We start from the raw sequence: 72,089 nt of genomic DNA on the forward strand, positions 1-72,089 counted from the left end.
CCGTAGAGTCTGGGCACCTTCTCAGGCTACGTCCACAGTAGACCGGATAATTTTGAAAATGCCGGTTTTGCGTAAAAACGATAGGCGTTCACACCAGGCGTTTTTAAAAATATCTCCATCCACATTAGAATGGATATTTGGGTGAATCTTCTCCTACTGAGTATGTGCAGAACACACAGAAAACAAGCAAAGAGGAAACGGTATACTTGGTGTGCGTTTATCCAATTACAGACTAGAGAAACTTTAAAGGAATTGCTGTTGGCTCTAGCGGAGGAGGACTTAAAACTAAAAAAAAAACAGATTCTGGAGCGTATGGAGGAAACCAACAGGAAGTTCACGGACAGTATGACCCGGCTGACGACGAACATTGAAAAACTGACTAACTCTGTTGCATTAATAAAGCACCTTGCTAAATGTATAAACATGTCTGCATCAGTGTTATCTTGTATTTCTATACAATGTTACACATCTATTGTTAGAGAAGTACTTGTATAAATAGGTAAACCACCTTCATACAAGCAAGGACAGAAAACAGGGCAAAGTTAGTATACTTATTTATTTAGTAAGCTATGGGTTAAAGTAGTTGGTGAGTACATTTCTAACTCTTCTGGCTTCAGTCTCATTGCTGTCTGTTCTGAAATTGTTAGGTTGTGCATTCAAGAAAACAATGAAATTCCGCGTTGCCGCCATCTGTTCCGGCACGTCATGACAGCATTTAAAAAAATATCTGTTTACCCCATCCACACTGTTCTGCACATTCGGCGTTTCAGAAATCTCCGCTTTTGGGGGACAAAAATGCCGTTTCAGTGTGGATGGAGGGTCAAAGCGAAGAGAAAAAGCTTCGGTTATGGATTTATCTGGTCTAGTGTGGATGTAGCCCCAGGCAGGCTGCTGAATGGAGCCAACAATCATGCTTATGAGTATGCATATTCCAGCCAATTAATGTTTCATTGTGGCTGCATTTAACTTCTTTAGTTGAATCAAATCTTGGCCAAAAGCACAGGGATGTCAATATTCCCTATTTACCTTTGTCCTTGCACTGGGAAAGAAGACTACCATTTATATTGATGTTGTGAAAGAGTGGTATTTATTTATTATTAAGTTACTGCTTCCAAGCCACGGTGTCAATGTTTGCTTGCAGTTTGAGAGAGTTAGTTAACGGTCTTGTTGCTTAGCATTTATTATTTTTCCTTTTGCGCTGCAAAGTCCTTAATAAAATCTAGTGAACTACAATCTGTTGTCAAAAACATTAAATAAAGAATATCAAATGCTCTTTAAACATTGGCAAAGGTGTTGAGGATGGTAACAGTCTTTTCCCAAGGGTAGAGGGGTCTGAAACCAGGGGGTATAGATGTAGGATAAGTGCAAAAAGATTTAAAAATGACCTTAAGGGCATCTTTTTCAAACAGAGGATGGTGAATATATGGAACAAGATGCCAAAGGAAGTGGTTGAGAAAAGATACACTAGTATTCTTCAAGATATAGGGAGGGAAGGGGCCTAGAGGTATATTGACCGACTGGGGAAATGGGGACTGGTTAGACTGACAGCATAATTGGTATGTACTGGTTGGGCTGAAGCCATGCTGTATTGCATGGTAAATCTATGACAATAAATGAACATTTTTAAAACATGTTAAACAGAATCTTATTGAAGAAGCACTCATTACAGTGCTGAAACACTGACATCAGTTTGGTCAGGGAAGGTATGCCTAAAGCTGAAGCATGGAGCTGTGATACAGTCCAAATAAACTTACAGATAAATACTGTATACTACTATTAAACTGATGAATGTAAACTGATTTGTATCTAATTGTGTCTCAATTCTTGAATGATTGTTTCGATAACAATTTTCAATATTTAATGGTATGTTTTTGATATATCTGCAATGAGAATCAGATTTGAAACATGATAGCAAAGATGAAAAATTAAAATAATATATTGGCATTATCTTTTGAATGGTAACACATTTGCAGTAGATTTATGTTCATTGAATTTTGAAATAAATGGTTGAGTACGTATCATACAATATGATCTGCAACTTCACCTTACTTACAAATAATTTATTTTAATATCTATTTTAATGGTAAACACAGTTTATCCCTAGTTCTGCAACTTCCATTTTCATTAACTTTTTTTTCCAGAATAACATAATTGGTTCCAAGTTCACAATAGTTTGCTTTGTTGAATCTGATCCAACAAAGACAGTAACTCATGTTTCAGAAGTGTCTCCCTAACAATTTTCCCTGTTGGTAGCAGTTCCTATTTCCCCCTTGGGACCCAGCAGCATATTAATTCTGGAGAGAGTAGAACTCGCATAACAAAGCATCTATTCACCAGCTCCAGGCACTAACATCCCCAACCCAGTTTGTCTTTATTCACAGCCAGTCATTCCTTCACTGGGGGTCTGGTTCATCTGAAAATTCCCAGTGTGATTGCTCTACAAATAAACCCCGCTTCTGTAACATAGAAGAAGAAGAAGAAGAAGAAAGCCATTAACTCCGACTGGAGTCATTGGGACGCCGTCATGACTGCGTTTTTTTTTTAGCAGGCTTTCTTATTTTTACGAGGCCGCATTGCTAGCTCGACGCTCAATCCAACACGGATGGAAAGCGTGCAAGGGAGCCGGCTGGATTCGAACTCTGGAGCCTTCGCTCCAAAGTCTGGCACTGATACAACTATGCCGCCAGCCGGCTTTCTGTAACATAGAGAGCTGCAGAAAGATCTCCAGCATTATGTAAATCATCTTAAGGGAAGGACTTGGTCCCGTTGACCTTCGAGACGGGGGAATTGCATATGCGTTAGATACCAAGTGAAAGGATGTTTATTATTATTTAAAATGAATACATTCAAACATGATTTGAAATGCCGGTGGGCTGTAGCTACTGTATAGCTACTAATTTATTCAAACAGTGTTACTTTATGCAATTTTATGGCAGAAGCAACAAAGGTGCAAAATGTATCAATTTAGCATAGCATTGATACATGCCCCGAGGATGCCTGCAAGGCAAATCATTTGACATAGAGGAGAAAATGCTAGAGATACTCAGCAAGTCAAGCCTGTGCAAGAGGAGAAGTTCAATGTTTTAGAATTTGTTCATGTGAAAGCCATTGACTTGAACATGAAATCACATTCTCCGCAGATGCTCCTGGATATGCTGAGTGTTTCCAGTATTTGCATTTAGTTTACTTTGCTAAGAAATATAAATGGCTCAGTGACATTTCAGGGATTGCTGTGGGCCTCCAAAATTAATTTTTAGACCCTTTTCTTATATTAAAGTGAGTAACACTTATTTCAGTAAATAGCTAATTGTATAAATTTGACCCATTTTCTTAATTTAACTCTGAAATTTACTGTCTTGAACTTCTTCCTTTTTGTCACATTCACACCAATACATTCAGCATCATATTACAGAAGTATCAGATCCCACACCACCAGGTTCAGGAACGGTTATTACCTCTCAACCAATAGCTTTTGAACCAGAGGAGATAACTCCACTAAACTTCACTCACCCCAAAGCTAATCCCACAACCTATGAACTCACTTTCAAATAATCTTCATCTCATGTTTTTGATATTTATTGTTTATGTATTTATTATTATTATTAATTATTATTTTTCTTTTTGTATTTACAGTTGTTGTCTTTTGCATACTAGTTATTTCTTTGTCCTTGCTATGTGCAGCTTTTCATTGATTTTGTGTTTATTTGTACTTACTGTGAATGCCCACAAGGAAATTAATATCAGGGTCGTATATGGTGACGTATATGTACTTTGACAACTTAAACTTTCCAAGATCAGCTAAGAATTCTCTGTGCAGCAAAGAACGCAAAAAGTGACTTTGCACATAACATGCACCAGGTACAAAAGAGGCCTCACCAGCAGCAAATTTTCTACCACATAAGAGGCACAACTGATATTTAAACTTACAACTAGTGCAGGTGGTGTTACTCTATATAATTATGATCTCAGTGTATGTTTGCATAATCTGCATGTAGTACTTAAAACAAAGGCGGAAATGCACCCAAATGGAGCCCAATTGTCGAAGGTTCAAAGGTTCATTTATTATTAAAGCGTAAAACTCCCGAAATTCTTCTTCTCCAGGTAACCATGAATCCAAGACAGAAAAGAATGGCAGCACAATCATCTACCAGAAATCCCCCCACACTCCCCCATACACAAAAATGAACAAAAATGGAACAGGTACATCATCCCAAAAATCCCCCTCCTTCACACACAAAAAAGCAAGAAAGATAGGATGAAAAACACAGAATATATAAAAAAAAACTATAACAAGGAAAAAAAAGTCTACAGTCCAAGTCTATGTCCAAAACGCAGAAAACCTCAGTAACATTCTCTGAGCACAGTGGCATCCCTTTCCTTATCTGGCAGTGATCAAAAGACATTTTCCCCTCTCCATAGTAGAGCGTTCTCACCAGCGATCAAAAGGCAGTCTTCCCTCTCCCGCAGCAGCAATCAGAAGGCAGGCGGGCGGTGCACACCTCCTACATTTGCCTCAATGTTTCAATCTCTCTCGTCACCTTAATCCACAAACAATTGAAGCTTTAATTGGCAACATGGAGTTGAACAGTGGCTCTCAGCCCGTTCACCACGAGATTCGCGTACACGGCCTCTGCCTCCTGGAATCCTCTCGCAGACTGCAACCCTCCGGAACACCCAAATGGTCTCCAAACTGTCAAATCACAGGTTCCAACAGTTCCAGAATCACACTCAAGAAAAAAAATGTAAAAGACATAAAAAAGTGAAATATATGATTTCATGATCTAGATGGAAAATGTTGACAGAAGGAGCATTATATTGTTACACACCAGCAGCAATAGATATAAAATTGAGTCAGGTTTTTATGAATAAACAACAAAATTTATTAACCTCTACTCAAAAACATGGAACAGTAAACAAACGACTAACTGAAATGTTAACAGTGCTATGCATCTTTAGTTATCAAATAGTCAAACTTAAAGACAATTCTTAACAGATCTTACTCAAGCACAGTCTTAAGGTGGTAGTTCAAAGAGTCCAAGTGATTTATGAAATAAGTGAGAAGAAAGACTTCCCAAACCAGTGATGAAGAAAAGACAAAACTGCTAACGCAGATCCCAGCCAGGAAATGCCTTGTCCAAAGGGATCACAAAGAATAAGATGTCTCACAGTGACTGACCTTTTGCCGGAGGTGGTCACCACACAACACCTGAGACCATGCAGGGGTTAACAAAAAGTGTGTGCCACAATACCCATATGGACCATACCAAATGGCAATCACAGGACACCGTTGATTTCTTGGGTTCGTACGAAGCTGGTAATTCTTCACTCTCTCTCTCTCTCTGTCTCTCTCCTTGGATTACGTAACCACCGACTGTGACTCCCCAACAAAACAACTACACAACAAACTGTGGTCTCCCCTTTTATACCGGTGATATGATGTCACATGCCATCACGTGACATCATATCACCCCACTATCACGACAATTACATCATGCTCATGAGATACTAATGGGACAGGTAACAGTATGCAGATGGCATCTTGACTAGAAGACTAAAGATGAATTAAATACATTGGAATCTAATAGATAAAGAGAGATGTAATTGTATTGTAGAATAAATAGGAAAGCTACTCAGATTTAAGTATTAGACAAAATAGTTTTATCAGTGACTATTTACAAAGCTTTTAGTAGTTGACTAAGATATTCTTCTAATTTTCTGAAGTTGATTGTATTTGTGTATTAAATTATTAAAGTATTAATATCAATGGAAATCTAAACAATTTGTACTCAACCAGTTCAGAAATATTGAATGAGCTGACATCATGAACCTATTACCTCATACATAAATGCCACATTCAAACCACTAATAATTAGAAAGTGGCTCCTATTAAACACGCACAGGAATGCACAAACACAATCCACTCTGTCCAGCCTGATCTCTCAGTTTCAGCCCAATATTGCCAACCAGTCAACATACTGCACTGAGAGCTCTGTCCTTGCATGTGGAAAATGTTATCAGTGATGAATAACCCTATTTGAATGGACAGAAAGAATTTTGCCTGAGGAGGACAAAGGACTCGGGAGGAAACACAAATAGAAAGTGAAGTGATGTTGATAGTGAAGAAGGTTCTTTAAAAGTATTTGGGGAATTAGGAGGGCTCAGAGCACAATTCACTAATGCTAATGGAAAGGTGCCTGGCCTAGTGAAAAAAACAAATGTGCAACCCGATTAATGTTAAGTGCAATGTGTATCTGGAAGGATGTGAAGATAAAGGGCTTTGCTGGTCTTAAGCAAATGGGGACTGTGGGTCGGGGAGGGAATGTAAAATATTGTTAACAACCAGCAAAGAACTAACAGGTAAATTCCGTAATATATGGAAAATTTGCCCTGTGATTTTCTGACAAGTATTCACATGTGTAAACTTTATGGCAGCAGTTCTTTTAACCTATGAAAAGTAAAATTCTAATAAAAGTAAGAATTTATTTCAAAAATTCAAGGGCAATCAATTTTGTGAATTGTTAAATCCGCCATTTGATTGGTTTTCTGATTCTTTATTTGCATGCCCATTCATCACTCTTGTGACAATTAGCAAACGAATGTAATTGGATTTTCTTGCATAATTGTCTGATATTTTCAGTTTAACCAGAGATTTTAAAAAAAAATCCACATGGAGCTGAATCTCTCTCATTTTCAGATCCCATGATTTTCTACTTTAAGCCAACTGTGGAATGTAGTGAGATTAAAATTAAACCCTGACAAAGGTAAAATACAGATAAAATCAATAAAAGTAATAGCAATGAAAATCAGGCATGTGTAAAAGACAGCTTAGTTTGTAACTATACTGAGGTTCAACTTCACCCCCAACTCTGCAATACATATAAAGCATACAAAGTACAGATTCAGTGAATGTTCTGGATTCCTAAATGTGTCCCTGCATTGGCATTGATATTTTTACTTTCTACAATTATATGTCCTCTTCCAGAAGCAATGGTTAAAAAAAATGTGAAAAAGGTGATGCCTTTTCCCCAAACCGCAAAGTCATGGTGGAAATCTTTAGATAGTACCTGGTTACTCAGATCTCATTCTCTGAAAAGTTTGCTCTGCACAGGAAGCAATGTGAACAAGATGAAATTCACAGCATGAGAAGAAGATATAGCTGCTCTTCAAACCATCATACATACCGAGCCAGACAAAAAAGTGCATCAACTGAAATGGAATTTGTTCATTACAATGATTTATTCATTAAATACAATGGTAGCATGCAATCTGACTATTACTTTCCTCTGCTCCAACAATTCTGAATTCATAATTTGAAGTTCGGAAGAGATGGGAAAAAGCGTTCAGTCATGACATAGAGTCACAGAGCAATAGAGCAGGGATAAGTCCTTCAGCCTAATTAGTCCATGCCAAACACAGTGCCACCCAGATAGTCTGAAAATCATGCAATTAGCCCATGTTTCTCGAAGGCCGACCTCTCCATGTATCTATCCAAGTGCTTCTTAAATGATACTATTTCACCTGCTTCAACCTCTTCTGCTGGTAGCTCTTCTCAAGTATTTCAGCACCCTTTGCATGAAAAAGTTGACCCTCCGGTCTCTTTTATGTCTTTTCCCTCTCATTCTAATTCTATGCCCCTAGATTTGGACTCTCCTACCCTGGGGAAAAGACTACCCTGTACTACTATCCATCTTATCGATGCTTCTCATAATTTTTAACTTTTTATAAGATCAGTCTTCATTCTTCTATGTTGCAAAGAATGTAGACCTATCCTGGCCAAACTCTTCCTATAATTCAGACCCTCTCGCCCTAGCAGTGTCCTTGTAAATCTTTCCTGCACTGTTTCCAGTTTAATCGCATCTTTCCTGTAACAGGCTGAGCAAGACTATACACAGCAACTTCCATTTACTATGTATAAGTAGTTAAATGCAGATTTGAGTAAGCTGCCTTCCTCCTGCAGAAAGTTTCTAAAAGGAGAATCTCATCAAGAAACCCAGTGTAAAGAATGCAAGACTCCTCAAATGCACAATACCCTCAAAACATACTATTAAAAATTATAGTTTTACATAGTAAATAGATTTTTACTGTGATTATCTCTATTTATTAATAAACAATTACTGAAATTCAAGTTTTAATAGTTTGTAATCTCATCTCTTCCAATTTTATGATTGATTCTAAACAGTCCTTTATTTTGTATTTTTTTTGTTATCATTCTTTCTTAATCCCTCCAGTATTTCCCTTCCATTAAACTGCATATGATTTAACTGAAATGAATTAGTTCATGTAGAGTTTCTGTTTCAGATTTTGCATTAAAATAAATTTTCTTTTTTTCTGATTGGTTAAGGCAATGCACAGGCCACAGGTTCCCTATGAATGATGCTTCTCCAAATCTCATTGCTAACTACCAGTTTCAAAAAGTTCAAAGAAAATCCATTAACAAGTTGTCATGTAATGAATGAATGATGATGTTACGTCTTCAGTGTTGAAATCAAATGCTGAATGACTACCTTTAATTTTAACTTATATTTCTCTATTTCCACTAGAATAAATTCATTGTTGTGACCTTATAAATAATACAATTTGTTTTGATTGACTAACGTTGTGCAGTTTATGCAAAGTACTGCGGAGAAATTCTCATTAAATTGACACTAATGGCAATCCTTACACTCTATTGAATATCTACATTGATAGCATTAAGGTGGAGGAACTCCACCTGTAGCTGCCAGCATTTCTCAGCATAAAATCAGCCTTGGTCCACCTAATTATAAAGTTCAGAGGGAATCTAACAAATCTCAGCCTGAAGTGTGCTGGATTTGTGAATAGTTCGGGTAACTTTATGCCAAGGAGCCATCCTGAAACAGGTTTCACACACCATTAGTTGTTGTTGAGGGCCTGCGTCAGTCAGAGTTGACCATGGATATTGCATCCGAGCTGTCCACATATGCAAGCCTGGGCAGTACGATATAGAGAGCAAGCTCTTGCCCATGTGGCAAGCTCCCCCTCTCCATGGATCTCATGAACCCAAAGGAATGGCAGAAACCAATGCAGTTTGGTGGCAGCAACATCGCAGGAATTGCCAGTCAGCGTTGATCTCAGCGGAGGTCAGCAGAGTTTTGGGATCAGAGTTTTCCCCCTCCTCGATGAGCAGCCAACCATGGATAATGAGCTTCATCTTGCATACACCAATAGTATGCAAGGCATTATTATGCATTTGGGATCTTCTGATGCAGGCTTCTGTGTATCAGAAGATCCTCTAATGCAATACATAGGCAAATGGGCCAGTGCCTATGTGTATCATTAAGAACAAAGAGAAAATCTTTTCACTGTGAATTTATTCTGCATTGAAGATGAAATTGGATTTCCGTGCCAATGAATGAATTACTACACTAGACTCAAAGCATAACTTTTACAAAGGTTATTTTTGCATCTAGTTTTCGAAATCTCTTGCTTCATGTTTTTCCTGTCTTGGGTCTTCTTTTCTAAAAGTAGAGAGAGAGGCAGCAGCGTGCAGAAAGCCACTATCATCCCACTGCAAAATTATTTGCTCCAGTCTACAGCTTGGAGAACAGCTGTGGCTGCATCCTACTGAGACTGTTCTGTGTAAATGGGGTCACTCAGCTCGTTGACATGCTAAATTTTACCATCTGATTTTGAACAGATTTCAGTCTCCCATGCAGGGCCGTCAGTGCCACTACCCATGAAGAGAAGAGATGGTAACAATTACTGAGAGCAGTCAGGCTGCACTTTGCAGGTGTTAGTTCTGAAAGTCCAGTGAGAATGAATGGAAATTAAAGTGATGATGGCATATTCAAGGCCGATCAGAATATCATCCGCGCTAAGAAGCACCCAACAGGTTCTTTGGTGTTCATTTGTTTTATTTCTGTCATTGAACCGAGTACTTTATATCACTAACATGCTTTAGATTATTAAATATGCACATTCAAATTACATTTGATTACACTCTATTTGATAATACATTTGGAGAGTGATTAGCGCATTCAATTATTATATAGGATGCATAAGGCATTCTAATTTGTATAGATTAATCATTTTATTTGAATAATAAATGAACAGATACATGTGTGCAATACACACTTCTATCAAACAATCTTATAATGTGTTAGCAATTCATCTTCGTTATTTATTTTATTTAATTATTGACTATAGTTACAACAGTAGTTTGCATTGTCTTGACTTGCATTTGTTCAAAACAATTTATAGTAGATCTCCAAACTTATCTAAATATTCTTTATCATTCGGTTACATAGACATTTTCATTGGAAAAAAATTGCTTGACTTCAGTTAGGTCTGTAGTTTTTTGAGATGAATATTTCATAATTTAATGCCAATAAGGCAAGCATTTATTGCCCATCCATCCATATTTATCCCTCCTGTTGGTGAACTCAGCCGTACTTCTGGTGAAGGTATTCTCAAAGTGCTGTTGGGATAGAATTTAGGATAATAAAGGAATGGTACATTTTGGGTGTGTTGCTTGGATCCCCAGCATCGGTAGATTTTCTCTTGTGAATGATGCTGTATTCCCATTTGGGATGCATTGGTGCTATGCAGGGAACTGAAAGTAGTGGTTCCCATCCAATAAGAATATTGTCCTTCTGTGTGATAGAAGCCATGGGCTTGTGTGGGTGCTACTCCGTTCTAATATATTTTGAGAATGGCATAAACTGCAGCCACTATGCCCCGTGGTAGAGGGAATGAATGCTCAGGCCATTGGATGGGGTGCCAGTCAAGCAGGTTGCCTTGTCCTGGGAGGTATCAAGCTTTTTCATTTTGTAGGCAACTGGAAGGTATTCCACCATTCTCCTGATTTCACTGAAAAACCTTTGAATGTCAGGAATAGAATCATTTACTGTTGGATAGACAGCCTTTGACCAGCATTCATAGCCATGTCTTCTTCACAGTTGGTTCAACTGAATTTCTGGTCTTTTGTGACACGTAGGATGTAGTGGTAGAGAATTTGGCAATGGTAATATCATTGAATGATAAACTCTTTATTATGGTCATTTCTTGAGACTTTTCTGGTTTGAATTATATTTGCCACTTATCAGACTAATAGTAATACAAAAGTGCACAGATCAATGATCAAAGTGGCTAAGAAAATTGGATTAGACAAACTCTTATTTGTTAATAACTCCAATACTTGCCAATAAATTCTTCCTTTCTTCAAACCAATACCATTAAATTTCCTGCTAGAATATTTAAGAAACATAAACGCAGGAGCAGGAAGCACTTGGTGCCACAAGCCTGCCTCACATTTCAATGTGATCATGGTTGATCTGCCCCAGGCCTTATAGAACATAAAAAGTGCAACACCACGAGAACAGGTGATTCAGTCTGCGATGTCTGTACCAGATAACATTAAACTAATCCTTTATGTTTGCTCGTGATCCCTATCCCTCCACTCCCAGCATTTGGATGTATCTATCCAAAAGCCACTTAGACCCCACTAACATACCTGCTTCCATCTCCAGCCCAGGCACCTACCACTCTCTGCGTAAACAAGCTGATCCATGCGCCTGTTCAAACATTCCCCCCTCTCACCTTGAAGCTATTTGATATTTCTGCCTCTGATATGATATTTATATTGTCATATTGTCTATGTGTGTAGTATTTTTATAAACACCTGTCAGTTCTCCCTTCAGCCTCTGACACTCCAGAGAAAACTAATATCTCCTGAGTCAGCATCTTAGTAAACTTATTCTGCACTCTTTCCTAAGCTTCTTGTAATGGGGCAACTAGATACACCATACTCCTCTCTGGTCTAACTAAAGGTGTATGCACCTGTGACAAGCCCTTCTGATCCTTATGATCAGTGCGTGAGGCAGATAACCATGCTATACCCTTCTTACAACTCTATCTGCTGGTGTTGCCACTTTCAGGGAGCTATGGAATTGGATCCCAAGATCCTTCTGTTCATCAATGCTCTTAAGGGGACTGCCATTAACTGTATACATTTCCCTTACACTTGATTCCCAAAGTGAAGCACCTCAGAGTTCTCTGGGTTGAACTCTGTCTGTTATTTCTCCAAAAGTATCTGCAATCTTTGACAAACTTCTTCACTATCTACTACTTCATGAAGTTTTGTGCCATCTACAAACTTACTAATGAACCTCTCCACATTTCCATCCAAGTCATTCGTATATATTAAAGACAACAGAGGTCTCAGTAATGATCTCTGTGGAACACCACTGGTCTCAGACCTCCAGCCAAGGTAATGCCCTTCCACTTACTTACTTAAGCCCATCACCCCTACTGGGGCATAGGCCACTGACAGTAGCTCGCCAGAGTCCTCTGTTCTGGGCCAGTCTTTCACCTTGTCTCCAGGTAAAGCCCATCTTGGTGTATTCTTTCTCTCCATGGGATGTGGCCTTTGGAGCATTTGTTGGTGTTTCTGTAGCTCTGGGTTTTACAGGTTGGGGTTGCTAGCCCCATGTCAAACCTTCCTCCTTTTTCAGTTGGGCTTGGGACCGTCCATGGTAGAGTTAACCTTCCACTTATGAGTAAGCTAATTCTGAATCCAATTTACCAGGTAACTAGACATTTTAATCTACTTGATATTCCATGTTAATCCTCCCATCTGTCAAATAAGCCCATTCAAGAATTCCAGAGACTCACCTCTCTTCATGATCAGATATACCATGGATAACAATATCTAAATGGACAACTTCCACAGTGAGACTCAGTAGTGGGGGACTTGACGATAGAAACACCATCCACGTGGCAATGGTTTCATCCTAAAATGATTAAGGGAATCTATACTCTTATGATGGTTGTTTCTCTTCCCAGCATCTGTAAATTGGGGAATGTGAAAATTGAGTAAGGTGAGGTAGTTCTAGGTGTCTGGTGAATGATGGAGGCATGGATGTGTAGGTGATTGAAACATCACATACCCTTTGAAGGGATGTAGGGTGCTAATCGCCAAACGTCAGTTTCAGCACTGTGGGACTCTGGAACTGGTTACTATTTGAGTTCACTAATCCAATAAAGTCTGCAATTGTCACTGTCATTCTGCTTGAATCCATGCACATGGGTGCCACTGGGGCAAGGTGACACAGGCCCCAAGGCAAATCCCATTATACAACTTGTTTTCATGCCCAATTGATTTGGTAAGCCCATGGAGTCCATAGAATCCTTACACTTGTCAAGAAAACAAGGCAAACCTCAAGAAAGGGTAAAGAAGTACTGATTAAGAATGTTATTCCATTGTGAGATGACCTTCCCTGTGGCATTGATTTTGACTGTTTCTGGCAAATTGTTCCTCTGCTAAGTATTGGTTTCAGCTATTCCTTAGCATTATGCCCTTCCTTTAGAGCTGCTCTGTGAATGTCTTTGTGGACAGTCATGGGTAGAGGCTAGAGAAAATCAATTCTCTCTCCTTATAGCTGGGAAGGCTAGGAGAGATTTATAGATGTGCTCAAAAATATGAAGTGTTTTGACAGAATAATTAAGCAAAAACAGTTTCCTCTGACATGAGCATCAGTTACTGTATGTACTAGAACCAGATGGAAAATGAAAAGGTTTAAATTTTAATGCACCCAGTTGGTGTTTTCTATAAGGGTGGCAGAAGTAGACTATTTCTATTTCCCTTCAAAAGAGAAATAGATAAATGTTCAAAGGAAATAACAGTCTGCAGAGCTTTGGGGAAAGACTTGGGAATGGGACTAATTAGGCAGCTAATTCAAAGTATTAGCATGTCCAAAATGCATTGACTGGCTTGTTCTGTTCTGATGCTTTAATTTGGACTGAAAGGTTTCATCCAACAATAAATGAAGTGAGTAAGAACTCCTAAGCCAAGGGCTCATAAAATTCAGACAGGAAAACCTACTTGAGCCAGCATATGAGCAGCCCAGACTGCATCTTCTTGACTCCCGAGAGAGAGAGAGAGAGAGGGGGACTGCGGAGAGCTCTCACACCTGCTGCTACTGGCTTTGCACCAGTTCAGCTTCCGAGGAGCAGGAAACAATCACCTTATCCTGCTTTTGCAAATCCACATCTAACAGCATTTAACAATGTGAATTAAAGGATTGTACTCAAATATTTTTTTAAAAAGCTAAAGCAATTATTAAGTCTTTCTGTACCAGATGAATGAAAAAACTCGCAGGGGAGTAGATAGGATCTTTGAACACGTTAACATTTAAAAGGTTAAAAAAGGGATGTTTCAGCCTCGTTGATAAAGAGGCAACTCAGAGCTTACTGTGACTGCATATCCAGAAGCTGGATGTGACTGGGTATCCAGAGGCAGGTCTAAGGACTGTTGATTTCATTGGATGCGAGTGATTCTGGTTAATATTAGTGTTATGTCACGCTTTTTAGTTGTCTGAGTTTTTTCAAGAGGGTGAGGTTATAAATAACTACGTGTTTGTTGTTTGTTTTCTTAAAACATTAATATTAGAAATATTAATAGTTTTGACAATGGGCTAGATGAGGTATGGATTAGCAGACATACTTTATTTTTTTACTGTTTATTTTGAGCAGGGCCTGTTCTACACCTGCACTCTATTCCCCTCTCCAAATCAAAGTGATCGTGGCATAAGTTTATAGGAATAAAACACAAGACAATCTGCAGATGCTGGAAATCGAATGCAACACACAAAGAATGCTGAAGGACCTCAGGAGGTCAGCCAGCATCTATGATCTATGGAAAAGAGTAAATAGTCAACTTTCTGTGCCAGGCCCATCTTCAAGACTGGGAATGAAGGAGGAAGATGCTTGAATAAAAAGGGGGGGGCGGAAGAGGCAAGCTGGAAGGGCCCAGCTCGTGACCTTTCCTGCCCACCTGGCTTCACTTATCATCTTCCAGCTAGCCTCTTTCCCCTCCCTACACCTTTTTATTCAGGCATTTTCCCCATTCTTTCCTTTCCTGAAGAAGGAGCTCGGTCCAAAACGTTAACTGATTACACTTTTCCATAGATGCTGCTTGACCTGCTGAGTTCCTCCAGTGTTGTCTGTGTTGCTTGAAGTTTATAGGAGAGTAGTTGGTTTAGACAGTTCCTCATTATGTGCAGGAATCATGTTCAAGATGACTTTGCACATGGAACATGGAAAATGCAGCAAGAAGCTTGTTTTCCACCTAACATTTCAAAAGCCGGAAACCTTTATTTCAAGTAGCTTGCAGGAATAACATTTAAAATCAACTGGACCGCATTGTAAGCATGATTCCATTACATATGATGCCTTTACTGTAATAATAATCTTGGCTACAGGAAGAAAACTTTTGCTGAGCCATCTTGTGTTGAAGTGTGTAAACTCACAGATTGTTGTCACAAATCAAACCATTTGAGGAGGGGGGAGCTGGGGGGAACCTTGAGGTTCTCACATTTAGCTGTCGTTCATTCTTTGGGGCACTTCTCTGTTTTCGTGGATGTTTTGCGAAGAAAAACTTTTCAGGATGCATATTTTATACATTTCTCTGACATTGAACTTGATCTTTGAACCTTTGAACATTATAGATATGTTATTACCAAATACTACCCAGTGGAGATTAATCAGCATTGTGGCTAAGCTAGAAAATGCAGACAACTATTAACATCACAGATTACAGCTGCATTCTTAGCTCCCTATGCTACTCCTTTTGCACTCACAACAGTGTAGCTAAATCCTGCTCTAACTCCATCTAAATTTTGCAGATGTTACCACTATAGTGCGCTGTATCTGAAATAGTCATTTGAAATAACTTGGAGTACTGGAAGGAAATAGAGAGACTTGTGGAATGGTCTTATAACAACACCCTTTCCCTGAATGTCAGCAAAATGAAAGAGATGGCCATTGGCTTCAGGAAGGTGGGGCAGTTCCCTGGCTCCTGTTTATGTCAAGAGGGTTTATTTCAACTTCCTCGGAGTGAGCATCATCAATACCCTGTCCTGGTGCCACCACATTGATGCCATCACCAAGAAAGCTCACCTGTCTTTCTACTTCCTCAGGAGGCTAAAGGAATTAAGTATGTCCCCTTTGACCCTTACCAACTTTTATCAATTCTATTTACCAATAAGCATCCTATCCAGATGAGGTTTGGTTCAGCAGGACTGCAAGAAACTGCAGAATTGTGGACACCACTCAGCACATCATGGAAATCTGCCTCTTTTTCATAAAATCTGGCAGCACTTCTTACTGCCTTAATAAAGAAGCCAGCATAATCAAAGACCCTACCCATTCCAGACATTCTCCCTTCTCTCCCTCCCATCAGGCAGAAGATGCCAGAGCCCAAAGCATGTACCACCAGGCTGAAGGACAGCTTCAGTCAGTGACTACGAGATAACCGGATGTTTCTGAAGTACTCCTGACCTCCCGATCTACCTCATTGTGACCTTGCACTTTACGTCTATTTGCATTATTTTTTCTCTGTAACAGTATTGCTTTATTCATCTCTCTGTTATTATACCTTGTACTATGTCCATGCACTGTTGAATGAATTGATCTGTATCTCAGTACATGCAACAGTAATAAACTAATTTGCCAATTTAACATTAAATGAGCAGAACAAAGCAGAAATTAAATTTAACATATAGATTAACTGCCCATTAACTATATGTCTTAATTCCTTATCAAAGTTCCTCCAAAATGCCAGGAAGTAAACTATAATCTCTGCTGACCAATTGTCAATCAAAGTGGCAAATTTCTTATGGATGGAGGTACAAACAATGGCTGTAAGTTACTAGGGTAGTTGACTAAATAAAGGGCAAGAAACCATTCTGAGCTCCCTTGCTCTCTGGGTTTAAACACTGCATTTATACTACTTAAAATTTTAAAAAATCTCAGTATCGATAAAGTATTCTTCACCTGTGGCACTGCATTGATTTTATGCCATTGTCAGCATTCCTTAGGTCCAGGTAATAATCAAAGGTACTCAGCTCTGCTTTTTGAATTCCTCTGACAAAAAAAAACTCTCAAATATCTCAAAATGATGCACAGATTGTGGGTGAAATACCAAGGATCACACAACAGTAATGCCAGTTATGTTGGCCACTATTGTAATCCATTCCTTCTTCAAGGAGTTCATGACTTTTATATCAATGTGGTTGGAATACAAAGTGAGAAGCTGATGCTTTAGCTGCACAAGTACTGCATTCAAATCTTGTCACTGGCTAGCAGGCCAGGCGCGCTGGTCTTCCCCACAAAGATAAAACAGAATCCAAATTCACTTCTTCAACATGATTTGAACACTGCATAGAGCAGTTTAAGTTTTTAAGATTGAGCATTTTGTCAGGAAAATTATTTAGAACAATAACAGGCAAATGTAGGTGATGTATAGATAATCCATAAATATTGAAATGAAGCAACAATGTACGTGTTCTTCGCAACAAGCCCATCCAGTATCAGCTGCATCAAGATTTCCCTTTCAATTTAAGATCAGAAATTGTGGTACAAATTTAACTGGTGTTCAATTAAATTTGCAATTAGTCAGCACGTGTCCATGCCTCCAAATAGCAAGATATAGCAGGGTGTAAAGCAAGGGCAAATAACATTAGAACTACAGAAGGGCCAGGAAGTGACCAGTTCTAACAAGGCTTATTATCTATAGTTAATATTCAATCACAATGAAATTACTGTGGGATTCAATATCAATAAATGCAGGATCATCATTAACCAGAAATAAAATTGGGTGACCATATTTTGTCGATAACCAACTGGCGGGGGTTTCCAAAGACATTTTCAATCTCACATAGCTACAGTCAGAAATTCCCACCTCCTTCAAAAGGCAACAATTACGCCAGTGCCCAAGACAAGCAGTGTGAGCAGTATAACTGTCCAGCCACAGTCACATCTATGGCGATGTAATGCTTTGGGAGGCTGGTCGTGGCGAGAATCAACTCCTGCCTCAGCAAGGACCTGGAGCCATTGCATTTGCCTATCACTACAAAAGGTCTATGGTGCATGTAATCTCAATGGCTCTCCATGATGTCTTGGATCACCTGGACAATACAAAATAAATGTCAGGATGCCATTTATTGATTACAGCCCAACGTTTAACACCATCATTTCTACAGTGCTGATCAAAAAGCTACAGAACCTGAGCCTCTGTACTTCCCTCTGCGACTGGACTTCCTAACCAAAATTCCACAATCTGTGTGAATTGGAAATAACATCTCCTCCGTGCTGACTATCAACACTGATGTTCCTCAGGGACATGCAGTTGGCCCACTGCTCTACTCTCCCTACATCCTTGACTGTGTGGCTAAGCACAGCTCAGATGCCATCTATAAATTTGTAGATGATACAACCATTGTTGGCAAACAACTTTGCACTCAATGTCAGTAAGATCAAAGAGTTGATTGTGGACTTCAGAAAGGGTAAGAGGAGGGAACACACAGCAGTCCTCATAGAGAGATCAGGAGTTGAGAGGGTGAGCAATTTCAATCCTGAGTGTTAATATCCCTGAGGACCCAACCTAGTCGTAATGCATTGATGCAGCAATAAAGGAAGCAAGATAGCAGCTATATTTTATTAGGAGTTTGAAGAGTTTTGGTATGTCACCTAAAACACTCACACATTCTACAGATATACCATGGAGAACAACTGGCTGCATCAATGTCTGGTATGGGGGGAGGTGCTGTCCACTACACGGGATCGAAGTAAGCTGCAGAAAGTTGTAAAATTAGTCAACCTCATTGTTACCATCAGGAAGGAGCTACAGAAGCCTGAAGGCACACTCAGCGATTCAGGAATAGCCTCTGAACTCATGAAAACTACCTCACTACTTCATTATTTTTGATTTTGCACTATTTATTTAATATGTGTGTGTGCGTGTATGTGTGTGTGTGTGTGTGTGTGTGTGTGTGTGTGTGTGTGTGTGTGCGCGCGCGTATATGTGCATATATATGTTTATAATATGTATTTAATATTTCACTAATATTTGAATAATATTGTATATATGTTTTTTGATTCGGCATTCTTTTTTGTTTAAATATTTCATTACGGGTAATATGTAAAAGTATGCGAATGGCATACATCATCACACTACCACATCATATGTACGTGCCTCACATAAAGTAAAAACAAAACTAAGATAAGCATCTCTCTGGCTCCCTTGTTTTCACTTCAATTACTTTTATGTTTTAGAGTTACAAAACTTAACAGTGGCGACAAGTAAATTTTAAACAAACCCGAGATGACTATTTACCTGTTGAGGCGAAGTGAGACACTTGAGTTTAAAAAAAGCACAGCGAAAAGTGGCGGAGCAAAAAAAAACACAAAGTAGTACATGCTTCTTTAGGGTGGGACAGAGACCTTTGCACTTCAAAAAAAGGGCAGGAAATGGACAATTTTATGGGTTCATAAACAGGATGATAATAATCATAAATAAGAAAAAGCAGAAATGACTAGCTACATCCATAAGACAGATGCATTTGATTGCACAAGTGGTAAATGGAATACGTATACTGAGTGAACTGAGCAGTATTTTGAAGTAAATGAAATAGTCAATGAGAAGCGAGTGCCCGTTTTGCTGAGTGCATTGGGTTTAAAGACATACAGCTTGTTTGACATCTAGCTGCTCCAACAAAACTAGCAGAAATTAGCTTCGCTGATATCATGAAGGTAAAGCAGGAAGATTTAGAACCAAAGCTATTGTTGATCGCAGAAGGCGTTAGGTTTCATAAGCAAGATCAAAGAAAGAGGAGTCCATTTCAGCTTACATGACTGAATTGAAGAAATTGTTTGAGCATTATCAGTTCAGTGATGGGCTTAATGATCCACTGAGAGCTTATTTGGTTTGTTGAATCTTACAAGAAAGTATTCAAAAACTGCTCCTAACTGAAGCACAACTTGGATTTAAATGGACAGTTGAAATAGTTGTATCAATGGAAACAGCAGATAGAGATGTAATTGCTTTACAGTCAAGAATGAAAGTGAACGTGAACAAAACTACAGCACACAAATAGAAACTGGCCTGGCTGAATAATTTGTGTTAACATTGTGGCAGTGGCTCATATACATCAAACCAATGTAGGTTTAAAGGTGGATCTTGTAGAAAATGCAACAAGTTTCATAAACAAGGAGAATTCTGGACAGACAAAAATAAATAGACTGCACAGGGAAGAGAAAAAGATTAGCAGTCAGTTTCAAAAAGAAGCACTAATCTGCATGATGTTGATGGCTGATCTGATAATATTGAGAGTGATAAAGTACTGAGTAGCCTAGAGATTTAAAATGTGAAAACTAACAAGAGACAAGCAATATGTCTTACACCAGAAGTGAATGGCAAATTAATTAAAATAAAATTGGACACAGGATTGGCTGTTTCAGTCATTCCACAAAATGAGTTTGAGTGGCATTTCAAAGATACTGAACTGAAGCCTGCAAATATCCAACTAAGAACTTACATTGGAGGAAAGATAGCTCCCGTGGGAGTGACATTCATAACAGGGAAATACAGAAAACCAACAAGCCACATTGGGCTTGTATGTTGTCAAAACAGGAGAGCCAGCATTGTGGGATTGTGATTGGCTGAGACAACTACAACTTGATTGGAGATCCATCCACCATTTGCATGTCACATTCCCTACAACAGAGCCAACTAAAAGCGAAATAAGAAAAGTACCAGATGATACCACAGCAGTGTTGAAAGATGACATTGGAAAACTCAAATATATCATTGATAAAATAGTGTTAAATGAAAATGCTACACCCAAATTTTACAAAGCATGTTCAGTTCTTTATGCCATCTGTGATAAAATAGCCAGTGAGCTATATCATGGAGACTGAAGAGATTCTTTGTAAGGTTGAGTGGAGCCCATGGGCAACTCCAGTGTCCCAGCAGCCAAGAAAAATGGGTCTGGCAGAATCCCTGGTGATTTTAAGGTCACCATCAACCTAATACCAAAAGTCCATCAATACCCTCTACCCAGGATAGGGGATATCTTTGCAAACATTTCTGGAGGGAAATACTTCAGCAAAGTGGACAGCTGAGACCTAGCTACAGATGAAGATGGAAGAAGAGTCCAAAGTACTATAAACTCCCACAAAGAGCTTTATCATTATAATAGGCTAATTTTTGGAACAGCATCTGCACCTGCACTTTGACAGAAAGCTCTGGATCGGGTGTTGTAAGGATGAAAATGATTCCAGGAATAAAATTGTTAATGTATGAGGAGTGTTTGATGACTCTGGGCCTTTACTTGCTGGAGTTTTGAAGAATGTGGGAGATATGTTTGAAACCTACCAAATGTTGAAAGGCCTAGATACAGTGGTCATGGAGAGGATGTTTCTGATAGTGGGAGAGTGTACAACCTCAAAATAGTATTATGTCCCTTTAAAACCAGGATGTGATGGAATTTTTTCAGCCTGAGGGTGGTGGATCTGTGGAATTTATTGCCATGGATGGCAGTAGAGGCCAAGTTATTGGATGTACTTAAGGTGAAGCTTGGTAGGTTCTTGATTTGTAATAATGTTGAAGGGTATGATGAGAAGGCAGGATAATGAGGTTGCGAGGGAATATAAATCAGTCCTGATGGAATAGCAAAGCAGACTTGATGGGCTGAATGGCCTAATTCTGCTCCTTAGTCTTAACAATGACAATGAGCTTTACACATGGGCATCACATTTTGCTGTCATTGACTTCAGAGAATGAATGGTTATTAAAGACTTCCTTTGTAACTATCAATTTGATGCCATATCTCACAATGTTAATGCCATGCAGAATGAAACTAGATCCACACCAGTGCCACTTGCGCTCATTCCCTTTCACTCATTCCTTCTCCTTCTCGTCCATTCTCTCCCAGTTTACCATAGAACAGGATAAAGTATCAAACGCTGATGCCACTGCATGACTCTGCAAGCTTAATAGCTTGCAAATCTGTATAGTAGATAGAAGCATGAATTGCTATGTGTTTAATCAATCACCACCTACACATTGGGAACTTTATAAACATATAATGAGCTGAATGTGATGATCCTTTCACCAGTGGAGCAGAGGGCATCTCTATCTCCCTGAGCACATCAGTTCAATGCTTTGTGACTGACTCCTGTGATATTGGCACTTGGTACCTAGAATGAACAAGCAGCATAACAATTAAGCGCTGTGATTGCTGTCAGTGTGACAGACAAGACAGTACTTGGGCTGATCCTCAGTTGTAAATTGTATAGCCTAGTTCTGAAATTATGTCCTTGGATAACTGTAGTCTTTATGTGGTCCTTCATGAGTTTGATGTGGTTGCGCCCTGGTCCATCGTCACTGTCACAGGAATGGTTAATAATTACTATACTGTTTATTCTATGAACTCCCCAGCTCTTTTTCTTTACTGTCTCTTTCTTTTCTCATTGAATTATGATGCAGGATTAGGCTAATCAGTCTGTATAGCTCTTTCATTCTTCACAGAAGGGTAGAGGTAAACTCATTTGCCTGACCTGTTTAACCATCCTGTTTTCTTTTTGATTTCTTTGCTTCAATCACTACTTAATGTTTTTCATAAACATGGAGCTTCTGTTTCAATCTCTGGTCCTTACATCTATGTTATAATGTTTAATGTATAAAGTGTTACGTAGGCTCACCTCCTTGCTTCACCATATACTCCTATTCCTGATCCCTGATCTTTCCAAACGATTTATCTTATCTTATTCTGTCACATCTTGTATTACTTTTAAACGATGCTATTAAATCACTTCTTACCTCTCTTGTCTCAAGTTTTCACATCCCCTTCACACCTTCCTGCTTCTTTGGTGATTCAGATTGTACCCTCATTTACTTTAACATCCAGTTTATAGCCCTGCCCCCAAGTCAAGCATTAAATAACCTACTGAGGTTTGACACAGATTCAATAATCCATCAGGCCAAATACCATCATAACTAGTGCTGATGGGGACTTCTGGAGTCTCTTCTGTACTTTGTCCTTATGCAGTATCATAGAGTCATTGAGTAACACAGCATGGAAACTGGCCTACTGGCCTAACTGGTTCCACAGCATCCTCCCTGTTAATGCCAGTTGTCTACATTCAGCCCATGACCCTCCAAATCCCTCCCCTCTATTTACCTATCCAAACGCCCCTCAAGTTTCACTCACCTTGACCGCTTTCTCTGTAGCTTATTCCAGGTAGTCAAGAAATTTCTTCTCAGTCTCTTTTGAATATCTCTTCTCTTACCATGTAACTATGCCCTCTAGTTTTGGACTCTCCAACCCTTACCTGAGCAATAAGGTATAGTCCATGAGTAGTGGCTTTAATTCAATGGGAGAAGCATTTAACTTATAGTCTGTTGTTGAACACAAAGTTACCTGCTGTGGTGTAGGTGGTAAAAATGAATTAAAGCTCAGGACTGGTTCTCTGTGTTGTTGTTCATCTTCTCAGTGGTATGCCTTTCAGCTACTAGGACAGGAGACTAACAGGACGTATCAAATCTTGCCCCTTTTGATAATAATCAGTGGGTAACAATGAAATGGTCTGGTTTCCATCATAAAATCATTATCTTGGTGGTATAGACGTATACTGCTGATAACAATTCAGCCTGCTGCAATTTTTCTAAGCTGTTATCTATGTAAAGCCAATTCAGAAACACTCTGTCTGCAGCTTTCAAATCATTGTTCTGGTGTGACTACTGGAAATTCTTTTCATGATGTTGGTGGGGACAGCGACTCAATGGACCTCCGTCTTACACCCTCAATTCACTAGATGCTGAATTGAGCTGTTGAAAAGCGGTTGTAATTCTGGATTAGGGTAATGGAAGTCATCCAGTCAGATCAATATGAAGACTGTGAATACCTGCAGTGCAAGACCAATGCTTATTACCTTAGTTGCAACATTGTAATCAATACTGTTTTCAGAGTTGAACTCTCATCCTTTATGGAAAAGGCACAGGAACGCACTTGCTATGGAGCTCACCACAGGAAGCTACTCAATGGTGCAGACATATAGAACATCGAACATTGAACAGTACAGCACAGTGCAGGCCATTGTGCTGACCTTTCAACTCATTTCTAGATCAACCCCCCCCCCAACATAGCCCTTCATTTTTTTCTCAACTATGTGCCTCTCTAAGAGTCTTATAACCGCCCCTAATACAGTATATCTGCCTCTGTCACTGACCCTGGCAGTGTGTTCCATGCACTTACCATTCTCTATGTTAAAACCTGCTACTGACATCCCCCTGTACTTTCGTCCAATCATCTTAAAAGTATCTGCTCTTGTACTAGTCATTGCCACCCTGGGAAAAAGGCACTGGATGGTGATTCTAACTATGCCTGTTATAATCTTATACACCTCCAGCAAGTCTCCTCTCATTTTCCTTCACTTCAGAGCGGACTTAATTTGATCAACCTTTCTTCATAGACATGTTCTCTAATCCAGAAACATTTCCTCTGCACTCTTTCTGAAGGTTCTACATCCTTCCTATAATGAGGCAATTAGAACTGAACACAATACTCCAAGTGTGGTCTAACCTGGGTTTTATAGAGCTGCAACATTACCTCTTGGCTCTTGAACTCAATCCTCCGACTAATGAAGGCCAATGCACCATACACATTTTTAACCACCCTATCAGCTTGCACAACAACTTTAAAGAACCTATGGAATTGTACACCAAAATCCCTGTCCCTCCACACTGTTAAGAATCCTGCCAGTAACTTTGTATTCTGCCATCAAGTTCAACTTCCTAAAGCGTATCATTTCTCACTTTTCTGGATTGAACTTTGTCTGCCACTTCTCAGCCCAAATGAAACAATACAATTGTCCAGTTCTGAAAGCATCCATTGGTGATCTAGTTGATTTCTGGTTTAAAATAGAGATAATAATCTCAAACTAAAATAAATGGTCTGCCTAGCTGGAACTTGACTCCAACTTACTTGGAGACATGTTACACCCTTTCTAATAGCAAGAAAATCCTTTGGGTGCAGGACCAAATTATAGGCTGGAAAACCCTCTGTTAGTACATCATTTAGACTGCTTTGGCACAATTGTCTGCACACTTGTTAGCAGCTCTATGGAGGTAGTAGCAAAGGTGAAATTCCTAATAATCTGATGTGTGTACTCTTTTCATAAATATCGTAAGCAAAACAATCCCATAGTGCTGTACCAAAGAACTCACCAAAGTTAAAGTGCTTGGAGAGTTCACAGAAAGTTATCTTGTTGTCACCCATCTGTTAGTCTATGCTCTACTTCCACGTCCAGAATTTATGGCAATCTGCAATCTCTTGTGATCTGGGCTTGTAAATTGCTGCTTCATTATTGCCTAGTGATGGCTTAGTTTTGCCTAAAACGCCATCGGTCCTACAATTTCTGAGGCTCTGTTAATCACCATCTATTTCTCACATTCTTCAATGCATTACTCTAACTCATGCACACTTATCAAGATCAATAGGATAATTACCCTGAGGAGCCAACACTGGAGTTGGTATCAGGTTTTCTTATGTTAGTAAGTGCTTGATCTGATTATAGGTGACATCTTTATTGCCACTGTTACATAAGATCATAAGACATAGGAGCAAATTAGGCCATTCAGCCCATCAAGTCTGCTCCACCATTCCAGCATGGCTGATCCTGGATTCACTCAACCCCATAGCTCTGCCTACTTGCCTTATCCTTTGATTCCCTGACCGATCAGGAAACAATCAACTTCCACCTTAAATATATGCATGGATTTGGCCTCTGCAGTATGTGGCACAGCATTCTATATTTACTACTCTCTGGTTAAAAAAAATCCTCCTTACCTCTGTTCTATAGGGTCACCCCTCAATTTTGAGGCTGTGCTCTCTAGTTCTGGATACCTCCACCATAGGAAACATCCTGTCCATATCTACCCTCTCTAGTCCTTTCAACATTCGATAGATTTCAATGAGATCTCCCCACATTCTTCTGAATTCCAATGAATACAGGCCCAACCCTGCCAAATGCTCCTCATATGTTAACCCCTTTATTCTTGGAATTATCTGCGTGAACCTCCTCTGAACTCTTTCCAATGACAACACATCCTTTCTGAGATCTGGGACTGAAAATTGTTGACAATACTCAAAGTGCTGTTACACGCAAATGTCTCCCTAGTTATATATGTTTTATCCATGTCAACTATATGCAGGTGTCTCTCACTTTGCTAGACTATAGCTTGTTTCCTGCCAACAATGATAGCAATAGTTGTGTCCCATGATGGGGGAGTCTAGTACAAGACTTAAGGATTGAAGGGTGCCCATTCAGAACAGAAATACGAAGAAATCATTTTAGCCAGAGGGTGGTGAATCTATGGAATTTGTTGCCACAGGCAGCAGTGGAGCCCAAGTCATTGGGTGTATTTAAGGCAGAGATTGATAGGTATCTGAGTAGCCAGGGCATCAAAGGTTATGGTGAGAAGGCAGAGCAGTAGGATTAAATGGGAGAATGGATCAGCTCATGGTGGAATAGCGGAGTGGACTTGATGGGCCGAGTGGCCGACTTCTGCTCCTTTGTCTTATAATTTAATATTTAATAAGTATTCAGACAGATACATGAACAGGCACGGAATTGAAGAATATAGACCACATGGAGGCAGATGTAGTTTAAATTTGCATAATGGTTGGTTCCTGAGCTGCTCTGTGTTAAGGATAATGATGCATTATAATTTAGAGATAACGTGATGATATCTCATTGGTATTCTTAGAGCTGATAAACTTATCATTTTAGATTCAAAAACACATTAAAAATTGCCTAATGATTTGCCAGCTACTAATTAACATGTATGCATTGAATTAGCCCTTGAAGTAGCCATATCCAACCACCTAAATAATACAGAGGTAATGATGATCATTTATTTGGCTTATTATTAATATTATTATTATTATTGTTATTATTATTATTGTCACAGCAGTGAGGTACAGTGAAAAAGCCTGTCTTGCACACTGTTTGTATTGATCAATGCAGTGTGTTATGGTAATACAATGTCAAACAATAACAATACAGAAAACATGCAGTGAAGGTCAACAGTAAGGTGCAAGGTCATCTCAAGGTAGATGGTCAGGTCAAGAGTCCATCTTATCATACTAAGGAGCCATTGAACTGCAGGATAGAAGTCATCCTTGAGCATTGTGGAACATGCTTCCAGGACTTTATATCTTCTGCCTGATGAGAGGGGTGAGCAGAGAAAATCGCTGGTGGGTAGATTATTTGGTATGTTGGCTGCTTAACTAAGGCAGCAAGAAGTGTAGACAGATTCCATGGAGGTGAGCCTGGTTTCCATGATATGCTGAGCTGTGTCCGCAGCTCTCTGCACAAGGAAATCTTCACCAATTTTTGTTAATGGAGCATAAAAATTGGTAAGGGTCAAAGGGAACCATACTTAATTTCGTTAGCCACCTGAGGAAGTAGAGACAGGGGTGAGCTTTCTTGCTTGCTCATGGCATCAACTTGATTGACCAGGACAGACTATTAATGATGTTCTTTCCTTGGAACCTGAAACTCTCAACACTCTCATCTCATCACCATTGATGAGGGTATGCATCACCCCACTCTTTTTCCAATGGCCAGCCCTTTATCTCAGTCATAGCTTTATTGCAGAGTACAAGTTTAATTGACTGAAGAAGCAAATCTTATGATCTTATTTGTTGAATGGACAGGTTCAGCACTGATAATCTATCCCCAACTTCCCGAAGTCTGAACTACTCGTTATGCCCTTTCAAAGGATTGTCATGAGCTCATGCAGCTGTGCAGTGCAGACTGGATAACAATGGAAGTTTATGGGCTGTGCAGGAGAGAATAGTTAGCTTGATCATGGACTAGGTTAAAAGGTTGGTGCAACATAGTGGACTGAAGGACGTATATACTATGTTGTATTGTTTTATATGTTCTATGGCAAATTTATTGGACATTAGAGAGTTAAGTAGGTTTCATTGCAATCTAAAAGCTCTGCAGTTACTGTTATAAATACCAACCATTTCTTCCAGATTGATTAACTAAATTAAAATTTTATCAGACATGGTGGGATTTTGACACATTTTTGAATCATTACCTAAGCTTTTCGCTCTTTCTCCTACTCTAGACTGCTAAATTTCAAATCCAATATCTAACTAATATGATACATGGCCATTGGATAGAATATTTTTGCAACATTCTTTTCTTCTTTTTATGGCTGAATCAGCCTTCTTGCGGCTTTTAATCAGGAACTAAAATTTTATTTGTCTTTTTTGTGTTTAGTTTGCCTTCTTCAAAAAGGGTTTAAGTAAATTACTTTTGATTCAAAGGCTGAAAGAAACTCTCATGTGGGCTGCAAAGTAAATAGACCACGTGCAAGGAGAGTTTAGATACATTTCTGGTTGGCAACCATGATGTTCTGAATAGAAGTACGCTATATGCAGAGGGATTTGAGGTTATGGGTTCACAGGGTATTAGAACAGCACCTCAGATGATGAGACTGAGGTTGCAAGGGAAAGGACATGAACTACAAGCCGTGATTATAATATTGCTGAGATGGGTTCTATAAAGAATGGCAAATTGAAGCTGCCTGGTTATTACTCAGATAGTGAACCTTCACTAAAGAATGTTTTCAGCTTCTAACAACTTTTTAGCCTGTAACTTGCAGAATTACGGCATACATCTTCAACACAATTCCACACTCTCGCAGGCTTGCATGGTTTACTTCCTTCTCTGCTCACCTCTTTTATCTTTATTTTTAGTCCCTTAACTATAGAAAACAAGAAAGAACTAGCAAAAGTATTAAACTGGGGCAACTTCCAACTCCTAAGAACCTGCAACTCTGGGAGAAGAAAATCAAATTTTTCATTAATTATGAAAGAGTGGAGAGAGTTAGTCTGCTATAACAGAGGCTGATGAGCATGCACTAAAGATCAGCAAGGTCTTTGTTAAGAAACAATTTAAACTTGGCAGGATTGCAGGTGCAGTATTTTTGCAACTGTACCATTTTCCCACTGGTATAAATTAGAGAGCTAGATCGATATCTGTAAGTTACTTTAAGTGACATATTGGTTTCAGGTTTGACTCATTCATTTGAACAAAATTGAACAAATAGCATAAATATCTATTGTTTTTCTAAAGTACAAAGGCCTAGCTGACTGCAGTAATTCCTGTATTATAAGCAGTTTCTTTTTTGTATCATTATTACCTGCTTTTCATGGCCAAATCAATCTGCTTGCACCTTATACTAGCTTAAGTTCCCTTTAGTCTCCTGTTTTATGACTTGTAATCTGCTTCTCTCACCATAAGCTTTCATTCAAGTGAATTACTTCTGCATTTGAAGGCTGCAAAAGTTTGAGTTAAATCAAAAGCAAGTATATCACCTACATGGAGATTTTCAAATCATTCTCTCATATGCAGCCAGTTTCATGGCTAGATGGTTATCATTGTCTACTTAAGGTACAACATTGCAGAAATTTTCAAAATGCCTTATCTGTGACAGTGCTGAGCTATCATTTTAAGGAATAATTAATGTCATGAACAGCAGCAAAGTTGACCATTTTAACCTGTGCCCCTTACAGGCTATGGAACAAAATGTGCAGAGCACAAAAATATTTCTCTTCAATAGTCCAATCTGCTGTATTCCCAAGACCAATGTTTTTCAGGGTTTCTGATCATGTTTTCTTCCTACATCACCATTTCAGCTAACCTTGCCATAACTTCCTCTGTACTGGGGACAAAATTTGGAAAATGGTACAGAAATGCTTATTTTGGAACATGCAGCTTTTTTTTTGACATATTTCAATTTGATAATCCACGACTTAGAGGTCAAAATCACCCCCCCCCCCCAGAAAAAGATAGACAACATTCAGGAAGATGTGGCCCACAGAGTTACTTCAGCATTTTGTTTGTTCTCCAGATTCCAATATCTACAGCTTTTTGTGTTACTGGTCCTGCCCTTGCCTTCTGTGTTACTTCATTACAATCCAGTGCCTTTCTGGTACAATGCAGCAAGAAGGGTAACACCATGAGATAAATCCCTTCATGGTGCAAGGTGAACATACTGTCCTAAATAAAGTCCACAACTTCGCTCTCAAGGAAACTGGGAGTGGGTAACGTCATAGAGTTCAGTGATTCAATATGATCCATCAGCAGCATCCCATGGGAAGGCCGCTAAGACGGGAAACACTTACAAAGTTGCTAACACCCAGTACTTGAGATTTTTTTTAAAAATCACTGTGTATCCTGCTGCAAATTGACTCTTCCAATGTGTTCTATTAAGATAATGTACCCAAAGATCCCTCAGGGCAACATGGTCTCTTTATTACCTATATTGATTTCAATACCATGAACTTGCCTGGATTTTTTATAAGAAATATTTACATCTGCAAGCTACAATTATAAACAAACGGTAAGCTGCCTGTTTGTTTTAGCACCCTGAAGGAAGGAGAAAATAAACTTTATGAGGCAGGTTGATGGGTTCCTATCTATGAATGAGTTACAGTGAAAATGCCACATGGCTGCAGTCAGACAACTAAAGTAATTAGCTGCTCTTATCAACAATGTTAAATCAAAATGAGTGAAATATGACTTTTTTTTTGCTCTGTTTGGTGGTTCTGCAGAAGCAAAGCTGGAGAACCCATGACCCTAAATGTCATCATTCCCTTCTCCACATTTCAGTAAAAAATAGGAAATTTGCATGTTACCACATCAGCAATACTTATATAACACTCAGCTATGTTTTCATACCTGTTATTATCCTGTCATTCAGGGCTCACTGCAAATAATCTATTGTTAAACTAGACACAAGCCTTCTGCATGTATAAAGTGAACCTAACTGAATTATACTTAGAGGATTTGGATCCACTGGCCAACTGGATCTTGCAATCACAAGAAAAATGTTTAAGACAAAGAGAAAGAGGAGGGAAACCAAAGGGAGCTGATGGACAAGTGAGGAGCAAGGTCAGGGTAACAATCTCTCTTTGATTACTTTTATGGTTACGTGATGAGCTAGTGATTTGAGGAACATTTTTAGCCTCTTCATATTTCTTTCAATAGCTGACAATAACTTTTTTTATGCATTACACAAAATGCTGGAAGAACTCAACAAGTCAGGCAGCTTCTGTGGAGGGGAATAAACAGTCAATGTTTCAGGGTGAGATCCTACATCTAGAAAGGAAAGGGACAGAAGCAGAATGGAATGAGGAATGGGAAAAGAGGGAGGAGGGAGGTGGAGAAATTACTGAAGTTACAGTAATCAGTTTTCATGCCTTATGTTAGAGGTTACTATGTGGTGTTCCTTCTTTCTGAGTTTGGACTCATCATGGCAGTAGTGAAAGCCATGGATAAATATATCATAATGGGTATGGGAAGTCAAACTGAAATGGGTAGCCACTGGGATATCCTGCCAATTGTGGTGCTTGAAAAAGCTGTCCCCCAATCTGTATTGGCACCAACACAATCACCTGTTAGTATGTATTCCATCTAATCCTCTACCTTCTTGTTCTGGCTTCTGCCCCCTTCCTTTCCAGTCTTGCTGAAGTGTCTCAGCCCAAAACATTGACTGTTCATTCCCCTCCTTAGATCTACCTGAATTTTGTTCTTACTGACTTTTGTGTGTGTTGTTCAACATTTCCATCGTCTACAGAAAATCGTGTTTATTTTTTCTGCATTACCCTTTATGTAGAAATATCCATTCAGCTGTTACTTTGTTGGTATCCAAGAAATGAGTGTATGCTTGTGGCCTTCTGCTATGGTCGCCCATCCACTTCAAGGTTCAATGTGTTGTGCATTCAGAGATGCTCTTCTGCACACCGCTGTCGTAACATGTGGTTATTTGAGTTATTGTCACCTTCCCGACTGCTTAATCCAGTCTGGCCATTCTCCACTGATTTATCTCATGAACAAGGCGCTTTCACCCACAGAACTGCTACTCTCTGGATGGTAATGAGAAAATCTGCAGATGCTGAAAGTCTGAGCAACACACACAAAATGCTGGAGAAACTCAGCAGGTCAGGCAGCATCTACGTAAAAAAGTACAGTCGACGTTTCTGTCCGGTCGAAGGGTTTCAGCCCGAAATGTCAACTGTACTTTTTTCCACAGATATTCCCTGGATGATTTTTGTTTTACACCTCATTCTCTATAAACCCTAGAGACTGTTGTGAGTGAAAATCCTAGGAGGCCAACAGTCTTGCAGAGACTAAACCACCCCGTTTGGCAACAACAATCTTTCCACAGTCAAAGTCACTGATCACATTTTTCCCCATTCTGATGTTTGGTTTGAATAATAATTGAACCTCTTGACCATGTCTGCATGTTTTAATGCATTGAGTTGCTGTGACATGATGGACTGATAAGATACTTACATTAATAAACAGGTGTAAAGACTAAAGTAACCACTGAGTGTAGAATCAAAAATCAGAAACACAGTCAGATTTATCATCACAGTGCAAGGACATAAAGTTACTATAAATTACAAAATAAGTAAAAACTCCATACTAAGTAACAAGGTAGTGTCCATGGGTTCATGGCCCATGCAGAATCTGATGGCTGAGGGGAAGATGATGTTTCTGAATTGTTGAGCGTGCACGTCAGGCTCCTGTACCTGATGGCAGCAAGAAGAAGGGTCCATGTTCTAGATGGCGAGAGACCTGAATTAAATAATAGGCACTGCCTTCTCAGGCACCACCTCTTGAAGATGGCCTCGATGGTGGAGAGCTTTGTACCTGTGATGGGGATGATTTAGTCTAAAACCCTCTGCAGTTTCTTGTGATCTTGTTCATTGGAATTTCCATATCAGGATAAGATACAAACAATCAGACTGCTATCTACCATACATCTGTAGAAATTTGTAAGAACCTTTGGTGACATACCAAAATCCTCAAACTCCTAATTAAGTTGAGCTGCTGGCATGCTTTCTTCAAGTTCAAGTTTATTGTCATTGTACAAATGTACTGCCAAATGGAACAATATTCCTCTGGACCAAGGTGCACAACACAGTGCATATAATTCACACACAAGACATAAAGTAATACTAACACAATAATAATTACAAATAATAAAATGTATCCCAGAAGGCTGACATTTAACATGAGGTGCATTTATGACACAAGTTTAAAAAGTATATGGTATATCACTTCATATGTGATGAGACCCGGGTGCATGCATGGAGTTCAGTAGTCTCACAGTCTCAGAGCTGCTTTTTCCCATCCTAACAGTTCTTATTATGCTATGGTATCTCTCGCCTAATGATAGAGGGCCAAAGAGGTTGTTGGATGGATGGGAGGAATCATTGACAATGTTCAGGGCCCTGCAGTCCTCTCTGATAATCTTTTGTAGGATCTTGCAGTCACATGTCTTGCAATTCCCATGGGTGATGCAGCTGGCTAGGACACTCTCAATGATGCCCCTGTAAAGATTGGTTAGGATGGGGTGCTCACCTCAATATCCTCAAAAAGGGGAGTCACTTCTGTGCTTTTTTAACTAAAGATGCAGTGTTGAGGGATCAGGTGAGATCGTCCATTACGTGTGCTCCCAGAAATTTGCTGCTCCTAATTTTCTCCACAGAGGAGCTGTGTATGTGCCATGAGGAGTGGTCAGCCTACACCTTCATAAAGCCCACAGGAACCTCTTTAGTCTTGTCCACATTGAGACAGAAATTGTAGTGCTCATACTATTCTACCATCTGCTCTACTTCCACTCTGTACACCATCTTGTTGTCATTGTTGATGAAGCCAACTGCTGTTGTATCATCAGCGAACTTGAGGATTGGGTTTGAACTGGATTTAGTACTGCAGGCATGCATCAGTAGCATGAACACCAAGGGATGAACACACAGTCCTGTTCATCGTGATTAAGGTAGAGATTCTGCTGCCAGCATGGACTGACTGTGATCATTCTGCCAAGAAGTCCAATGTCCAGTCACAGAGAAAAGTTTTGAGATCCAACAAGGGCAGTTTACCCACCATTTTATGAGGGTTTATCATATTAAATGCCAAGCAGAAGTTGATAAACAGCATCCTAGTGTAGGAGACACCATTCACCGGATGGTACAGGATGGAGTGGCGGGCTAAGGTTACGTCATCGTTAGTGGATCAATTTGGGCAATAAGCGAACTGGAACGGGTCCAATGTAACAGAAAGATGGTATTTATGGGATCCATAACCAGCCACCCAAAGCGCTGTCGATGATGCCCCTGTAAAAATTGTTAAGTCAGTGTCACTAGCGAGAGGTTATTGTCACCCTCTTGGGCACCAGGATGATAGTGGCTGCCTTGAAGCCTGCAGAGACGGTGAAGTGTTCCAGAGAGATATTGAAGAAAACCTCTGTTAACTGGGCTATACACTCCCTCAAGAGCAGGGAGGTCATGCTGTAACTATACGGGGTACTGGTGAGGCCGCACCTGGAGTACTGTGTGCAGTTCTGGTCTCCATACTTGAGGAAGGATATACTGGCTTTGGAGGCAGTGCAGAGGAGGTTCACCAGCTTGATTCCAGAGATGAAGTAGTTAACCTATGAGGAGGACTTGAGTCGCCTGGGACTATACTCTCTGGAATTCAGAAAAATGAGAGGGGATCTTATAGAAACATACAAAATTTTGAAAGAGGTAGATAAGCCAGAAGTAGGAAAGCTGTTTCCATTGGTAGGTGAGAGTAGAACTAAAGGACATTGCCTCAAGATTCAGGGGAGAAGATTTACGACGGAGATGAGGAGAAACTGTTTTTCCCCAGAGAGTGGTGAATCTGTGGAATTCTCTGCCCAGGGAAGCAGTTGAGGCTTCCTCACTAAACATATTTAAGAAACAGTTAGATAGGTTTTTGCATAGTAGGGGAATTAAGGGTTATGGGAAAAAGGCATGTAGATGGAGCTGAGTTTACGGACAGATCAGCCATGATCTTACTGAATGGTGGGGCAGGCTCGATGGTCTGGATGGCCTACTCCTGTTCCTATTTCTTATGTTCTATGTTCTTATATTCTCTGTGAGCGTGGCTTCCTGATAGCGTGGGTAGCTCTCACTGACCTTACAAACATCAAGATCATGTTATCTCCTGATCTGAAAGCAGCATCCTAATCTCTCAGCAATTCCTGGACCTCTGTTGTCTACCATGTCTTCTGATTTGCCCTCACGGAGATACATTTCATAACGGTGTTGTCTTCAAGGCACTTCTCAGTGTAGTCAGTTACAGATCTCGTAAATTCATCGAAGTTAATGTGATGGTCATAGGTAATTGCCTCACTGAACATGCTTCAGTCTGTATTTTCAAAACAGTCCTGTAATGCTGAGGTTGTTCTTTTTAATTAGGTCCCTACCTCCCTATGAAATGGTTTGATTCATTTAATTAGTGTTTTGTATGCAGAAATTAGTGTAACAGATAAAAGGTCAGAGTATTCAAGATGGGGACAGAGAGCAGCCTTGTATGCACCAGGTATGCTGGTATAAACCAGATCAATTGTGTTCCCACCTCTGGTAGCAAAGTCAACATGCTGACAGAATATAGACAGGACTGTTTTTTTTTGATTTAGCATGGTTGGAGTCACCAACAGCAATAAAGAAACTGTTGGTATGTGTGGCTTGGAGGTCAGTGATGACGCCGTAGAGCTCACGCAACACTTGCCCAGCATCAACTCAGGTGGGGATGTGACAGCCAAGAAGTAAAAGCTGCCCACCCATCCCAATGCTGACCTCTCAATGAGTGCATGTTCCACTGACTTTCCTTTCCTGCAGTCCCCAATCATTCCTTGATCTTGTTGGCACTGTGCAAGCTTGTTGTTGCAACGCCACTCAGCCAGCTGACTTAACTCACTCCTGTGCACCTCTTCATCAGCATCTGAGATTTTATGAGCAACGGTGGTGTCATCAGCAAATATATAGATAGCATTCAAGCTGTGCAGTCACACAGGTATGAGCAAACAGAAAGTGGAGCAGTGAGCTAAGTGGACCCCTGTGGAACACCACTGGTAACCGGCAGCCAGCCAGAATAGAATCCCTTTATTCCCACTCTCTGTTTCCTGCCAATCAGCCAACGCTCTATCCACGTATGTAACTTTCCCGTAATTCCATGGGCTCTTATCTTGTTAAGTAGCCTCATGTGTGGCACCTTGTCAAAGGCCTTCTGAAAATCCAAATATACAACATCCACTGCATCTCCCTTGTCCAGCCTATTGGTAATTTCCTCAAAAAATTGTAATAGGCTTGCCAGGCAGGATTTTCCTTTAAGGAATCCATGCTGAGTTCTGCCTATCTTGTCATATGCCTCCAGGTACTTAGTAACCTCATCCTTGACAATCGAATCCAACAACTTCCCAACCATCAATGTCAAACTAACAGGTCTATAATTTCCTTTTTGCTTCCTTGCCCCCTTCTTAAATAGAGGAGTGACATTTGCAATCTTCCAGTCCTCTGGAACCATGCCAGAATCTATCGACTTTTGAAAGATCAAAGTTAATGCCTCTGCAATCTCCACAGCTACTTCCTTCAGAACACGAGGGTGCAGTCCATCTAGTCTGGGAGATTTATCTACCTTTAGACCATTCAGCTTCCAGAGTACATTCTCCGTCGTAATTGTGACTGCGCACACTTCTCTTCCCTGCCACCCTTGAGTGTTCGGTATACTGCTGATGTCTTCCTCAGTGAAGACTGATGCAAAATACTCGTTCAGTTCCTCTGCCATCTCCTTATCTCCCGTTACAATTTCTCCAGCATCATTTCCTATTGGTCCTATATCTACTCTCACATGTCTTTTACTCTTTATATACTTGAAAAAGCTTTTAGTATCCTCTTTGATATTATTTGCTAGCTTACTTTCATAGTTAATCTTTTCCCTCTTAATGACCTTCTTAGTTTCCTTTTGTAATATTCTAAAAACTTCCCAATCCTCTGTCTTCCCACTAATTTTTGCTTCCTTATATTCCCTCTCCTTTGCTTTAACTTTGGCTTTGACTCTCTTGTCAGCCACGGTTGCATCTTTTTTCCCATTCGAAATTTTTTTTTTGGAATATACCTGCCTTGCACCTTCCTCACTTCTCGCATAAGCTCCAGCCACTGCTGCTCTGCCGTCCTTCCCACCAGTATCCCTTTCTAGTCAACTTTGGCCAGTTTCTCTCGCATGCCACTGTAATTTCCTTTACTCCACTGAAATACTGACACATCAGATTTCGGCTTCTCTTTTTCAAATTTCACAGTGAACTCAATCATGTTATGATCACTGCCTCCTAAGGGTTCCTTCACCTCAATCTCTCTAATCACCTCCAGTTCATTACACAATACCCAATCCAGTACAGCCGATCCCCTAGTGGACTCAACAACAAACTGTTCTGAAAAGCCATCTCGCAGACATTTTACAAATTCTCTCTCTTGGGATCCAGTGCCGACCTGATTTTCCCAATCCACTCGCATGTTAAAATCCCCCACAATTATCATAACACTGCCCTTCTGACAAGTCTTTTCTATTTACACACATCAAAGTTGTTGGTGAACGCAGCAGGCCAGGCAGTATCTCTAGGAAGATGTTTCAGGCCAAGACCCTTCGTCAGGACCCTAAGTCCTGACGAAGGGTCTCGGCCTGAAACGTCGACTGTACCTCTTCCTAGAGATGCTGCCTGGCCTGCTGCGTTCACCAGCAACTTTGATGTGTGTTGCTTGAATTTCCAGCATCTGCAGTATTCCTGTTGTTAGCCTTTTCTATTTCCTGTTGTAATTTGTAGTCCACATCACTGCAGCTGTTTGGAGGCCTATAAATGCCATCAGGGTCCTTTTACCCCTGCGATTTCTTAGCTCAACCCATAAAGATTCTGCACCTTCCGATCCTATATCACCTCTTTCTAATGATTTAATATCATTTCTTACCAATAAAGCCACGCCTCCCCCTCTGCCTACCTTCCTATTCTTCCGATACACCGTGTATCCTTGGACGTTCAGCTCCCAGAGACATGCATCCTTTAGCCACGTCTCAGTGATGGCCACAATATCATACCTGCCAATCTGTAGCTGTATGACAAGATCATCCACCTTATTCCTTATGCTGCGTGCATTTAAGTATAACACCTTAAGACCAGTATTTGGTACTTTTCCCTTTGATTTCACTACAACTCTATTGCACTGCAACTCATCCCAATGGCTACAAATTTGCCCCATCACCTATCTGTCTTTCTTGACATCTTTACTGCTCACTATCATAGATTTATTTCTGTTTTCCCCTTCCTCCGCTCTATCATTCCGGTTCCCATCCCCCTGCCAAATTAGTTTGAACCCCACCCCCCAACAGCTCTATTAAACCTTCCCGCCAGGATATTGGCCCCCTTTGGGTTCAGGTGTAACCTGTCCATTTTGAACAGGTCATACTTCCCCCAGAAGGGATCCCAATTATCCAAGAATCTGAAGCCCTGCCCCCTACACCAGTCTCTCAGCCACGCATTCATCTGCCTGATCCTACTATTCTTGCCCTCGCTAGCACGTGGCACAGGTAGCAGTCCCGAGATTACTACCCTGGAGGTCCTGCTTCTCAGCTTCCTTCCTAACTCCCAGAAATCTCTCTTCAGGACCTCCTCCCTTTTCCTATCTATGTCATTGGTACCAACATGTACCAAGACAACTGGCTGCTCACCCTCTGCCTTCAGAATATTCTGGACCCGATCTGAGACATTCTGCACCCTGGCTCCTGGGAGGGAACACACCATGCGGGTATCTCTATCAGGCTCACAGAATCTCCTGTCTGTTCCCGTGACTATGGAATCCCCTATGACTACCGCATTCCTCTTCTCCCTCGTTCTCTCCTGCACAACAGCGCCAGGCTCAGTGCCAGAGACCTGGTCACCGTGGGCGTCCCCTGTCAGGTCATCCCCCTCAAAGGCATCTAGAACAAGATATTTGTTGCTGAGGGGGATAGCCACAGGTGTGCTCTCCACTATCCGGGCATTTCCCTTCCCTCTCTTGACAGTGACTCTGTTTTCTGACCCCTGTAGCCTAGGGATGACTACCTCCCTGTAGCTCCTGTCTATCACCTCTTCACTTTCCCTGATAAGCAGTAGGTCATCAAGCTGCAGCTCCAGATCCCTAAAACGGTCTCTGAGGAGCTGCGTCTGGCACAGATGTGTCCATCAGGGAGGCTGGAGGTCTCCCAGAATTCCCACATCTGACACCCTGAACAAAGCACTAACCCTTCAGGAATGCTATCTAATTCTACGGGAATGAAACAGGAAAAATAAGTCTACTCACCCACTTACCTCGCCAAACACACAAACTTTTTAAACCATTAGCTCATATCGTTAGCTCTGTGAGCTCTGTTGTTCCTGTCTGTCCGGGCCGATTCGCCAATGGTGGGCGGGGGGGGGGGGTGAAGAGTTGGTGTTTTGCTCTTGCCTCTTCCCGTTTACCGCCGAAGCCCGTTGAAGCCAAAGTCTTACACTCTGCTACCGCTCACTCCACTGCCCGCTCCGACAGCTGCCCGCTGTATAGGGTGGTCTCCTTTTTAAACTCTCCGCACTGTCCTGTTACGTCACGCGCCTGCGCAGTCTCATCCTTCTTGCACTCGAAGATGTTTTTTGGATTGAATTCATATGGATTGATTAATTAGTTTCATTTATAAGCTGTTGTTTATTTATAGTATGTGAATTGTTTGAAGCTCCCAATTTCTTTTCAAAATCATGACTTTATAGGTTTGAACACTTTACCTAATTGCCATTTCTTACATGATGAGTTTAGCTAGAGCACTTGGGGTGAAACTTTTCCATGGGGAAGCAGTGGTAAACTGTTCAGGGGTCCCAAAGAAGATAAGTTGAGAGAACCTACTTGAGTGCGGTTCCCAGTCCTGGACTAGATTCTGTTAAACATCAGCACTATTAATATCATTTTTGTCCTAAGATAAAATGACATAATCTAATTTTGAGAGAACTGCTTTATAAGAGCTTTGTATGGAACTTGTGTTACTGGCACAGGTAGCACGAGTGACTGAAAATGTCTACTCTGTTGCACTTTGGTTTAGATATTGTCGCAGCCACGTTCCACACTAAAAAGTGGCAAAGGGACAGTGGGGGAGTCTCCTGATGCATGGAGACACATTTCAGTATTTGTGGGTGAGAATAGTTATTACCCTGTGACCCCACTTATGTCTCAGGACATCAGAGGGTAGTGTTGGTTGTGGGAGCCATTCTTTTCATCTCTCATCACTGTGTTAAATACATCATTGAATCAGGTCTCTTCTGAACGAGCTCATGAGCACCTTTCAATCTTTTGCTCATCACTTACCCCTAATCTAATCAACGCATTTAGCCTTACTCAATTAATACTATATTTTGCATGAGTTTACCACATGAAATATTCAGCATTAAGATGCAGTGAAACATTGTCATTTACCGGGTCTGTAAGCTATAGATCTATGTCAGAGGGAAAGCGGTGCTGGTCTGACATCTTAACGTCAGGCTAATTGACTGTTTTTAAAGTGACAAAAATCTAATGATGAGCTGTATTGTGACGGCAATATTATTGCACTCCTTAGAAGAAAAAGACATCATAGTACCTCATGAGCTGGAAGGAGTCAGTTAAATCCACTGCTACAGCTTATGGGCAGACTTGTAATGCATGATTGCATCAATGCACAAACATATACCATTTAATAAATATGACCACACAAAATGCAAACACTAATTCCAGCAAATATTTCTGGCTAGCTCTAGCAGTCTCAGCATGTTTGAAAGATAAAGAATGTGTCACAACCACTTCTTGCTCACCCCATTTACCGAAGCACATTACATTGTAATCTATGTGTGAAGAGCAATGGTAATAACATGCATACACTGCAGGCAAAGATAGAATCATGGGTTTATAGCACTGGAGTGTTCATTTTTGCACTTTTCTTCACTGTATCTATCTCAAAATAGCTCCCCACATTTTTTTTTATATTTCCTTCTTCAAATATTTGTATTAGTTCCTTAAGCTCCAAGGGTGATCATTATGAGATATTCTATGATTCAAATTAATGTCCATGTTAAAACATTTTTAAATCTCCCTGCACTGATTGTAAATCAATCCAGTTATTAAATCAATTTTCTCAATGGTTGAAGTGCCACAAATTCCAGTTTGCATCTGTGTCATGGACATCTTCCCTACCAACTCTGAGCTCTCCGAGTGGTACACTGTGAGACAACATCAATAATTCTTGCATTCCATTGTGAGAGGAGAAATGGTTAATCTTGATATCACAATGTCAGTTACTACAGAGTTGGTTTAACTTGTTTACTGTCAAGATCCATATCAAAGTATGGCAAATATGCCATCTCTTCTCAAAAAGGAGGAACAATTCCAAGGGGATAGCTCCATCTGGATTGATATTTAGAGAAAACCACAGCTCCTAATATAATTTCAGAAAAAAAATTGAGATTCTAATTGAAAACAATATTTTCCAGTGTTTTGTTTTGGAAGTACCTTCCCTCGATTTATGAGATTGATGTTTGGATTCTGTTCTTCCCAAGACTCCTGATTAATGTTTCAGTACAAGAGGAAGAGGAAGAATTGGGCAGACAATATTGCAGAGTGGACTGGGGAGGCACTCACCCCAAACATGAGAGAAGGAGGCAACTAGTGCAGCATTCATCTGTACAGTGTGCCAGTGACCCAGGTGGGTGTGGGATCCATAACTATAATCATAACCATAACTCAAAATTATGCTCAGTTCAAATACTTATTTAAGATTAGTTGCCAAAAATAGTTGCATTTGCAATGCTTGTGAAAATGTGTCAATTATCATTGGCATTTAGTTTCAAAAGAGGAGCCCATTTTCAATTTGCCTGTATTATTGGTCAAAACGCAGACAGAAAGTTATGGCAAATGGCTTTGGAACGTAAAAGGTTGAGGGGGGACTTGATAGAGATATTTAAGATTATGAGGGGGATAGATAGAATTGATGTGGATAGGCTTTTTCCATTGAGAGTGGGGGAGATTCAAACAAGAGGACATAAGTTGAGACTTAAAGGGCAAAAGTTTAGGGGTAACATGAGGGGGAACTTCTTTACTCTGAGAGTGGTAGCTGTGCGGAACGAGCTTCCAGCAGAAGTGGTTGAGGCAGGTTCGATGTTGTAGTTTAAAGTTAAATTGGACAACTATATGGACAGGAAAGGAACGGAGGGTTATGGGGTGAGTGCAGGTCGGTGGGACTAGGTGAGAGTAAGAGTTCAGCACGGACTGGAAGGGCCGAGATGGCCTGTTTCCATGCTGTAATTGTTATATGGTTATATACGGCATTATAGTTTTGTTTTAGCAACTTAGAATGTGGTCAGATGATAGGATAACTTAAAGTGGAGGAGGCAATGAAATAAGGAGTACTCAAATTACCCTAACTAGAGCCTTGGAAGTTTATTATATCTCTGTCAAAAAACATCAACAAAAAGAGAACATTACACCGTTTTCTTAATTTTTATCAATGATCAGGAATTTACTCTTTGAGGAGAAGAAGGATGAGAGGAGACATGGTAGAGGTGTACAAGATAATAAGAGGAATAGATAGAGTGGATAGCCAGCGCCTCTTCCCCAGGGCACCACTGCTCAATACAAGAGGACATGGCTTTAAGGTAAGGGGTGGGAAGTTCAAGGGGGATATTAGAGGAAGGTTTTTTACTCAGAGAGTGGTTGGTGCGTGGAATGCACTGCCTTAGTCAGTGGTGGAGGCAGATACACTAGTGAAGTTTAAGAGACTACTAGACAGGTATATGGAGGAATATAAGGTGGGAGTTATATGGGAGGCAGAGTTTGAGGGTCGGCACAACATTGTGGGCTGAAGGGCCTGTGCTGTGCTGTACTATTCTATGTTCTATGTTCTATGTTCTATGAATAGTGGCAGAATAATGGCAAGTTGACGTTTTCAGATATTTAACTGTCTTACTGATCTGATATCCAACTGTTTGCCTCACAAGTCCATCCAAATTGAGTTGGAATGGAGATGAATGATTCAGGCTTATATTTCAAATTAAATATTTTTCAAAATGTTAATGTTATTTCTTTTTATTCATGAAATTGTTAACTTGGTTGGAAACTTCGAAATCTGCTTCAGAAGGACTAAAGTATTTAATAATTAACGAACAAAACTAGACTGAATACAACACTTATCAACATTTGGATGTGTGTGGATCTCCTTTTCCATCTTAAATTGCACGTGGCTTCTCATTGATATGAAGACAAGCTTTTGTAGACTATTAATTCAGCAATTGTGACTGCTTTTGTATTTAGTCCTTATCAGTGTAGGAACAAAAATATAGTTGAGTGTTGTTGATCTCACATCTTCTTACATCTTTCTGTTTTCAAATCAACATCTCTCTAAATTGCCCTGGCTTATTTTTTAATTTATTCTTAAAAGGCAGAGATTACTTTTAAATATTTCATTTATTGCTAATCCTCATTGCCCTTGAGATAGTGGTGTTGAGCTGTCATCTTGAACCACTGCAGCTCATGAAGTGAAGACATTCTCATTCTGCTATTGGGTAAGCATTTTGCATTTTTAGAATAACCTTCACATCCATTTCAAATTACTTTACAACCAACAAGGCACTTTTTAAGGTACAGTCACTGTTATAATATTATAATGTAACTAGGCAGTTCCAAGTTATTAACCTGGTATCAAGGACTTGCGCCATAGTCTGCACAAGGATAACAATAGTACTGAATTTACTCACTCATCACACTTGCCCCATCTTCTGCAAGCCTTGGTTGACATCAGGAGCGCAACCTAAGAAAATTTGCTGCATGTTCCTTCTGTGTTGGAGCTTAAGACAAATATATACAACAGCCCAGAAGATCTGCAGGTCCAGTACCATCACAAGTTTGAGTTATTACTAGAGAATATTGTGAGTAGCTAAGATGTCAACATAACAGCTGCTTAATCTCGTGAATTTACACCCAGAGTGATCAAAAGCAGAAATACAAATGCCAGAGATTTTATGTAAATGCAGAAAAAAGCTGATAATTCTGATGCATTTCTTTTGCCTGGTATCATCATGTTGTAGATGCCATTGAAGATGCTATATATTTCCAGCACTTTCTATTTCAAGTAGCATATTTTCAAATGCTCTTCATTCCAAGGAGCCTTGTAGCTGCAACTGCCCGAATTGTAAATATCACAGAGCAGCTTTGTTTACTCAGGGTTTCATGCTCACAAATTTTGTTTGTAGCTCATTGAAAGGCAATAATTTAGTGCTACAATTAAATTATTTCTCTTCACAACATACAGAATTGCAGATGTACAGAGCTTTGGCTTTATAGATAGTAGAGTGACTAGAAGCAAGTGCAATCTGACAGCTGCACTGTTATTTTCATGCAAATGCTATTTATCCATCGACAAAAACTGTAGCTGGCACAAGCAAAAATAATTTTCTGTTTTTCTGTTATGTGGTCTTACCAACGACGAAGCAGCTGAGATTGGTTGTAAATGGGACAAAGCACCATTGATGCATACTTCTCTTTCATTTCCTACTACTATTGTATGTGCGGGGTGAAAATGAGCATGCGGGGACATGATAGAATAATAGTCAAATGACTGGACAAGTATCCAAAGGCCATGACTATTGAAAAAGGATCCCGCGCTTTCCCAATGTATATGATAAATAAACTCTTCTCAGGCTTCCAGTCGAGTACAGGTATCGATTTTAACTGACGTTTCGATGACAAACTCTGCCACTTTCATCGGGGATGACGCCTAGGCACATCTGGTCCATTGGTATATATAAACCCCGCCATCTGTCTCTCCTCATCGGTTTGTCCTCATCCAATCAGGATTCCGCTGTCCCATATTGTTTACAATCAAATTCCAGTTCTTACTTAGAGCAAAATCTTCGTCTTTGGTAAAATCTTTTTCCTCTAGTTTTATTTCAATGGCTTCCTTCACCAGGCAATCACAAAAGCCATTGGTGTGGCACAGTAGTTTTGTACCATTGATGGCAATCCTATGGCCATTGCGAATGCAATGCCCTGCTACCATCGATTTGGGTAACCCAAACCGATACACCTCTCGTTTTCATTGATGCAGGTTTCCACCGTGCATCCATCTGGCCAATATACAGTCACAGTCACTAGGAGCCCTGTAACCACCAGCCAACCTGAATCCCAGGACATTGCTCACCCACATAAGCTGGGATCTGGGTTTGTAGGTTGTATTAATATGGTATTTCTTCAGGATTCTACAGGTCCTTCCTGAAACCATGGAAGTATAGGGAAAGCAGGTGATAGCGGTGGGATCACCCTCATTGTTAAGTTTCCTGGTTTTCCTGGTTTCTTGGTTATTATAAACAAGGTGCAACAGCAGAATCCCAATTGATTAAGGATTAACCAATGAAGAGAGATGGATGAAGTGGTTTATATATACCACTGGACTAGACGTGCCTAGGCATCGTCCCTGATGATGATGGCAGTAACTAAATTCAAGTACCTCCTTGTGCAATTGGATCCTCGATTTCCTCATTTGCAGACCCGAGTCAGTTCAGATTAGCAAAACCATCTCCTCCAAAATCTTCATCAGCACAGGTGCGCCACAAGGCTGCATGTTTAGCCCCCGCTCTAATCAATTTACACTTATGACTGTGTGGCTAAGCAGAGCTCCAAAGCTATATTTAAATTTGCTGATGATTCCACTGTCATTGGCCGAATCAATGATGGTGACAAATCAGTATATAGGAGGGAGATTGAAAATCTGGCTGAGTGGTGCCACAACAACCTCTTTATGTCAGAAAAAACAAAAAGCTGATTATTGACTTCAGGAAAAGGAATCCAGAAGTCCATGAGTTACTCCTCTTTGGAGGATCAGAGGTAGAGAGGTCAGCAACTTTAAATTCCTTAGTGTTATTACTTGAGAGGACCTGACCTGGGCCCAGCTCTTAAGTACAATTTCAAAGAAAGCACTGCAGTGCCTCTACTTCCTTAGAAGTTAGTGAAGATTTAGCATGACATCTAAAACTTTGGCATACTTCTGTAGATATGTGATAGAGAGTATATTGACTGGCTAAATTACAGCCTGGTATGAAAACACCAATTCCCTTGAACGGAAAATCCGACAAAAAAGTTACGAATGTGGCCCAGTCCATTACGGGTAAGCCCTTCCCACATTGAGCACATCTACATGGAGTGTTTTTGCAGGAAAGCAGCATCCATCATCAGGGACCCCCACCACCCAAGTCATGCTCTCTTCTCACTGCAGCCATCAAGAAGAAGGTACAGGCGCCTCAGGACTCACACCACCAGGATCAGCTGGCGATCAGTTGTTACTCTTCAAGCATCAGGCTCTTGAACCAGAAGGGATATCCTCACTCAATTTCACTTGCCCTATCACTGTACTGTTCCCACAACCTATGGAATTGCTTTCAAGGACTTTTCATCTCATGTTCTCGATACTTATTCAAAGGTTCAACGGTTCATTTATTATCAAAGTATACAAATCTGAAATTCTTCTTCTCTGGGTGGTCATGAAACTAAGAAAAAAAAGAAAGGCAGCACTATCATCAACCCCCAAAAACCCACCTCCACAAAATAAAATGAACAAGACAGAACAGGCAAATCGAGTCCCAAATCTCTCTTCCCACGTTAAAAAATGAACTAAACAGATCAGGCACAGTGACTCTCAAATCTCTCCTCCTGCACAAAAAATAAACAAAACAGAACTGGTACATTGACACCTCCCCCTCCCCCCCAAGTTCCCCTTACCGCACAAAAAAGCTAGAAGGATCAGGTGAAAAACACAGAATATAAAAAATCCATAATACTGAAAAAATGTCTATAGTCCAAGTCCACATCCAAAACACAGAAAACCTGGGCAACACGCTCCAGGCAGAGCAGCAGGTTCTCCCTGCTCCAGTACAGGGCGATCAAAAGACAAGCAGCTGGAACTCACCTTCTGCAATAGCCTCGAAGCTTCAATTTCACTCATTTCTTTAGTCGGCCACAATTGAAACTTCAATCAGCGAAATAGCGTCAATCATCAACTTGTGCCCCATCCTGCAGCCTTCTTGCCACAAAGTTTGCACACACTGTCTCTGTCTCCCGGAATCCTCTCGGAGACTGCAAAGTGCTGGAACAAGCAAACGATCTCCAAACTTTTGCATTTTCCTCAATGTTTCAATCTCCCTCAATACTTTAATCAGTGAACAATGGAAGCTTGAACATCGGCTCACATGCCATCCTGCAGCCTGCTCGCCATGAAGTTCCTGCACGCTGCCTCTGCCCCCTGGAATCTTCTTGGAGACTGCAGAGCACTGGAACACCCAAACAAAGTCCAACTGCAAATCATAGGCTCCAACAGTTCCAAAATCAAATCCAAAATGAAAAACAAGCGTAAAGCATATAGAAGAAGTGAAATATTAAGTGAAATATGAGTTATTAACTTCAAACTTTCTGAATTTTCACTCAAATAGTTGAACTGCATGTGCATGTAACGAGAGCTGTACAACTCATCTCCTTCTACCTTAGGCCACAGACTTATCAATCACCCCTGCTGTGGACCGCTTCTACAAAGAAGGGATCCATATGCTCCACGACAGCTGGACTATGTGTGTACATGTAGGAGGGGACTATGTTGAAAAATAAATATGCCAGGTTTTCTAAAATAGACTCATTCTACCTTAGGCCACGAACATATCAATCACCCCTCGTACAGTACTATGCAAAAGTCTTAGGGACCCTACCTATATATATGTGCATAAGACTTTTGCACAGTACTGCATATGTACAATTGGTTATAAATTTATTTTCCACATTTGTACTTTTGTACTTAACGTTAGCCATTATGATTAGGGAACTGCTGAATTAGTGTAAAATCCCATCTGGTTTGATAATCTCCTACAGGGGAGGACATATGTTGTCTTTACTCAGACTGGTCCACCTACAATGTTGACTCTTAACTTCAGACTTATCAGTGAACTTATCCCTCAAGAACACTTTGAAACAGCATCAAAGTAATCAGGGATGAGGAATAATTGCTGAGTTTATTGGAGACATACACATCATCTGAACAAATCAAAAGGGAAGTATTGCAAGGAACCCTTAAGCAAAACAATATGTAAGTTCCCTTTGTCCAAAAATGTAGAAATTCATTTGTATTAATTGAAATCGGGCATTTGCAACGAGTCAACATCAGGTAAATATATCACTGCATCATTGGTGCTAATATCCCAACTTATTTCCTACCCAAATCCTAACCAGGCCTAGTGATAGCAGATGTTTCCTGAGTTTTACCACAGCTTACAGGTTTCACACTCGGTCACAAAGCATTCTGTCTTGGAAATTGTTATTCCTTTATCATCACTATATCTGAGTGTATTCCCACACTGTTGTCAGTTGGGAAGACCTCAAATTCTCCACCTGATAGCAAAGTGGGAATACTCTCACCAGAACGACAAAGCTCAACATTACCTTGCCAGTCAGGGATTGGCAATATATGCTGGTCTTGATAGCAGTATCCACATCTTATAAATAAGTAAAAAATGACAGGCTTTGTATCAGAAAGAGGTCAGGAGTGAAAATTTATAAAACGGTTCCCCACCACCAGAAGCAAAGCCTGAACTTGTCTGTGCCCTAACAATGATCCACGGTGTTACAGGCTTTTTTCTTTTAAATCCTGTTTGCATTTGACAGTCTAGAAAGTGTAGTTATGATTTGGGAAAGTTAGAGTCAATGCTAAAAAATAGAATAAAGGAACATAAATGCAGGAAACTTAAAATGAAATCCTGAAGTGCTGAACAGGTAAGCTGCCTGTTGTATTCCATTTGATTCTCAGCTGCATTTGGGTTATCTTTCTCTCCTTCCCTAGTTTTCCCTACCTTACTTATCTGGATGTTCAAATAACTGGCACATCCTTTTCATGTTTGCTGTTTGGAAACTCCTATGTCCTTTTCATTTCCTCCCATCACTTCCCTCACACTTTCTGACAACCTGCTTTCTCATTCAACCCGATTCTATGAGTGACATATCCTCTGATTTTATGAGTGACATATCCTTTGATTTCCTCCAACTGTTCTCTATTTCACACTCTGTCTTTCTAACCTCCACCAGATATTGGCCCCATATCTTAGAAAGAATGTATTGTCATTGTTGAGAATCCAGAGGAGGTTCATGAGGATGATTCCAGGAATGAAGGTGGTTAACACATGAGGAGCATTTGTCAGGTTTCAGCCTGTACTCGTGAGGGTCTAGAAGAATGCGGGGGCGGGAGGGTGGAATCTCATTGAAACCTACGAAATGTTGAAAGGACTAGATAGGGTGGATGTGAGAGGATAGAGCCATAGAACCATAGAACATTACAGCACAGAAATAGGCCCTTTGGCTCTTCTTGGCTGTGCTGAACCATTTTTCTGCCTAGTCCCACTGACCTGCACCTGGACCATACGCCTCCATACACCTCTCATCCATGTACCTGTCAAAGTGTGTCCTAAATGTTAAAAGTGAGCCCGCATTTACCACTTCATCTGGCAGCTCATTCCACACTCCCACCACTCACTGTGTGAAGAAGCCCCCCCAATGTTCCCTTGAAATTTTTTCCCCTTCACTGTTATCCCATGTCCTCTGTTTTTTTTTCTCCCCTTGCCACAGTGGAAAAAGCCTGCTTGCATTCACTCTGTCTATACCCATCATAATTTTATATACCTCTATCAAATCCCCCCTCATTCTTCTATGCTCCAGGGAATAAAGTCCTAACCTATTCAATCTTTCTCTGTGACTCAGTTTCTCAAGTCCCAGCAACATCCTTGTAAACCTTCTCTGCACTCTTTCAACCTTATTTATATCCTTCCTGTAATTTGGTGACCAAAACTGCATATAATACTCCAAATTCTGCCTCATCACTGCCTTATACAACCTCATCATAACAGTCTAACTCAATACTTTGATTTATAAAGGCCAATGTACCAAAAGCTCTCTTTACGATCCTATCTACCTGTGACGCCACTTTTAGGGATTTTTGTATCTGTATTCTCAGATCCCTCTGTTCTACTGCACTCCTCAGTGCCCTGCCATTTACCTTGCATGTTCTACTTTGGTTTGTCCTTCCAAACTGCAATACCTCACACTCATCTGTATTAAATTCCATATGCTATTTTTTAGCCTATTTTTCCAGCTGGTCCAAATCCCTCTGCAAGCTTTGAAAACCTTCCTCACTGTCCACTACACCTCCAATCTTTATATCATCAGCAAATTTGCTGATGCAATTTACCTCATTATCATCCAAATCATTGATATAGATGCCAAATAACAATGGACTCAGCACTGATCCCTGTGGCACACCACTAGTCACAGGCCTCCACTCAGAGAAGCAATCCTCCACTACCACTCTCTGGCTTCTTCCATTGAGCCAATGTCTAATCCAATTTACTACCTCTCCATGTATACCTAGCGACTGAATCTTCCTAAATAACCTCCCATGCGGGACCTTGTCAAAGGCCTACTGAAGTCCATGTAGACAATATCCACTGCCTTCCCTTTATCCACTTTCCTGGTAACCTCCTCGAAAAACTCTAATAGATTGGTTAAACATGACCTACCACGCACAAAGCCATGTTGACTCTCCCTAATAAGTCCCTGTCTATCCAAATACTTACAGATCTTATCTCTTAGTACTCCCTCCAATAACTTACCTACTACCGACATCAAATTTACTGGCCTATAATTTCCCGGATTACTCTTAGAGCCTTTTTAAAATAACAGAACAACATGAGCTATCCTCCAGTCCTCCGGCACCTCAACCGTAGATACTGACATTTTAAATATATCTGCCAGGGCCCCTGCAATTTCAACACTAGTCTCCTTCGAGGTCCAAGGGAATACCCTGTCAGGTCTTGGGGATTTATATCCTCTGATTTGCCTCAAGATAGCAAGAACCTCCTCCTCCTCAATCTGTATAGGTTCCATGTCCTCACTACTTGTTTGCCTTATTTCCATTGACTCCATGCCAGTTTCTTTAGTAAATATAGATGCAAAAAAACCCATTTAAGATCTCCCCCATTTCTTTTGGTTCCAAACATAGCCGACCACTCTGATCTTCAAGAGGACCAATTTTATCCCTTACTATCCTTTTGCTCTTAATATACCTGTAGAAGCTCTTTGGATTATCCTTCACCTTGACTGCCAAAGGAACCTCTTGTCTTCTTTTACCCCTCCTAATTTCTTTCTTAAGTAGTTTTTGCACTTTCTATACTCTTCATGCACCTTATTTGCTCCCTGTTTCCTGTACATGTCATCCGTCTCTCTTTTCTTATTTATCAGAGTTCCAATATCCCTTGAGAACCAAGGTTCCTTATTCTTATTTGCTTTGCCTTTAATCCTGACAGGAACATACAAGCTCTGCACTCTCAAAATTTCTCCTTTGAAGGCCTTCCACTTACCAATCACATCCTTGCCAAAGAACAACCTGTCCCAACCCACGCTTTTTAGATCCTTTCTCATTTCTTCAAATTTGGCCCTTTTCCAGTTTAGAACCTCAACCTGAGGACGAGATCTATCTTTATCCATGAAACTAATAGTGTTAAGATCACTGGAACCAAAGTGTTCCCCTACACACACTTCCGTCACCTGTCCTAACTCGTTTCCTAATAGGAGATCTAATATTGCATCCTCTCTAGTTGGTACCTCTATATATTGATTTAGAAAACTTTCCTGAACATATTTTACAAACTCTAACCTGTCTAGACCTTTAACAGTATGGGAATCCCAATTAATACGTGGAAAATTAAAATCCCCTACTATCACACCTTTATGTTTCCTGCTGTTGTCTGCTATCTCGCTGCAGATTTGCTCCTCCAATTCTCACTGACTATTGGGTGGTCTATAATACAACCCTATTAATGTGGTCATACCTTTCCTGTTTCTCAGCTCCACCCATACGGCCTCGGTAGACAAGCCCTCTAATCTGTCCTGCCTGAGCACTGCTGTAACATTTTCCCTGACAGGCAATGCCACCCTCCCACCCCTCATTCCTCTGCCTCTATCTCATCTGAAACATCAGAACCCGGGAACATTAAGCTGCCAGTCCTGCCCCTCCTGCAGCCAAGTTCCACTAATGGCTATAATGTCGTAATTCAATGTGTCAAACTACGCCCTCAGCTCGTCAGCCTTGCCCACGATACCCCTTGCATTGAAATAGACACACCTCAGAAGATTATTACCATCACACACAACCCTTCTATTTGTGACTTTGCATGAACTTTTAACATCATTTATTTTCACCTCCACTCCACTATCTGCTCTGGCACTCTGGTTCCCATCCCTCTGCAAATCTAGTTTAAACCCTCCCTAAAAGCACTAACAAATCTCCCTGCAAGGATATTGGTCCCCTTGTAGTTCAGGTGTAACCCATCTCTCTTGTACAGGTCCCACCTGCCCCAGAAGAGGTCCTAATGATCTTAAAATCTGAAACCCTGCCCCCTACACCAGTTCCTCAGCCACGTGTTCATCCGGCAGAGCATCCTATTCTTACCCTCACTGGCACGTAGCACAGGTAGCAATCCTGAGATTACCACCCTCGAGGTCCTGCTTTTTAACTTCCTATCAAGCTGTCTATACTCACTCTCCAGGACCTCCTCACTCTTCATACGTCATTGGTACCGATGCGTACCATTACCTCTGGCTGATCACCCTCACACTTCAGAATGATGTGCACGCGATCAGAGGCATCCCTGACCCTGGCACCACAGAACCTCCTCTCTGTACCTCTAACTATCGAGTCCCCTATCACTACCGCTCTCCTCTTCTTCCACTCTCCCTCCTCCACTGCAGAACCAGACTCAGTGCCAGAGATCCGGCTGTCGATGTTTTCTATGTTATGATAATCCAGAACTAGAGGGCACAGCTTCAAAATTGAGGGCTACCTTTTAGAACAGAGGTAAGGAGGAGTTGTTTTAGCCAAAGAGTAGTGAGTCTGTGGAATGTTCTGCCACAGACTGCGGTGGAGGTCAAGTCCGTGGGTATATTTAAGGTGGAAGTTGATGGTTTCCTGATCCTGATTGGTCAGGGCATCAAAGAATATAGTGAGGAGGCAGGTGTATGGGTTTGAGTGGGATCCAGAATCAGACATGATGGAATGGCAGAGCAGACTCAATGGGCTGAATGGCCTAATTCTGCTCCTATGTCATATGGTTTCATAGTCTAAAATTGCAGGCTTCCTTATTGTATTTGACATTATAGACAGACTATACCCCTAAGTAACTAAACCAATGATGCCCCAAGAGAATAGATTATAAAATCTTACCAACATTTGCACCTCTAATTCTCAGAAAGTTGTAGGTGATGCTTCAGTAGTCTTGAATGTAGTCTCCTCAAAAGACAGTTAGTATTACTGCCAGACGGATTCAATCCTGACTGAGAAAGCTGCCTGTGCAATTATTGCACACTCTCTCTCTCCCAATCCTCTGTTATCAGGGACTTGATGAGCATGTGAGAAAAACTAGGTTGTGGGGAAATAAATGGGGGAATGGAGCCGGTGGGGGGGCGGTGGAATGCACAAACAGCTGGTAAAAAATGTGCCAACTGGCCTCCTATTATGTTGTAAAACAAATGAAAAACCTTATACATACCAAAAAATGAATTGTTTGTTTATTTTGGGCTATGATGTATGACAAAGGCAATATTGATCTTTCCATAACCATGATTGTTCCTGACATATTTTTCTACAGAACTGTTTGCCAATGTCTTCTTCTTCTGGGCAGTGTCTTTACAAGTTGGTTGACTCCAGCATTATCAATATTCTTCAGAGATTGTCTGCCTGGTGTAGGTGGTTGCATAACCAGAACTTGTGATGTCAACCAGCTACTCATATGACTACCCACCACCTGCTCCCATGGCTTCACATCACCCTGATCGAGGTGGGCTACAACATGTCCAAGGGTGACCTGCAGGCTAGGGGAGGGAAGAAGTGCATTACATCTCCTTTGGTAGAGACATATCTCCACCCCACTACCAAGACAATCAATATATGAAATATGTGAAATATATGAATAGCCTGTAGAGAGGAGGGGTTTAGAAATGTTGAAGTTCAGTTTATTGTCATTCAACTGTACACATTAATAACACCAAATGACAGAACGTTCTTCTGGACCAAGGTGCACAATACAGTACATACAGTATAACTCACACACATAGCCCATAAGGTAATATTATCACAAATAAATTATCAAATACTAAGGTGCATTTATAACACGTGTTAAAAAGTGAACATTATAATATTACTGCCTCTTCATACGTCATGAGACAGGGAGTTCAGTAGTCTTACAGCCCGAGAAAAGTAGCTGTTTTCCATCCTGACAGTTCTTGTCCTAGTGCAAACACGAGCAATTCCGCAGATGCTGGAAATTCAAGCAACACACATCAAAGTTGCTGGTGAACGCAGCAGGCCAGGCAGCATCTCTAGGAAGAGGTACAGTCGATGTTTCAGGCCGAGACCCTTCATCAGGACTAACTGAAAGAAGAGATAGTAGAGATTTGAAAGCTTTCTCTTCTTTCAGTTAGTCCTGACGAAGGGTCCCGGTCCAAAACGTCGACTGTACCTCTTCCTAGAGATGCTGCCTGGCCTGCTGCGTTCACCAGCAACTTTGATGTGAGTTCTTGTCCTAATGTCACAATACCTGCTTCCTTATGATAAGGGTTCAAAAGTGCTTGTTAGACGGATGGGAGGGATCATTCACAAAGCTAAGAGTCCTGCATACACAGCACTCTGATAAATAACTCTGATGGGTGAAAGATGATAAACTCAGCAGTCCCCATAATCCTTTATAGGGACTTGCGGTCAAATGACTTGCAAATTCCATACCAGGTGGTGATGCAACTGGTCAGAACATTCTTGATGGTGCTCCTCTGAAAATTAATTAAAATTGGGGGAGGGAGCCTCACTCATCTCAATCTCCTCAGGACGTGGAGCTGCTGCTGTGCTTTTTTGACCAACAAGGTGATGTTGAGGGACCAGGTCAGATCGTCTATTATGTGCACTCCCAAAAACGTGTCACTCCTAATTCTCTTCACAGAGCTGCCGTTAACGTGCAGTGAGGAGTGGTCAGTCTGCACCTTTCTAAAGTCCAGAATCATCTCTTTGGTCTTGTCCACACTGACACTGAAGTTGTTGGTGCTTACACCATTCTGCTGGCCACTCTATTTCCACACTGTATTTCGTATCACCGTCATTGCTGACGAGGCCTACCACTGTCCTGTCATCAGAAAACCTGATGATTCAGTTTGAAATGGATCTAGCAATGCAGTCATGCATTAGCAGCAGTGGGCAGCGTACAAAGCCCTGGGGGTGGGGTGGGGCACCGGTGTAAGGTGTGATGGAGCTAGAGATGTTTCTGCCAAGACAGACTGACTGTAGCCTCTCTGTCAGTAAGCCCTCAATAGACGATATTATACGGTTGTATACCTAGTTGTTATTTCCACAACTACTCATATATATTCCTAGCAGTCTAGATGTATTCAGTGATAATTCTGACTTTAGTGCTGCATCAGTGCTAATTGTACTTCATACCACACAAAAACGCCATTCTTATTCATCAGAACTTACAGAAAATTGGAAATCACCCTTGTTCTCAGAACCAGAAACAACCTCACCATCTGATACTTGATCAGACTCTGTTAGTGAACATACTGATTGGATAGGCGTAGATAAGCCATGAGTTTCTTCCTATAGACGATCAGGGAAATTTGATCTGGAAATCTTTTTACACCCTTACATATATTCCAAACTTCCAGCTTCATGATTGTGAACAATTCTGAAACCCATGTGGAGCTTTTCACATTCAGTAGCAAACCTGATAGCAGGCATTAATTGGCACCTGTATGCTCGTTGAGAATGTTTGCTAGCTTAGTAAGAAAACAAAGTTCTTTGCACCCTAATTGCCATTCAGTTCAACACCTTTGTTATTAACTTATTGACATAAAATCACACTTGAACTACATTACAAGGCTTCTTGGAACATGTTCACAATATTGGTCATTTTCGATTTGGAAGAGGAATACCATGAAAGCAAGCCCAATAATTTGCACCCAGACCAAGATCTCCATGCATGATTTCAGAACAGGCATCTATATATGTTTGGATAAGGGTTTCTTCACCTTAGCTAACAAAACCATTGGGTGCCTCAGTAATGTGGTCCCAAATGCAGAGTCGCGTAATATCATCTACCTTCTTTCTTCGATCCAAAAGCAAAATACAGTAAATGTTGGAAAACTGAAGTAAAACTCTTGCTCTGAAATATCAGTTGGATTTCATCCTCAGATGCTGTCTGATCTGATGAACATTTCCAGCGTTTTCCATTTTTATATTAATCTTCTCCGTTCCGCACCAATCATGAAGGAACCATCTCATTGATTTCAATACCTAAATCTTAATCAGCATATTTTTTGCTTTCTTGGCCTCCTTTGTAAATGTTTATGTGTCTGCGATAACTGCAAAATTACTTGACTAGCATGTTTTCCTTGAGGACTCTTCAGCAATCATGTTTAGTCATAAGAAACGAACAATGCGCCTACACTTCTGTTACCTTGGGACTAGCAGAATAGCAAATTCAGCTTTTCCAGAAGACATTCTGTAATCGTAAAATATAACAAATCTGAGAGAACTGGGCACATCTGTCTCCTGCTTGACATTACATAATCACCAGCTTTGCTTAACTTTAGAGATTTACAAGCAAATTGCAGACATTTTTGAACTATATTTTATTATAGAAACTGACATGAATTTGATTGATGCTGACATTAATATGGAGCAAATCTTGTTTGCTGATATATTGCACAAAACCATGTGATAAGTTTACGAAATAAGAAAGAAAAGTATATCAAATTAATTTCAAGGTTATCTTCTCCAATAATTGTGATTGGCTTTTTGGTAAGTCTTAGGTTGGGTCAAACTTGTAGCTCCGTATTCCGTTATTTCATTCCTTGTGACCATATGATGCGGAATATGATGTTGTTCAACTTGCACACATCTCAATGCCTTCACCATCTTGTCTTGGTGTTTTTTTATGATATTCTTACATTATGTTAGAGCTATTTTGTGACTGGTTTAGAAAAAGCAGGAAGAAAAATTTGTTCATGTTAGCAGATGGATGGATCAGGAGCAACAGATTTAAAGATTTGATCAAAAAATGCAAGGAGATATTTATGAAAAAACTTTTTTATATGGCCCAATGTATCCATGTGAATCAATGTGCTAATTCCATTTGCCTGCTTATCACCCATAATCCTTTAAACTTTTCCTATCCATGTACTTGTCCAAAGTCTTTTAAATAGTAACATTCAAACTTCTATCACCTCCTCCGGCAGCTTATTCCACATATCCACCAGCCTCTATGTGAAAAGCTTGCTGCTCAAATCCTCAGTAACTCTCTCCACTCTCATTATAAACCCATGCCATCTAGTTTTAGAATTCCTACCTTAGAAAAAAGATTGTGACCATCACCTTATCTATCCTCCTAGAGATTTTATAAACCTCAGTCCGATCACTACTCAACCTCCTTTGAGCCAGGGAAAACAGTCGGAACCTATCGAATCTCTACTTGCATCTCAAGCCTTTCAATCCAAGTAACAGTCCCATGAATCTCTTTTACATCCTCTCTAGTTTATTCATATACTTCTTTTATAGAAAGGTAATCGGAACTGCATACGTCTAGCCTAACCAATGGCATCTCAACTCCTATAATTAGTGCCTCCACCAATGAAGGCAATCATATCATTCACCTCCTTTGCCACTCAGTCTACCTTTGTTTGCAATTTTAAGGAACTACATACTTGTACCCCTATGTCTTTCTGTACAACACTCCCCATTTCTCTGGATTCAATGCATACTGTATGTTCTGCAATGATTTAACTCCCCAAAGTGCATTTGCTGTGCTGTGGCCATTCCTTGTCTACTTTCTCAGTTAATCTCAATCCTGTTGTAAATTTAGACAATCTTCTTTACTGTCCATCCTACTCCGGATTTTTTTTTTCATCTGCAAATTACTCAATTTCCTCATTACCTATTTACTTAGTACTTATGATCTCTGAAGGTTAATCAATTGCTGATGGTTCAATTGGGATATTTGATGTTTTGGAATCTTTATCGAGAACTGATACCTTCTCCCGGTCACGTATAGACTCACTGGTACCTTTCCTAATCTCCTACATCCTCCTCTATACCAGATAAGTCAGCAGAGTTGTGCTACGCCCTCTTGAATCGCCAGCATTTGCAGAATTTTGGTAAAGATTGTGCTGCACTGATCAGTAAACACTGCAGATGGGAAGTTCAGCTGAATTAGAGACACCTTTGATTGGTCAATGAGAATTGAGTCCATTATCAGCTCCCTATTTGACAGGGCCATTGCCATATCAACCTTGAGAGACATGGTGCCTATATCAGAGATGCTTATGCCAGCTTGACCAACTGCAGCAGCATCACCTATGTTCTCTGATGAAAATCGCCTGGCGAGACAAGGTCTCCAATACCGAGGTCCTCTCTCGAGCCGGAACGTCAGCAGTTTCAACCTTGGTGATGTCAGCTAACTGCGCTGGCTGGACATGTTGTCAGAATGCCTGACGGAAGACTGCCCAAGGACATCTTGTACGGCCAACTGTCTAGTGGTACTCGAAAATGAGGAGGCCAGCTCCATGGTAAAAGGATGTTCTGCACAGGAACCTCAAGAAAGCTGACATTGCCCCAACAACATGGAAGGACCTGGCTCAAGTTCGCTCACAGTGGAGGGACGCCATCAGAAAAGGTGTGGACGCTGCTGGGAACGAGCTCAACGAGGCAACAGAGGAAAGGCACAGGAAACGCCACAACAGAGCTTCTGCCCTGCTGCCCCTCCAGGCCTCACCTGCCAAGCATGTGGCAAGCAGTGTCTGTCAAGGATCGGCCTGCACAGCCACTCCAGAACGCACATATCAAACCCCACTAAGTGACTGGAAGGAACCATCATCATCCTATGGGATGGATAGCCAGAGAAGATTTATAGGACATAGGATGGAGAGAGAGAAAGAGAAAGAGATGGAAGGGGAATGAAAGAGAGAGAGAGAGAGAGTGGTGCTGAAAAGTTCCAAGTTCTCCTCTGCGTGTCTCCTTTAATTTAAAGATATAGTTCTCTACCCATTCTCCATCCAAGGGTGTGGGTCAGACCCCTGGCCTTCACATCAGCTCTTCTTAGCTTTCTATTCCTCACCTATTCTTTTTTCCCTCTTCTCTTTCATTTCCGGTCTCCTCTTTCTCTCAACCTTTCACCTCTTCCTCTCGTGAAACAGTAGCATTGTGGTTAGCACAGCGCTTTACAGCACCAGCACCCAGGTTCAATTCCTGCCACTGCCTTTAGGGAGTTTGTATGTTCTCCATGTGACCGCGTGGGCTTCCTCCCAGTGCTCTGGTTTCCTCGCATGGTTCATAGACACACTGGGTGGGAGCTTAACAGGGCATTGTAAGTTGTCCTGTGATTAGGCTCGGTTAATTAGAGGTTGCCGGGCAGTGTGGCTCAAAGGGCCAGAAGGCTTACTCTGGGCTCTACCTCAATAAATAAATTCTGTTACCTCTTTTTACTCCTTTCTCTCCGCCCCACACTCTCTCTCTCTCCCACTTCCCTCTTCCTTTCTCACATTCCCCATCCCTCCAATTCTTGCTCCCCAACACCATTCTTTATCTCCCTATTCAACCTTTCACTGGTTTCTTTACCCCCCCAATATCTCATTCCCCTCTCCACTTCTCCCCCACTTTCTCATTTCTTTACATTCAATGCAAAATATTTTTTCTTGTGTAGTGTTTACAATTATGAGCATTCTATTATTACTGAGCATTGTGATCAAAATAACAATTAAGTTGAGATTAATTACAATCAGTTTTAATCACTTGACAGCTTTAATTACAATGTTATAATTTAATAGCATTGATAATATCATGCTAATTCATGTTGTATTGTTATTCTACTAATAAACATAGTAAATAAACTTTTTTTCAAGAATTCAGTATTTCATTTTTTTTATTCAGAGTATATTACTGTTATATTTTAATTTTTTTTGAGTCACTTGTAGGTTCACGTATTTGAAGCGTTTGTGGCAGCTCGCCCACGCAGCAAGCGAACCGGCTCCAGCAGTCGCGGGCGAGTCTGCAGCCAACGGCAACCGAGAGGGCTCTGAGTGCGGGGCAGACCTCAGCCTGGAAGCCAACACCACTTCCGCCCTGCAAAGAGCAGGGAATGCTGGGAGCGGGCACTTAAGCGCATGTGGATTGAAACAGCAAACAGTTTAACCAGACCCTGCTCGACTCAGTGTGTTGCTTTCACTTGTTGCGTATCAGCGCGACCACATTGGTGACCCCGATGGTCCAACGGCATTTGGACCCAGCATGAACGACTCGGCTCTGCAGAATGCAGTTTCCCTTAAACTGTCAACCTTTTGGACCACTCAACCCCTGGTCTGGTTCGAGCAAGCAGAGGCCCAGCTCCAAGTCAGGCAAATTGTCTCAGACGCCACCAGGTATTACTACGTGGTGGGCACCCTCGACCAGGAGACAGCGGGCCGTGTTATTGACTTTCTGCATCAGCCCCCGGCAACAGACAGGTACAAGGCACTCAAGGCCTTGTTAATCTGCATATTTGGCCTCTCCGGCTGTGAACGGGCCACGCGGTTACTGCATATGGATGGCATGGGCGACCGCGCGCCATCAGCCCTGATGAGCGACATGCTAGCACTGGCAGACTGCCATAAGTCTTGCCTGCTTTTTGAACAGATCTTCTTGGAGCAAATGCCAGAACTCATCCACCTCCTGCTAGCAGATGAAGACTTCAGAGACCCGTGCAGGGTGGCTGCCCGCGCGGATGTGCTTTGGCGTGCCAAACAAAATGGCGGAACCACCATCAAAATTAGTGCTGCGGCACGGCCGAAAGTCCAGCCCTCCCACACCTCAGCAGCGAAGCACGTAACACTCACACCAAGGGACAGCACCACTTCTGAGTCTGGGTGTTTTTATCATCAAAGGTGGGGTTCCGGGGCCCGCCGGTGCCGACTGCCATGCTCGTTCCAGGGAAACGCCAGGGCCAGCTGTCACTGATGGCTACGGCGGCTGGTCACCGTGATAGCCTCTTCTACGTTTGGGACAAGCACTCCGGGCGTAGATTCCTGGTGGACACAGGGGCGGAAATCAGTGTCCTACCCCCCTCGAACCATGATACCCGAACTACAAGAACAGGACCGGAACTTATGGCAGCCAACAGCAGCACCATCTGCACCTATGGCACAAGAACCATCCCCTTGCAGTTCTGTTCCAGCCGCTTTACATGGACATTTACGCTGGCCGCAGTATCACAGCCACTGCTGGGTGCGGACTTCCTCCGCGCACACTGCCTGCTCGTGGATTTGAAGGAACGACGATTGGTCGATGCAAAGAAGTTCCAGACTTTCTCCCTCGGTGAGGCCAAGTTACTGGCCCTGCACCTGAACTCCGTCACTTATTCAGACAATGAGTTCGCCAGAGTGTTATTGGAGTTCCCATCTATCATCACGCCGCAGTTTTCCTCAACAGACCCCAAGCATGGCGTGAGGCACTACATCCCCACACAGGGACTTCCCCTTCATGCCCAGGCCCACAGGCTACCGCCCGACAGGCTCCGCCTCACGAAAGTGGAATTTAAGAAGATGGAGGACATGGGGATTGTGCGGCATTCTGACAGCCCGTGGGCCTCCCCACTCCATATGGTGCCCAAGTCTGCGGGAGGTTGGAGACCGTGCGGCGACTATAGGAGGCTGAACAATGCCACCACATCCGATCGCTATCCGCTACTACATATCCAGGACTTGACGGCCAACCTGCACGGGGCGCGCATCTTTTCGAAGATTGACCTAGTCCGAGGGTATAATCAGATCCCAGTCCACCCGGACGATGTACCCAAGACAGCCCTCATTACCCCACTTCGGCCTGTTCGAGATCCTCAAGATGCTGTTTGGGCTAAAAAACGTGGCACAGCCGTTCCAGCACCTGATGGACGCAGTGGGGCGAGATCTGGACTTTCTGTTCATCTACCTGAATGACATACTTATCGCCAGCCGCTCCCGCCAGGAATATCTTGCACATTTATGCCTTCTCTGCCATCGCCGGGTCGACCTCCCTACTGCCCTCACTGTGGATGCGGCAGTTGGCGACATGCTCGAGCAGCTCATCGAAGGCCAGTGGAAGCCGTTCGCTTTTGTCAGCCGGCATCTACGACCCCTGGAACTTAAGTACAGCGCTTTCGACAGGGAGCTGCTGGCCCTGTACCTTGCCATCCGGCACTTCAGGTATTTCCTGGAAGGGAGGGAGTTCACGGCCTTCACAGACAATAAGCCCCTCACTTTCGCGTTTGCCAAAGTGTCGGACCTGTGGTTGGGCCACCAGCAACACCACCTGTCGTACATCTCGGAGTTTACCACCACGATCAAGCAAATCTCCGGGAAGAACAACATGGTAGCTGATGTGCTGTCACGCACCTCCATCCAATCAGAGCACTCTCTGTCTCTGGGGGTGGATTATGCGGCATTAGCTAAGGCGCAACGACTGGACTGCGAGATGCCGGCATACCGAACTGCAGTCTCAGGACTCCGCCTCAAAGACATACCCATTGGGCTCCGAAGGTAATGAGCTGCTTTGCGATGTGTCCACTGGGCAACCTCGACCCATTGTTCCGACCGCTTGGAGGCTCTGCGTTTTCGACGCCTGGCACGGTTTAGCCCACCCCTCCATCCGGGCGACCATCCGGCTGATCGCAGACAGGTTTGTGTGGCATGGCCTACGCAAGCAGGTTGAGCACTGGGCCAGGACATGCACGCACTGTCAAACCTCCAAAATCCAGAGGCACGTGAGGGCCCCACTGCATCCCTTCCAGGTGACACATAGGAGGTTTGAACATGTCCACGTGGACATCGTTGGCCCACTGCTGGTTTCGAGAGGAGCGAGGTACTTGTTCACCATGGTGGACAGGTTCACGAGCTGGCTGGAAGCTATCCCACTTGCTGACACGGCCACGGAGACATGCGCCAGAGCTCTGATTACCACCTGGGTGGCACGGTTCGGACTCCCTGCCCATGTCACTTCAGACAGGAGTGCGCAGTTCACATCGGCTTTGTGGTCTGCACTGGCATAACTCCTCGGAACCCAGCTCCACCGAACGACTGCTTACCACTCGCAGTCCAACGGCCTGGTGGGACGCTTCCACAGGCACTAGGTCAGCCCTGATGGCACGCATCCGAGGGCCAGACTGGGTTGACGAACTCCCCTGGGTGCTGCTTGGCATCCGCACGACACCCAAGGAGGACCTAGCCACATCATCGGCCAAACTTGTTTACAGTGCCCCGCTCACAGTTCCTGGTGTGTGCCAGCACCCCGTGGCCAGGAGGACACACCTACAGCGGTCCTAACTAAACTCTGGGAGCAGCTTGGAACACTTGCCCCAGTCCCGACATGGAACAACACCATCTTTCGTACCCAAGAACCTACAAACAGAGCAAGTATGTTTTTGTTTGCCAAGGCGCGCAAAGACCACCCCTGCAGCGACCATACGAAGGACCCTGCAAGGTGGTGCGCCATAACGGGACGACCTGCGTTCTCGACATCGGCGGTCGTGAAGAGACTTTTACCATTGACTGTCTCAAACTGGCGCATCTAGACCTTGAACGCCTGGTTGCGGTGCCACGACGAGGCCAGTCACCTAAAAGAACTGACAGTGTGCAGGCTGTGGACTCTGTACCTCCTAGCGCCTGTTCAGGGGTGGGGAGGTCACGTCACGGCTTGCCCAGGCGGCAAGCGAACCGGCTCCAGCAGTCGTGGGCAAGTCCGCAGCCAACGGCAACTGAGAGGGCTGTGAGTGCGGGGCAGACCTCGGCCCAGAAGTCGATGTCACTTCTGCCCCGCAAAGAGTGGGGGATGCTGGGAGTGGGCAATTAAGGGCATGCAGATTTAAACAGTAAACAGTTCAACCAGACCCTGCTCAACTCAGTGTGTTGCTTTCACTCGTACCGTATCAGCGTGACTACACGTTCCTTATTCTGAAACTCCTTGTACACAACTTGATTTCAATATGCAATGACAGATACACTCAATGTATCTGTTTAAGCCCCTCCTGTACCTCCTGAAGTGGCCACTGAGTATACGTTCATGGCCTTTGGCTGCCGTAGCCCATCCTCTTCAAGCTTCAACATGTTGTGGGTTGTGAGACACTCTTCTGCACACCACTGTTGTAACATGTGGTTATTTGAATTCTGTGCCTTCCTGTCAGCTCAAATCAGTCTAGCCATTCTCCTCTGACCTTTTTCATTAACGAGGTGTTTTCACCCCCAGAACTAGCACTCACTGGATGTTATCTTGTTTTTCACACCATCAAACTCTACAGAATGTAGTGCATGAAAACGCCAAGAGAAGAGCAGATTCCGAGATACTCAAGCCACCCTGTCTGGTATCATCAATCGGTCAAAGTCACTGAGATCACATTTCTTCTTCATTCTGATGTATGGTCTGAACAAAAACTGAAACCTTTAATGATGTCTGTGTAACGTTCCGTTATATTGGCTCGTGTATGTCTAAGGAAAATCCCACCCAGCACCTGCCTCAACACTCCCCACAGGGTCGGTTGCCCCCCGAATCAATCCCAAACATCAATCATCAGCCAGTGCACTCAGTAAATTTTAACAAGAACACTTTATAGATATTACTAATTCTATGACATTAATATAAATTTGTTACAGAGAGGAAAGTAATGAAAAAAAAAGGCGCCAACACTTATCAAAGTCCAAGTTCTTCGTGCGCTGCCGTTGGAGCTCAATCGAATCTGGACGACCACCCGAATCCTGTCGACTCACGGCTCGGGACCACCCGGAGTGATCGACCAGAGCCTGTCCGCACGTCCGCGGTCCTCCCCATCTCTCCACCGTCCTCCTCGTTTCTCCTCCAACTCCCCGTCTCTCCTCCGTCCTCCCCGTCTCTCCACCGTCCTCCACGTCTCTCCTCTGACCTCCTGCCAAAACCCCCGTCCACCATCCTCCCGGTCTCTCCTCCGACTCCCCGCCAAAAACCCCGTCCACCGTCCTCCCCGTCTCTCCACCAACTCCCCCCAAAAACCCCGTCCACCGTCCTCCTTGTCTCTCCACCGACACCTCGTCTCTCCTCCGACTCCCCACCAAAAATCCACGCACATCCGCCATCCTCCCCTTTCTCTCCTCCGACTCCCCGCAAAAACCCCGTCCGCTGTCCTCCCCGTCTCTCCTCCGAGTGCCCGCCAAAAACCCAGTCCACCATCCCCCCGTCTCTCCTCCGACTCCCCCCAAAAACCCCGTCCACCGTCCTCCCCGTCTCTCCACCGTCTTCCCCGTCTCTCCTCTGACTCCCCGTCTCTCCACCATTCTCCCAGTCTCTCCTCCGACTCCCCGACAAAAACTCGTCCACTGTCCTCCTCGTCTCTCCTCCGACTCCCCATCTCTCCTCCGTCCTCCCCGTCTCTCCACCGTCCTCCTCGTCTCTCCACCATCCTCCTCGTCTCTCCTCCGACTCCCCGTCTCTGCACCGTCCTCCTCGTCTCTCCTCCAACTCCCCGTCTCTCCTCCGTCCTCCCCGTCTCTCCACCGTCCTCCACGTCTCTCCTCTGACCTCCTGCCAAAACCCCCGTCCACCATCCTCCCGGTCTCTCCTCCAACTCACCGCCAAAAACCCCGTCCACCGTCCTCCCTGTCTCTCCACCAACTCCCCCCAAAAACCCCGTCCACCGTCCTCCTTGTCTCTCCACCGACTCCCCGTCTCTCCTCCGACTCCCCACCAAAAACCCCCGCACATCCGCCATCCTCCCCGTCTCTCCTCCGACTCCCCGCAAAAACCCCGTCCACTGTCCTCCCCGTCTCTCCACCGTCCTCCCCGTCTCTCCTCCGACTCCCCACCAAAAACCCCTGCACGTCCGCCGTCCTCCCCGTCTCTCCTCCGACTCCCCCCAAAAACCCCGTCCACTGTCCTCCCCATCTCTCCTCCGACTCCCCCCAAAAAACCAGTCCACCATCCTCCCCGTCTCTCCTCCGACTCCCCCCAAAAACCCAGTCCACTATCCTCCCCGTCTCTCCTCCGACTCCCCCCAAAAACCCCGTCCACCGTCCTCCCCGTCTCTCCTCCGACTCCCCGTCAAAAACCCCATCCACCGTCCTCCTCATCTCTCCACCGACTCCCCGTCTCTCCTCTGACTCCCCACCAAAAACCCCCGCACGTCCGCTGGCCTCCCCGTCTCTCCTCCGACTCCCCCCAAAAACCCCGTCCACCGTCCTCCCCGTATCTCCTCCGACTCCCCCCAAAAACCCCGTACACCGTCCTCCCCGTCTCTCCTCCGACTCCCCGTCAAAAACCCCGTCCGCCGTCCTCCTCGTCTCTCCTCCGACTCCCCGTCTCTCCACCGTCCTCCCTGTCTCTCCTCCGACTCCCCGCCAAAAACCTCGTCCACCGTCCTCCTCGTCTCTCCTCCGACTCCCCCCAAAAACCCCGTCCACCGTCCTCCCCGTCTCTCTACCGTCCTCCCCGTCTCTCCTCCGACTCCCCGTCTCTCCACCATTCTCCCAGTCTCTCCTCCGACTCCCCGACAAAAACTCGTCCACTGTCCTACTCGTCTCTCCTCCGACTCCCCATCTCTCCTCCGTCCTCCCCGTCTCTCCACCGTCCTCCTCATCTCTCCACCGTCCTCCTCGTCTCTCCTCCGACTCCCCGTCTCTCCACCGTCCTCCTCGTCTCTCCTCCAACTCCCCGTCTCTCCTCTGTCCTCCCCGTCTCTCCATCATCCTCCACGTCTCTCCTCTGACCTCCTGCCAGAACCCCCGTCCACCATCCTCCCGGTCTCTCCTCCGACTCCCCGCCAAAATCTCCGTCCGCCGTCCTCCCCGTCTCTCCTCCGACTCCCCACCAAAAACCCCTGCACGTCCGCCGTCCTCCCCGTCTCTCCTCCGACTCCCCCCAAAAACCCCGTCCACTGTCCTCCTCGTCTCTCCTCCGACTCCCCACCAAAAACCCCCGCCCGTCCACCGTCCTCCCCGTCTCTCCTCCGACTCCCCGTCAAAAACCCCATCCACCGTCCTCCTCATCTCTCCACCGACTCCCCGTCTCTCCTCTGACTCCCCACCAAAAACCCCCGCACGTCCGTCGTCCTTCTCGTCTCTCCTCCGACTCCCCCCAAAAACCCCCGCACGTCCACCGTCCTCCCCGTCTCTCCTCCGACTCCCACCAAAAATCCCCGCACGTCCGCTGGCCTCCCCGTCTCTCCTCCGACTCCCCCCAAAAACCCCGTCCACCGTCCTCCTCGTCTCTCCTCCGACTGCCCGCCAAAAACCCCGTCCACCGTCCTCCCCGTCTCTCCTCCGACTCCCCGTCAAAAACCCCGTCCGCCGTCCTCCCCGTCTCTCCTCCGACTCCCCGTCTCTCCACCGTCCTCCCTGTCTCTCCTCCGACTCCCCGCCATAAACCTCGTCCACCGTCCTCCTCGTCTCTCCTCCGACTCCCCGTCAAAAACCCCTGCACGTCCACCGTCCTCCTCGTCTCTCCTCCGACTTCCCCCAAAAATCCCCACCCATCCGCCGTCCTCCCCGTCTCTCCACCGTCCTCCCCGTCTCTCCTCCGACTCCCCGTCTCTCCACTGTCCTCCCCGTCTCTCCTCCGACTCCCCGTCTCTCCGCCGTCCTCCCCGTCTCTCCTCCGACTCCCCGCCAAAAACCCCGTTCACCGTCCTCCTCGTCTCTCCTCCGACTCCCCGCCAAAACCCCGTTCACCGTCCTCCTCGTCTCTCCTCCGACTCCCCGTCAAAAACCCCGTCCGCCGTCCTCCCCGTCTCTCCTCCGACTCCCCGTCTCTCCACCGTCCTCCTTGTCTCTCCTCCGACTCCCCGCCATAAACCTCGTCCACCGTCCTCCTCGTCTCTCCTCCGACTCCCCGTCAAAAACTCCTGCACGTCCACCGTCCTCCTCGTCTCTCCTCCGACTCCCCCCAAAAATCCCTACCCGTCCACCGTCCTCCCCGTCTCTCCACCGTCCTCCCCGTCTCTCCTCCGACTCCCCGTCTCTCCGCCGTCCTCCCCGTCTCTCCTCCGACTCCCCGCCAAAAACCCCGTCCACCGTCCTCCTCGTCTCTCCTCCGACTCCCCGCCAAAACCCCGTCCACCGTCCTCCCCGTCTCTCCTTCGACTCCCCGTCAAAAACCCCGTCCGCCGTCCTCCCCGTCTCTCCTCCGACTCCCTGTCTCTCCACCGTCCTCCTCGTCTCTCCTCCGACTCCCCGTCAAAAACCCCTGCACGTCCACCGTCCTCCTCGTCTCTCCTCCGACTCCCCCCAAAAATCCCCACCCGTCCGCCGTCCTCCCCGTCTCTCCACTGTCCTCCCCGTCTCTCATCCAACTCCCCGTCTCTCCGCCGTCCTCCCCGTCTCTCCTCCAACTCCCCACCAAAAACCCCGTCCACCGTCCTCCCCGTCTCTCCTCCGACTCCCCCCAAAAACCCCGTCCACCGTCCTCCTCGTCTCTCCTCCGACTGCCCCCAAAAATCCCCACCCATCCACCGTCCTCCCCGTCTCTCCACCGTCCTCCCCGTCTCTCCTCCGACTCCCCGTCTCTCTTCCAACTCCCCGTCTCTCCGCCGTCCTCCCCGTCTCTCCTCTGACTCCCCGCCAAAAACACCGTCCACCGTCCTCCTCGTCTCTCCTCCGACTCCCCGCCAAAACCCCGTCCACCGTCCTCCCCGTCTCTCCTCCGACTCCCCGTCAAAAACCCCGTCCGCCGTCCTCCCCGTCTCTCCTCCGACTCCCCGTCTCTCCACCGTCCTCCCTGTCTCTCCTCCGACTCCCCGCCATAAACCTCGTCCACCGTCCTCCTCGTCTCTCCTCCGACTCCCCGTCAAAAACCCCTGCACGTCCACCGTCCTCCTCGTCTCTCCTCCGACTCCCCCCAAAAATCCCCACGTGTCCGCCGTCCTCCCCGTCTCTCCACTGTCCTCCCCGTCTCTCCTCCAACTCCCCGTCTCTCCGCCGTCCTCCCCGTCTCTCCTCCGACTCCCCACCAAAAACCCCGTAGCTGGACGAACTTTACCTTCTGATCATACCTCCTTTTATTCCGCTGGTTCTGCTTGGTGGCTGCTGCCTCAGCCAACTCGTACGCCCTTTTCAACTCTCTCCTCATATCGGACATGTACTTCAGACACGGCTTCGAAGGTATTTCCCCCGCTTCAGTCCCAAAACACAGATCAATGGGCAATCTCGCTTCCCGTCCGAACATCAGATAGTAGGGCGAGTACCCCGTAGCATCATTGTGAGTACAATTGTAACAATGAACCAAATGGGCGATGTGCCGACTCCACTTACTCTTCTGTCCAATCTCCAAGGTGCCGAGCATGTCCAGCAGGGTCCGGTTAAACCTCTCGGGTTGAGGATCACCCTGCGGGTGATAGGGGGTGGTTCTGGATTTCTCAACCCCAAGCATATCCAGTAATTCATGGATAAGCCTGCTCTCGAAGTCCCATCCCTGACCACTATGGATCCGCCGGGGAAGGCCATAATGAACAAAGTACTTCTCCCGTAACACCTTCACCACTGTAGTCGCTTTCTGGTCCTTAGTGGGAAACGCCCGAGCATATCCAGTGTAGTGATCCGTGAGGACCAAGGCGTTCGTGGTGTTGCTGGTGTCTGGCTCAATAGACAGGAAATCCATACACACCAGGTCCATGGGTCCCGCACTCTGCAAGTGGGATAACGGGGCCGCCTGTGCAGGCAGGGTCTTCCTCCTGACGCAACGGCTACAGGTCTTACAGTATTCTTCCACCTCCCCTCTCATCCGGGGCCAGTAAAACCGGTCCTTGACTAATCCATAGGTCTTCTCTACCCCCAAGTGCCCGGAATCATCATGTAGAGCCTGGAGCACAGTCTTCCGATACTTCTCAGGCTGACCAGCTGCCAGCGCCGGGGGTGGTCCGGAGGCGACGTGACCCGGTACAGGACGTGGTTCTTCAGCTTCAACCGGGGCCACTCCTTCAGTAGTAGGGGAACGGAGGCATGTTTCGCCTTCTCCACCTGCCCCATATCACCCCGGCTAACCGTGTACCAGATAGTGCCAATGCTCGGGTCATCACGCTGAGCCACCCCCTCTTCCTGGGGACTCAACTCCGGCAGCTGCCTGTTCCTCAGAGCAGTCACATTACAGTAAACAGTGGGCAGCGCGTCATCATCAACCCCCAATTGATCCACTGCCCTATCCGTTCGCATCGGGGCTCCTACTTCCCCGTCGCTCCCAACTTGACACATGGCCTTTACTCCCGGGGCAGGGACACTCTTCCACTCCTCAGCCATGCCCGACTCGTCGTGCGCCCGACGAGACAGGGCATCTACATCGATGTTCTGACTCCCCGGGCGGTACTTCAGGCTGAACTCATAGGCAGACAAGGCTGCTAACCATGGTGCCCAGTAGCGTCCAGCTTTGCCGAGGTCAGGATATAAGTGAGGGGGTTGTTGTCAGTTCTCACCTTAAACTGGGCCCCATATAGGTAGTCACTCAACTTGTCCACCACCGCCCATTTCAACGCCAAGAACTCCAGCTTGTGAGTGGGATAGTTTCTCTCAGATGGCGACAAGCTCCGGCTGACAAACACTACCGGCCTCAATCCGTTGCCCTGTTCCTGGTACAGGACAGCCCCCAGACCCTCGTGACTGGCATCAGTGTGTTCCGGGGATCAGCAAAAGCCAACACTGGGGCCTGTGTCAGCGCCCTTTTCAGAGATTGGAACGCCTCCTCACATTGAGCATCCCACCTCAATCCAAAAGGCTCCCCCGGGTTCAGGTATCCTCCTACCTCCGACCCTCGGTCTCCCTTCCTCCTCCTCCCCACAGGTGGATAACCACACAACAGCTGGTTCAGCGGATGACTCATTTTCGCATATCCTTTCACGAATCGCCGGTAATATCCGCAAAACCCCAAAAACGAGCGTAAGGCGCTCACCTTCTGAGGTCTCGGCCAGGTGGTTACTGCGGCTATCTTACCCGGATCAGTGGCCACTCCATTTCGCGAGATTATGTGCCCGACATAGCTGACCGACGTCTTACAGAACTGACATTTATCCAGGGAAAGTTTTAACCCTTCCTCCTTCAGCCGACTCAGCACCTTCAGCAGCCGCTCCTCATGTTCCTCCAACGTAGATCCAAACACTATCAGGTCGTCCAGGTACACCAATACCTCCAGCAGGTTCATGTCCCCCACTGTCTGCTCTATGAGCCGCTGAAAGGTGGCTGGGGCCCCCGAGATGCCTTGGGGCATTCGTTCGAACTGGAAAAATCCCAGGGGGCAGATAAAGGCCATCTTCTCTTTACCGGTCTCACTCATCGGAATCTAGGAATACCCACTCCGCAAATCCAATATGGTAAACCACTGCACCCCACTCAGACAGGCCAAGGCATCTTCCACCCTCGGGACCGTATATTGGTCGGGAACAGTGCGCCGGTTCAGGGTCCTGTAGTCCACGCACATGCGTACCTTCCCATTTTTCTTCCTTGCCACCACTATGGGGGACGCATAGGGGCTTCGGGACTCCGCGATAATCCCTGCATCCTTCAACTGCCGCAAGTGCTGCCGCACATCTTCCACACCTGCTGGGGCCAATCGCCGTGACATTTCTCTAAACGTGGTGTCATTTGTCACTTGGATAGTGTGCCAAGTGCTCTTGGAACATCCCACATCAAACTCGCCCTGAGAAAAAACACCCCCTAACTTCAGCATCTTCTCCACCAGCCTGCTCTTATACGCCGGCGGTACAGGGGAGTCTTCAAAATTAAAGGCCTCCTCGGTCAGCCGCCCCCCGTTCTCCAATAGTTTTCCTCCAGTGGGCTTCACGGGGGCGCTGGACATCACCATCACTGGGAACAAGTGCACGAGGGGCATCCCGCGCTTAAAGGTGATCTCCCTCTCCGTTATGTTCCTTACCATCACCCCCATCCGCCGTGCCTGTACAGCTGAGGGCCTCTGCAATTCAGGTCTCACCAGTGCTCCATCCGGAATTTGGGCTTGTTCTTTCTGGGGTTCCATAGCGGGTTTCTGGGAACGTGTTCCTCCTGAGACTCCAGTCCATTCCCTCACTGAGCCTCTCCTAAGTTTCCCAATACCTCTACCTTCTTAGTAGCCCGGGGGCCCTCCCCCCTCGGAGCATCTCATCTCTCACAATCCCTGCGCAAGTGACCCGCTTCCCCACAGCTGTAGCACACCCCCTTCCACTCACATTCCCGCCGGAAATGCCCCTCTCTCCCAGAGTTATAGCACCCACTACCCGCCGCCTCTCTCCTCCCGATACACTCCCTCGGGGACCC

Source organism: Mobula hypostoma, chromosome 1 (genome assembly GCF_963921235.1).
Source record: "Mobula hypostoma chromosome 1, sMobHyp1.1, whole genome shotgun sequence".
In the NCBI taxonomy this organism is placed as follows: Eukaryota; Metazoa; Chordata; class Chondrichthyes; order Myliobatiformes; family Myliobatidae; genus Mobula; species Mobula hypostoma.